The 71,662-nt window shown below is 35.4% G+C and overlaps 4 protein-coding genes, 1 long non-coding RNA gene and 1 other non-coding gene across 24 annotated transcripts; 2 read left to right on the forward strand and 4 right to left on the reverse strand.

The window, feature by feature from the left end:
• Window positions 1-2,283: 2,283 nt before the first annotated feature.
• LOC105420416 (uncharacterized) lies at window positions 2,284-10,695 on the forward strand. Of its 16 annotated transcripts, none has more exons than XM_088858821.1 (6): window positions 2,560-2,732; window positions 2,971-3,058; window positions 4,316-4,420; window positions 7,210-7,444; window positions 9,244-9,307; window positions 10,329-10,695. In XM_088858821.1, the coding sequence occupies exons 4-5, from the start codon at window positions 7,307-7,309 to the stop codon at window positions 9,298-9,300; spliced, it is 195 nt and encodes a 64-aa protein (XP_088714947.1). In that variant the 5' UTR covers window positions 2,560-2,732; window positions 2,971-3,058; window positions 4,316-4,420; window positions 7,210-7,306; the 3' UTR covers window positions 9,301-9,307; window positions 10,329-10,695. The 16 variants fall into 16 exon arrangements, with proteins under 16 accessions (XP_088714941.1, XP_088714944.1, XP_088714950.1 ...); XM_088858823.1 differs by having other exon boundaries at window positions 3,004-3,058; XM_088858818.1 differs by lacking the exons at window positions 2,560-2,732; window positions 4,316-4,420 and adding an exon at window positions 2,332-2,425 and having other exon boundaries at window positions 3,004-3,058.
• Window positions 10,696-11,846: 1,151 nt separating this feature from the next.
• LOC148783379 (uncharacterized) lies at window positions 11,847-12,203 on the reverse strand. Its single transcript, XR_016049765.1, has 2 exons — window positions 12,107-12,203; window positions 11,847-11,894 (listed from the first exon to the last, which is right to left on the reverse strand). It is a non-coding gene; the product is annotated as an uncharacterized LOC148783379 (long non-coding RNA).
• Window positions 12,204-21,141: 8,938 nt separating this feature from the next.
• Window positions 21,142-36,337, reverse strand: LOC18431309 (MIF4G domain-containing protein / MA3 domain-containing protein). 4 transcript variants are annotated; one of them, XM_088858830.1, is made up of 10 exons: window positions 36,187-36,337; window positions 36,017-36,074; window positions 34,702-35,765; window positions 34,475-34,597; window positions 34,294-34,360; window positions 23,306-23,409; window positions 22,931-23,033; window positions 22,474-22,766; window positions 21,838-22,143; window positions 21,142-21,722 (listed from the first exon to the last, which is right to left on the reverse strand). In XM_088858830.1, the coding sequence occupies exons 3-10, from the start codon at window positions 35,752-35,754 to the stop codon at window positions 21,363-21,365; spliced, it is 2,409 nt and encodes an 802-aa protein (XP_088714956.1). In that variant the 5' UTR covers window positions 35,755-35,765; window positions 36,017-36,074; window positions 36,187-36,337; the 3' UTR covers window positions 21,142-21,362. The 4 variants fall into 4 exon arrangements, with proteins under 4 accessions (XP_088714956.1, XP_088714954.1, XP_088714955.1 ...); XM_088858828.1 differs by lacking the exon at window positions 36,187-36,337 and having other exon boundaries at window positions 36,062-36,184; XM_088858829.1 differs by lacking the exon at window positions 36,187-36,337 and having other exon boundaries at window positions 36,017-36,172.
• TRNAF-GAA (transfer RNA phenylalanine (anticodon GAA)) lies at window positions 29,980-30,053 on the forward strand. The gene has a single exon. It is a non-coding gene; the product is annotated as a tRNA-Phe (tRNA).
• A 9,448-nt stretch (window positions 36,338-45,785) lies between the features above and the next one.
• Window positions 45,786-52,159, reverse strand: LOC18431307 (mannan endo-1,4-beta-mannosidase 6). The gene is made up of 5 exons (XM_088858832.1): window positions 51,778-52,159; window positions 51,328-51,526; window positions 50,370-50,491; window positions 49,444-49,655; window positions 45,786-46,219 (listed from the first exon to the last, which is right to left on the reverse strand). The coding sequence occupies exons 1-5, from the start codon at window positions 52,138-52,140 to the stop codon at window positions 45,847-45,849; spliced, it is 1,269 nt and encodes a 422-aa protein (XP_088714958.1). The 5' UTR covers window positions 52,141-52,159; the 3' UTR covers window positions 45,786-45,846.
• Window positions 52,160-62,809: 10,650 nt separating this feature from the next.
• On the reverse strand, window positions 62,810-71,625 carry LOC110007019 (proline-rich receptor-like protein kinase PERK14). The gene is made up of 7 exons (XM_020665602.2): window positions 71,596-71,625; window positions 70,765-71,327; window positions 68,253-68,419; window positions 67,196-67,281; window positions 66,726-66,870; window positions 65,952-66,098; window positions 62,810-63,015 (listed from the first exon to the last, which is right to left on the reverse strand). Exons 2-7 carry the CDS (start codon window positions 71,318-71,320, stop codon window positions 62,932-62,934), a joined length of 1,185 nt encoding a protein of 394 aa, XP_020521261.2. The 5' UTR covers window positions 71,321-71,327; window positions 71,596-71,625; the 3' UTR covers window positions 62,810-62,931.
• Between the last annotated feature and the right edge of the window lie 37 nt (window positions 71,626-71,662).

Below are 71,662 nucleotides of genomic sequence, written 5' to 3' on the forward strand. Positions count from 1 at the left end.
ACACAAAGGTCAAAAAAATATATTCTCGGACCTCGTGGCTCATCTCAATCTATCAAATTTAACATCTAATGAGTGAGAATGATTGTGGCCTCCATGTACAAATAATAAATGGTCTCTTTACAGACAATCTCTTTCAAAATACTATGCACTACGATTATTTATTTTTAGCAGAAAGATATCATAATTATTATTGATCATTAGATATGAAATGGGGCAACTAGGGTGTTTGTAATCATTGTACACAAAATTTTAAATAAAATTATCCACACCTATATCCCAAACTAGTAAGTTGGTATTCCTATTAGATTTCTCGCCCAGCCTCAAGAAAGAGTTAGATGATTTTTTCCAACACTACCCAGCATAAGAAAGAGAGATATATAATAGATAGGGAGATTGCAAAGAACGGCTTTGATACAAGTGATTTGAGCCCCAAGCGATAGGAAGCGGCCGTGTCATAGGTCTAACCTCCTATTGGAAGTTATCTATGAAAATGTTTTAGAGGAGGTTAGACCTTCCAAAAACCTCAGCCACGATTGTGAAGCCTAGAGATACACCTTCAACGGCCATTCTATAAAAAGGGTTTACCAACACTGAGGGGGAGGCCATGGTATTTCATTGAGAGGGATTTTGCGGCACACCTTAGTCTGTCTGGACAAAGAAGAGATGATATCGACAGACTCCAATGCCCATAAGCTTGAATTTAGCCATGTTAATAGTTATCTTTATAGGCAACTTGAAGTATCTAAGGAAAGACCAAAGAGTATAAAGCTTTGAGATAGACCTACTAAAAACCTGAGCCACGAATGCAAAAAGGAAGGGAGAGAAAGGGTCACCTTGTCGAGGCCCTCCGAAAGTAGGGAAGTAGCCCATAGGGGAGCTATTTATGAGAACAGAGAAAAAAACGAGGATATGCATATGTGAATCTCCATAGCCCATGAGACTCATAACTTGATTAAAGATTGACCAATCCACATGTTAATGGGATGAGGCCCGGGGTTTTAGAAATTCATGATGAAGAAGGGACTCTGACAAGGAGCCTTTGTTCTCACATTCTCCTGTCTTGCCCAGGCAAGAATAGGAATGGACCTAATGCTTAGGTGGTTAGGGTAGCATAGTAACACAACATTATGCCTTGAGTTCCATTACTACCTATTAATATAATTTTTTTTTTTTAAAAAAGAAACAAAAACACCGGTACTTGAAGTTCAACTCATAGATAACAACAAAAATGGAATTACTATTGAAAGGGACTCTAGCAATATCTCTAATGCTAAAAGTGCCATGGAGGATGGCCACATCAGAGATTTTACAAGTAATTGGCATGAATAAATAGTCCATTGCTATAGAACAGGTACCATGAAGGCTGATACTTCAGCAAAATTGCTAGTCACTGCTCCTTGATACCTTACAAAGTCAACATTTTGTGCCTATATTCGATGAGGTGTTATCATTAATAATTCAATGCTTAAGTAAATTTAACCTTGATAATTAAGTACCTATTGTGTGGAAGTGTCCATCATAAAGTTATTTGAGATAAACTTATAGATAATTAAATTTTACATGCAAATTTATCTTTTTAAAAAGTTATTTTACTTTATTCAAAGTGATTTGCTAAAACAATATTTATAGGAAAAAAAATAGCTAAAAATAGAAGGAAATCGTAACAAAAATTAAAAAATTAAATAATATTATATATAATAAAATCAAGAAGTTTATATAAGGTTGAAACTTTAAAATGTAGAATTAAGATGCACCCCAAAAATATATCAGAAAAGGTTGTTTGGATGTTAGAGGGCCATCTAGTTGTTTGAGATGCATGAAAATGAAAAAAAAAGGATTTCAAATCCCAAAAAAAGTGCATCTTGCAACACATTATCTCGACCATATTTTTTAAGATTTTCATGTGGTTATAGATCTACTTAATTTGAATTATTTTTGGAGTTCAAACTTTTATAAGTAGAGATAAAAATGGATTCGCAGGACTCTTAAGATTTTTTGACACCAAAATTGCATCTTATGATAAAAATTAGAATTATGTCTCACTTTGATGGTTTAAAGTTGTAACTTTATATAAACCACACTCAACAAAAAATACTTGCCAAACAACTAACAAAAATAATATTATCTATAGTATGTTAATTTTAGACAGGATGGTTTGTTTCGCATAAAATTAAATAATTCATATCCTTGCAAAGTTTGAAGAGCTTAATAAATAGACTCAAGTTAAGTAAATTAGAAAGATAAATTTTAAACTTTGAACCCCTGTAGAGGCTCTAGAGTCTAGAATGTTCTTCGGCTGGCAACTTATATGAAAAAATAATTGAAATAATTGCTTTTCCTCTCCATACATTAAAATTCCGACATTTTCTCGCGGTTTTCGGCTTTAAGCGGCACCTTGAATTGGAAGAATTTTTTTTTATACAATGTAAGCTTTGCATTCTCGATTCTTCTAATGAAATTCCAATTAACGAAAATTCTTTATTACCTTGAAATTATTTTCTCCATTTTTTTTCTTTCCGATCGCTGACTGGCTAAGGTTTCTTAACCATTGCGCGAATTAGGTTCAGGGAGTTGAATCTAGGGTCTTGAGTATTAACTAAGTTTAGAAAAAAAAATTGTAACGGGAACAAATTTAGTATAATGTGGTCGCTAGGGTTCATGAATCAGATACCAAAGCTAGGACTCTTGAGAGCTGATTTGGAATAGCTCTTGTGTTTAATGGAAAAGAAAAGGTAAATTTCAGTTCATGTAGTATGCTATGGCTTTTTGTTGATCGCTGTTTTTCCAAGTATTAGATAGGCATTTGTTTTTGCATGTTTGCCGTTGGATTAGGGTTTTGAATATATTTATAGACAAATGGGATTTGGATATGGGCTATTTCATACTGATCATTGCTCTGATTCTTGAGTATGAGAAGTTAATTGAAATTGTGTTTGTAAGATATTAAAGCATGGAGAAACGTGTCAATAGGGTTTATGCATAAAGGGAATGCTTCAATTCCAGGTATATTGTTTTGTTGAAGTAAAGTTCGGTGCTCAGTACAAGGTTCCGATTACAGGTATTTAGGGTTTCTGGTTTCGCATTTTTAATTTCCAAATATGAAAAACCCTAGAGTTTTTCTTCGTATTGAGCAAAACATGGCCACTACTTTTCTTTATGAAAAATCCGCACTTCTAACGTCGTTATCCTCTTCATTATGTATTGTTGTTCATGTCAAGTATTCAGCCACGAGTACCCTGCCCGGCTCTGCACCCTTCTTTTCATTAACTTAATGGTCTCTAAACTAATGGGTTACATGGATTTCACATGCTATGGTGTAGTTCCTTACAGAATTTTCAATTGTTGAAATTAGTATTTAGTTGCAAGTTTTTGACCTTACAATCGGAAGTATCCAAAGGAAATTGGGTACTTTATATATTCTACATTAACTTTTTTTTTCTTCTCAGTTTCAAATTACAATGAATGAACAGTGAAGCATTCGGCTTATTTAGTTCTAGTTTTCTTACCTTCTTTTGGTGGATTCATTAGAAGTGCAATGCAGTCTTTTCTGTCTGGTGGCATCATCGTGTTGTCTAAGAACTGAAACAGTGAAACTGCTAATTGCTGATGATGTTATTCACCAAAGTTGCAAATACACTGAGACTACAATGCAACAGTAGTTGGAACTTGAAAATTAACATGTCACTCATTGTGATAAGCCAGAACTGTAAAACAGGAGTTTTTATGAAGTAAAATCCGGGTACAACTATTAGAAAAGCGATTATTGTATCCTGTGAGGCCATTTATATTTGTTACAAGGAGGTCACAATTGCTACCAGCTATTAGATGTCAGATTGGATGCCTTGGGGTGTGTCACAAAGTTCAAATTTTTTTTTTTTTTTTTTTTTTGAAGTTTGAGTCTAGGTAATGATGCATTCACAACTACCCGATTTGAAATCTGACGAACGAAAGTGATTGTGACCTCCTTGTATTAAAAGTAAATAGTTTCTTTGTATACTTTCCCAAAAGAAAAAAAACTTGCATTGTCTTATTGTAGTAAGATTTATTGTGAATTTCTAAGGCAATAAAATTTACTTGGGTTTAGGATGAACTGAAACATATTGCGATAAATAGGCTAAACAGTCCTTTGTTAATCATATTATTGTACATCAATGAAGTTTTCATTTTCCAATCTTGCCTTCAGTACCTCTTTTAAGCTAATCAAGGCCTCAAGTAAAAAGGCTATTGCTAGCCTCTCCTAATTATCAACTTTAATCTTGGCATAGATTACTGAAATTCACAACTAATTAAAAACCCATCTGTTATAATGAATCAGAAACTAGACCTCAGCCTTAGAAGTCCTTAATGGAGATGTGGAGTTGACCATGTGAGGAAGCAGACACTGCCCTAGGTGTCTTACTTCTAACTAGGCTATCCACTGGTAAGGAACTTGTGAAAAATCTCTTAATGTTAGGCCAAACCAAAAATTGTAGAGTAGGAACTACTGTACTGAAGGTATCCTTGTTTATTTTATTTTATCTTTTTTACTTTTTCTGGTCATCGTAACTAGCTTTATCTTTTTGCAGTTGTAAATTGTTTTGAAACTAGCATCGCATCAAACTCTAGTTCTCTGTGGGTCTTTCTATAGCTTATTGATATATCAGGTTGAACTTTGTTTCTTGGGCCTTTGCTCTTTTTGGTTTTTATTGACTTTGCCAAACTTTCGACCATGATGATGTCAAATGGGGTGGTTTTTAGTTTCGTGTATGCAGAAAAGAATAATTCATATTTCCCTTTGACTTATTTTGACGTTTCAATCTTGCAAAAGGAAACAAATCATTTTATATATGTAGCCTATTTTAGGTGCCTGGAATCCGTGCATCAAATTTTATGGGACTTCTGTTCTCCCTTTGATATCAATTTTGGAAAAAAAAAAAAAAAGAAAAGAAAAGAGAAAGAGGAGTATTAGCAAGCAGCAATTGAACTAATGCTCCTTTGTTGTAATAACTGAGCAGCCTATCCTTCGTTTAGATGTTTCCCCCTCCTCCACTTTTTCATTGCGTCATCTTTTAATTGAACTAGAATTAGATGTTCCTGAAACCGTTTTAGAGTGTCTTCATGTTTTTTATTCTATTATAATACAAAGAAGCCATAGGACTCTCCAGATCTGCTTATGCACTTATTTCTCTTTCTATCTTCTCTTTTTCATTGTATTTATAAACCAAAAGCTTGTTATGGTACACACCTAGCGGAAGATGGTTTTTTCCCATACCTAGAGAAAGATAGTTTTACTTGTTACTATTAAAAGTATGAAGGCATGTTACCACCTGGTAGATCTTGGTTGAGTTTGACTTAGAGTTCTATAGATCAGACTTGACTTAATTCCATAGCTAAAGTTCATTTAATTTAAAAGTGTGCTGCTGCTTCCAGGCATGAGCTAGTTATTGTTCATGTGCAATATTGTTGTCTGGATTTCATTCCTTGTTTGTCTTGGATTACCATTTCACATGCTTCATGTTTTAAATTTAATCAATGCTCGTGCAGTGGATGTCTCTCCAAAAGTGCAGGCACAAATCCAAATTTGGTAGGTTTCATGTATAAGTATTTTCATCTTAATTTAGAAGTACTTAATTTAGAAACAATACCCTGGATTCGAGGAAAAAGAGTCACTTCGGCGATCCTAGAAAAAAATGGTCGTGATCCAAATCCTGCTAAAGTAGGAGTCAGCATTGAAGGAATGGGGGTTTCTCTAATAAGAAATGGCTTACAACCCATCCATGACATCTTTCTGAAAAGAAGCCCTGCCTCACTAAGGCTCCATATCAATCGACTCCTTATCTTTAGCTACTAACTACCAGTCCAGTCCCTGCCAAGGGGGAATGGACGAATGAAACCAGAGAAAGGGCTTGTACTAGTAGAGATTCTGGGGGAACTCCATATCGATACGGGTCGAATGCAACTTCCAACCTCTTCCAGTTCATCAGCCTAACCGGCTTCTCCGATCGGATTGAGAAACGGACGAGATACATATAAGCCCTTTCTCTGGTTCCATCTGCCTTTGGTAGACAGAAGAGAAAGGCTTGCTTGAAGGGGCGAGCTGCACTCATTTCTCTTTATGCACCACCCTTGACATAGAGATGTTGACGCTCTTAGTTAATCACATGGTGTGTTATCCCACCCATTGTGCTTTTATCGTATGCCATTGCCTTGACTTCTGGCTATTTAACATGAAGAGATGCTAAGTTGGATCCATATCTGGGCTGGCTGGTAGTAGAGAATGCGAGTGAGACCTCTACGCCTGCCATAAAGGCTGCTCCCATCTATGGATTAGTACTGATAAAACCTCTGCTCGGGCTTGGGCCTTGCCCCTTGGTCGGGCCGAGTGGGTCTTGTTTGAGTCCACAAAGGGAGAAAATGAAAAATTAAACTGTAAAAATCTAAAAATATATGAAAAATATAAATAATAGAAAATTTCATCGGATGGTTTGATTTTCATTAAAGACCGGCCATTGTATTTTGAAACTCAGACAAACCAATTCCTGTACTGAAAAATGGGAGAAAATATAATGGTTATTTTCTTGAATGCTTGCAAATGATTTTTTAGCATAATCTGAAAGTTGGGATTAAAAACCGGGATTTCGGGCTCCTTTGCTCAAGAAAATGGAAAATGGGGGGTGGATTCCCCCTCTCTGCCCTGCCCTTTCTGTATTTTCAGCAACAGTACTTGGGCGAGTACTGTTTGGACAAAGCTATTACTGTACAGATGCATTCAGCCTAAGGCTATACACATGAGCTCGCCTCAGCACCATCTCTGCCTTAATTTCCTTTTATTGCTATATGATTCTGCATTCCTAGATTTACACCACACATTCCTATCAATCCTATGCTGTTGGAATTGTAATGATTTCTTCCTGGTAGTTCTTGATCTATAGTTTCCAGTTGGCACAATCTATGAGTATCTTGAGCCATCTTGTTGAAGTAATTCCTTCTTCAGACCTATGTGACAGTAATGAGCCTATCAAATTATTAACTACAGCTGCCATGGAGGATTTGTTATCTTTGCTTCTTTTAAAATATCTTGAACAGTTTTCTTATTCTTTCTGTCAGTCCTTATTCAGCCATCTATCTGGTGCATGCTTCTAAATTTGTCAAGTCCTACAGTTCTCTTGAAAATTTTCAAGGTCAAAGTCTGACAAGCTTGTCCTGTCATCTTCTCTTCCTTCAATGCAGCCTTGGCACACTGGATTCATTTGATCATCTCAAGGGCAGCAATGCCCTTGATCATTCTAATGAGGAAAAGAAGGCTTCTAGATTAAGTGTTCAATGGATGTCTACAAGTTGTGAAGAAAAGAAGGCAGTGGTACATGCAGAAATGGAGAGAGTCAATAAGCTTCCTGCGAACAGCAGCTATGCAAATCATAGGATGCGGGTGTTGCACAAAGTTCTGCAACTCATGTCCCTTAAGGTAGTCTAATTATCTTTTGTTTCTATTGAACAGTTTTCATGTTTATATGTTGTGTAAAACTTCATTTTTTGCTCAGCTAATATTGTGCTTCTGATAAATAATTATATATCTCTTGCTATATAAACCTGTTATCAATTTTAGCCTGTTTAACTATCATAGTATTGTATACACAAATGTGAATATAACTGCTTAAATATGTTCTAGTATGTACCCAGACTATAGGGTCCAGATAGCTCTTAACTTCGTCCATCACAAGTACATTTGCCATCTTCAACATGTCTCTTGGCTCTTGATGGAAAAAAAAGGGGAATCGGAAATTCTTGCTAGTTAATTGCCATTTGGCTGATTAGGTTTAGGTAAAAGGAGAAGATATTTCTGTAGAAAATAAAAATTGTTGTACTGGACCACCATGTTATTGGAATGAATGCAACTCATTACAAATCTTTAGATTGCATTTGAATTGGCACTTTGATAGTTTGATCAATGTTTAGATATGGAAAGGGAAATTCCAGAACTGATTTAAAAGATGTAAATGCTATCTAGAAAATTTTGGTTCCAAAAGGAATTACCTTTATCAAACGATAATATTGATTTTCTATTTTTGATTGATTGATTTTGGATAGCTATGGAGGGATGCTCAACCATTATGTATCCAGAAATTACTTCTCTCTAACATGACCAATGTTCCACTTTACTTCTATTTGACATGATTCTAGGCTCTTTCTTTCTTAACAAAAACTTATATACCAGTCTTCCATTTAATTCTGAAAACTGCTTCCTCCCTTATTGTTTTGATGTTGGATTTGTTGAGGGTATTATGAATTGGCATTCTCTTTCACGCCCTTTGTCATAAGAATCTCTTTATGGCAGGGTCCTTGCTTCAAAATTGATTCTTTACAGGTGCTTTGGATCCTGGACTAGGGAAAAACTGGCACTTTTTATGTATTTTTGCATTTTATTATATGGGTGCGGTTTGTATAGAGCCTAGGCTCTAAACAATCAAATTAGAGCCTACCTTCAAACAGTGTCGAGAAATGTGGATTCAATACTGGAAATCTTTGTGATAGCCTTAAAATATGTTGTCATTGTTATTTATAAAGTTTAAAGCTTTAAAAATAGTGTAGATCGACAGATCTATGAAAACTTGAAAATCTTGAAAATTGACGGTCCAAAATGTGTTACAAATTATACTATTTTCAAAACTTGAAATTCATTATTTTCTCATGTCCATGCATCTTGATGTCGAGATGATCAATTTGAGGATATTTGGGCATCTAAACAACCTCTTCTAGTGAGATTTTTGAGGTGGGCTCTAATTTAATTGTTTAGAGCCTCTGCTCTATATAAACTTTTCCCTTATTCTTTATGGTATATATCCTAAAAGTTGTTGATAACCAACTCACTATTCACTCCCCACCCTCCAAAAAAAAAAAAAAATATTGATATTCTTAAATGTGTTTTATATATTAAAAAGTTTTGTTTGAAAGATTTTTTTTTGAGAAGGTTGCTTCAACAATCCAACATCAAAACAATAAGGGAGGAAGCAGTTTCAGAATTAGTTTTGTTTGAAAGATTGTCATTTGGGACAAGCAACATGGGCCATGCTTTTTATCAAATATTATTCTTTTGCCCAAGTCTTATCGGATAGGAATTACTTATGGGTTTCCTATAAAAACGGTTTTTTCGCCGTTGTGGTCAGTTATCTCTGTTAAAAGCAATTATTTACTTATTAATTTATTTTGAAAAGTTTATTATCATAATTTATAATTTTTTATTTTGTATTGTTTATGTATTGGCAGAGGACCACCTCACAAGATGAAGAGCTGGAGTTGCTTTTTGCTGGGCTTTCTCTGTGATGGAGAGGTAATCTAATAGAATCATGTAATTATAGTTCAGTATAGATTCTTGAGCCAGTATGTTTTGAGTTACTGTACTTATCTGCTCGATTTGCAGGGGCTTATTTAGGGCGTCAGGGCTTTGATATTTTGTATTATAATGTACTGGCAAAAAAGGACCACCTCACAAAATAAAGAGCTGGGGTTGCTTTTTACTGGGCTTTCTCTGTGATGGAGAGATAATATAAATTATATAATAGAACCTTGTAATTCTAGGTCAGTATAGATTCTTGATATCTGTTGGACTTGGGGTGGCTTGTTTAGGACATGGCTATAAAATCCTTGATTTTGTTTGGAACCATGGAATGATTTATTTGCAGCCATTGTGTTCTGCTCTCTTGGATGTTGGAATGAGAAAAGGATTGTTCTTCTTTTAAAATTTGAAGAAATTAATATTTTCTGTTATATTCTTTCCTTCCTAATCTTCTTAAATGGATTTTCTTTCATCATCTGAATTATATAAAGATACTGTAGAATCATAATTCTGAAAAACTTATTATGTAATATGTTCTATAATTACAAAACATTGAATGGCTGCATTTTAGGCCACTACCAATACTGGCATCAACTTATGATGCCTCTGAGAGACCCAACATAGAAACCCAAATCCTCCCATCTTAGCTTTAACCTCTACAGTCTCCTCCACTCACCACACCATATAGAAGTCGTTTGGAGTCTGTTGCCTAGGTGGGCACTATGGTTAAGATATTTTCCAGAGTTGGCATCCTGAATGGTCACATCTTGTATACCAGGAAAGAGGGAAAGAAATGATTTTCAGTAGTTCATATATGAGTTGCTTGGGTGTCCAAGGTAATAGGTACTTGGCTTAAGCCTTAGCCGTAAGGATTATACAATTGATAGATGAAAAAGCAAGACCTATAGTGAGAAATTAGAAACATGCTTAATTTGATTGAATTTTGGATGCAAACACTTTCTGAGGGTTTCATGTCTGCAAGTTGTAACCCACTTTCAGATTGTTTTTGTTGCAGGTCTGGGATGGCGTTCTGTAAAGAATCCAGCTCCCTCCCTATGTTAATCGATTGTAGCGTGGCGAGGTTTCTTTGAACCCATGCTTCCCTCCTGGAATCCCGTTTTATGATTTTGCTTTTAGGTCCCTTTTGAGCTTGTGTTTCTTCCCTGAATTTCATTAACAAGTGCAAATTTGTGTAAAAGAAACAGTAAATGGTATGGTCCCCTCCACACTAAAATACTGTGAAAGTCCACTTTTCCTATGAATTAAGATGAAACCCTCACAGTTTCCAATGTAAAGACTGGATTTTAGGAGCTCCTAATATGGTTTGGACATGATTGATTCAGGCTTGAACATCCTAAAGAAGATATTGAGATAGCATTCAAGATGGAGTATTTTTAGGTTTCCTAGTCCTCTCCTATTCTTCTTTCTTTTTTCGGTTTCTTTCCCATAATCTTGATCTTGGATGTCTGGAGGATAGATCTGTACAGTTTGGTGTGCTCAATCAACTGCCCCGTGGTGTATGCGGACAAGTTTTTAAATTCATTTTTTTACACACATGTACACACTTCAAAACACAAAGAAAATCATTTTTATTTGCTTCTGGAATATTTGGGGATAAGGACTTGATCATGGCTTTTAAATTCCATGGGGTAATTGATCAAAATACCTATTATTTAACGTCAACTACGAGTATCTTGAAAATAAATCAAAATATATGGGCAAATTGTTAAACTGTCCCATCTCTTATAGGCCTTTTGATAAATTTCCCGACTCAATTTTTAGACACACACATATATATATATATATATATATATATATATATATATGCAAACTTTGAAACACTCACTTCAAAGTGAATTAGCATTTCCTTTGGCCCCCGTTTGGGAAAAAGTTGTCTACTAAACTAATTATTAGGAAATACATTTTCTATGAAAAATCTTTTTTGCATTTGATCGGCATTGGAAAGTCCATTTATACTTGAAATAGGTTAAATGCAGTGAATCTCTAGAGAGGAAGACATGATTAGAGCAAGATGGAACTAGAAAGAAGTTTCTATGAATTGGAGTATGTGTGTGTGTGTTTTGGGTTAATGAAGGGGTCGGGGGCAGTTGGGTTAGAGGGAGAGAGTTGGGTTAATGAGGGGAGTAAGGGAGGGAAATTTCATTTACCAATTTGCAGCTACATACAAAGTCCCTTTTCTTCACCACTATAGCTATCAAATCCCCTAAACATCAGTTAGCAAATTCGTAAAGGAAACCATCCTAACAAACAACTCTACTGCAGCACAACTTACTAAATGGAATGATTCCCTCACCCACAAGTCACGAAAATAAAAACATAAAGCGACTCTTACCATTCAGGACTGAAGGCTTATTCAACCTTGTCCTCAAGGTTGAAAATGTGGATACTTCTCTTTTAGAAGGTGCCAGACTTCCCTAGTTGCATTAGTATGGTTTGTGTTAGATCAATGCATTGAGACTTTCGTCATAGCTTGATTTCTTTTGTTAACTAGCTTGTTGTCCAAGATTGCAATAGGTTCATGCTTGAATGTCCCTTCTTCATCAATTTCTGGCCGATCTACCTGTAGAACAACAAGCTTGCTTAACTTCTTTTTTAGGCAAGATACATGGACCATTGGTGCACACGAGACCCAACAGACAGTTACAACCTGTATGCCACTTTCATGATTCGCTGAATAACGGGAAAAGGGCCATAATATCTCAAACATAGCTTCGTGGCGAACTTCCACAGTAAACTGACGACACATCTGTAAACAAAGATATACCAACTCACCTATCTCAAATTCTCATTTTGAATGGTGACAATCAACTTGCTGCTTCATACGGTTTTGGGCCCCTTCCAAATTTTGTTTTAGATGCTGGAGAACTACATCTCGAGCTGTCAAACTTCTATCCACAACATCAATATTAGTAGCTTCTATGACATATGGTATCACTGTCGGAGGTGGCTGGTCATAAACCACCTCATATGGAGACATCCGGGTGGACGTGTGAGTTAAAGGCCATCAATAATGCCGAAGTTGCTTCGCTTTCAAAGTTTTGCTTTTGCTTCGCCCAAACCTGAGTTTTCCACTGGAGTAGAAGCGAAGCGAAGCGAATTTGAAAGTATTGCTTTGGGAGGCGGACACTCTTCTCTTCGGCCAAATCACAACAGAGAAATTCGATATTCTCATGTATTATGGACAATTTAAGCCAAAAAAAGGAGTAAATATTGCCCCAATAAATGGGCTCGGCCTCTTCGATATTCTCATGTATTTTAGACAGTTCAATAAAAAGCAAATATTGCCCCAAATAAATCTTAATAAATAACGACCATTGTTTCTTAAAACTCAAAAGGTAAAAAAAAAAAAAACAACTGCCCCTATTTCTTTAGGGTTCCTTTTTTTTTGGGTAAGTTTATTTAGGGTTCCTTCACCTTTGAATTTCAAAGCCTTCTCCAAAAAATGATGGATGAAACTTTTTATTTTCATGGTAACGGTGAAGGCAAAATGATGAAAATGGGAATTATGGACTGTTAATGTTAATAGCTTGTTCTATAAATATAATGGCCCGATGATAAATATTTAATACCATGAGTAATAGAAGTTTAATTTTAGAGATATTTAGGTAAAGGAAAAGTTTATATAAATGTGAGGCTCTAAACAGTTAAATTAAGGCGCACCTCTTTATTTGGTGCCCAAATATCTTCAAATTGATCATCTCCACTTCTAAATGCATGGACATGAGAAAAGAAATGGATTTCAAGATTTGGAAATAATGCATTTGTAATGCATTTTTGGGCCATTAATTTTCAAGATTTTTAAGTTTTCATAGAGCTGCTCGATTTATACTATTTTTTAAGCTTTAAATTTTATAATTATAGATGAAAATATATTATTTTAAAGCTATCACAAAGATTTCAATATTGAAATCACATTTTTTTACACTATTTGAAGGTGCATTTTACTTTGATTGTTAAAGCCTCGGCCTTATACAAACTACACCCGTATGTAAATATATTAACATACTATTAATTATTTTCATTAGAAAAGTCCTTATCATTTCAACATTATGTCCGTTGTCCTTGCCCTTTATTTTTTTTCAAAATGCCCTTATTTAAAAACAAATTAATATATGTTAAACTTCGCACCTTCAATGTTGGAAGTGTGTTTTGAACAACACTCAAAAATAAAGAAAAGAAAATTAAACCTAAGGTCCGATGTTTCTTTACATTTTTTTAAAGAGGAAGTATAGAAAAAAGGTTCAAATTCGGATCTTCAAGAGTTTGAAGTATTTTTCTAAAGAGTGTGGTTTGTATGGAGCGTAGGCTCTAAAAAATCAAATTAGAGCCTAACTTCAAATGGTGTCGCGAAATGTGGTTTCAATACTGGAAATTTTTGTGATAGCCTTAAAATATATTTCCATCTTTATCATAAAATTTAAAGCTTTAAAAATAGTGTAGATCGATGTGTCCATAAAAACTTGAAAATCTTGAAAATAGACGGTGTAAAAATACGTTACAAAATACACTATTTCCAAAACTTGAAATGCATTTTTTTCTCATGTCCATACATCTTGACGTCGAGATGATCAATTTGAGGATATTTGGGCATCGAAACAACCTATTCTAGTGATATTTTTGTGGTAGGCTGTAATTTGATTGTTTAGAGCCTCAGCTCTATATAAACTTTTCCTTTTTCTAGATATACACTCATACAAAATTAAACCTTGAAGGTACGAATTAATTTTAAGCATTATAGGAGGCAAAAAGTTACACTTAAAGGTCAAATACGGACAATTTGGTTATTTTAAAACAAAAAATTGAATAGGAACATAAAGGAAAAAGTTCATATAAGGTTGCAACCTTAAAAATGTAGAATTGCATATGCGCCTCAAAAATCCATTGGAAAATGTAGTTTTAATGTTAAAAAACCCTCTTATTGATCATCTCGATATCGAGATGTATAAATATGGAAAAAAAAAACGATTTTGAGCATAAAAAATAGTGCATCTTACAACACATTATTTAGACCGTCCATTTTCAAGATTAAAATGAACAGGAACATAAAGGCAAAAGTTTATATAAGGTTGCAACCTTAAAATGTAGAATTGCATATGCGCCTCAAAAATCCATTGGAAAATGTTGTTTTAATGTTAAAAAACACTCTAATTGATCATCTCGATATCGAGATGCATAAATATTTTAAAAAAAAGAAAAAGATTTTGAGTACTGCATCTTGCAACACATTATCTAGGCTGTCCATTTTCAAAATTTTCATATGTTTATAGATCTACTTGATTTTAACTATTTTTGGAGTTTAAAATTTTATAATTAGATATGAAAATAGATTTTAAGATAATACTAATGTTTTTTTACACCAACATTACTTATGATAAAATTTGGAGATGCGCCTTAATTGGATTGTTTAATGTTGCAACCTTATAGAAACCACACCCTTTCTTAAAATAATGGGAATTTGTGGGGATATGTTCATAAAATTTCTATTAATTCTAAATGACATGGTTTGTGTTGAATTTTTTTTAACTATCAATTCGTTCAACTATTCAAATAATTGTGATATTATAAAAACATAAAACTTCCTTCCCATTCCGTGCACAAATCTAATAAGAACCTTCTTACTAGAATTTGATGGCATTGCATGTTGCCTTTCTATTTATTGAGCTCAAAATGATGGCGCACATGGACTCAAACGTTCTAACCCTTTCACCTTCACCGTCGTAGGAGAGTCGTCATTCTACTGCCTTTAAATGGTGGTCCCTTAGGATCAATTTGTATACTTGGTGCTTAAAATCATTTATTATTATTATTATTATTATTATTGTTATTATTATTGTTACATAGTTAGGAATCTTCTATTATCTACCTTTTATAGTAAAAGAGAAAAAAAAAAGAAGATTTTGAGTTCTCCAACTTAAATATCTATGTTCCACCAAATAATTCCGAGAGTAAAAATACTAAAAGAGTGCAATTTTGAGATATAAAGTCGATAATCAAGAAAAATGAAGAGATTGAAGAAAATGCCGCAGAGTTGGGCGGCGAGGTGTAGATGTACAACCAGAGTTTTATATGATGGCCGCATACCCATAAAGCTTAAGATGAAGTTCTATCAGAAATTGTGAAATCAACGGTGCTTTATGGGGCGAAATGTTGGGCGGTCAAGAAACAACATATCTATAAGATGAGTGCAGCTGAGATGAAGATATTGATATAGATAAGTGGCAAGACAATACGTGATAGAATTCAAAATGAATACATTCAAAAGAATTTGGATGTGGTTTCAATAGGTGATAAGATGAGAGAAGTTAACGTAGTACAATACCTGTTAGGATGTGTGAGTTAATTCAAATGGAAGGTTCAAAAAGAACAAGGAGTAAAAAGACATGACTGCTAGGCAAGTAAATTTTTTTTTTTAGGGGTGTCTGGAAAGCTGGTATTAAGAAGAGGATGGAGAAAGATGCAATTCTTTGGTGTTTTGGTTTTTGTTTTCCATAAGGTATGCACCTTGTGTTCTTACTGCTGCTTCCTACAAAGACTGTTTTGAGCTTCGTGAATGTAACGAATTGCATGACAAGGTTCTCTTCGAATACAAGATTAATCCACAAGGAGTGTTTAAAATAGGGAAAGTTTGTATAAAGTTGGTACCTTAAATTGTAGAAATACAGTTCACTTCAAAAATATGGGAAAGGCTATTTTGATATTGAAAAAACTATCTAATTGATCATCTCAACATGGACATGTATAAATATGAAAAAAGAAAGAAGAAAATTTTACAAGTTCTAAAAAGTAGCACGTTTTGTAATAATATTATTTGGATCGTCTATTTTCAAGATTTTCATGTATTTATAAATTAGCTTGATTTAAATCATTTTTGAAGTTTAAAAGTTTATAATTAGAGATAAAAATAGATTCTTAGGCCATCTTAACAAAAACAAATTACCCCAAAATTGTATTTTATGACAAAGTTTGGACGTGTGTCTTACTTTGATCATTTATGGTTGGAACCTTATACAAACCTCGCCCTTTAAAATAAGGATATCATATATAATATCAACTCTAGGTTGTTTATATAATTCGACCATATATAATCATATATACAAGTATATTTGTGCATTGTGTTGTACAACAAGAGGTCAACTAGCCAGAGTTCTCGCTTTTTTTAAAGACCAATGGCAACGAAAGCAACTTCTCTCTTTAAAGACCAGTGAGATTTTCTCCTTTTATGATTTTGAAATGAGAACAAAAGCATCACCCACAAAGAATATAGTTCTCATTAAGAGGAAAGAGAGAGGGTTTCATGGGTGAGTAGAAGGAGAGAGAGGTTCATGGGCTGTAGGAGAGAGTGCTTTTTATCATAGTTATAAGATTGCATTGGATTGCCTGATTCTACTAATCGGACGGTCAGCGAGTGTCTTATCTGGTCCTGCTTACAGCAAAAATTAGATTTGGTCGGAAACTTATCGAAAATTAGATTAAAGCTTGTTAGTTTTGATGGGCTGAACTCGTTTTTTATTTCATTTTTTGTAATATCTTTTATGTTGTTGAACTATTACTCCTATTTTTTCCTTAATTTTTAAAAACCTAGTTCGACTTTCACTTTTGTTTCACATGATAATATTTTTCGAAAAATATTTCTACCCAAACCAAAGGTGCCTCATCAATTTTAGTAGACCAGATGCCTCATCGGCTCAATATCCCGTCCAATCGTAATAACATAATTTTTATTCGGTTGGACTATGGGAGAATTACCAAAAACAAATGCAGCACTATTATAATTTGTACTAGGAAAAGGCAAGCAAGGGGGTTAAACATCTCAGTTCCATAACTTGAAGAGGGTCCACTACGTTTCTCGAAGGGGGTCCACTACCTTTCGTGATATGTTGGGAGAGGGGTGTGTCTTACGTACGGATCTTAAATAAATAAGAAAAATAAGCGTTGTTCATTTTATACTTGAAAATTACAATCAAGGTCGATCAAGTCGATTTTTGTTTTTGACAAAATTACCTTTCGATCTGAGGATGTCATCCTCGGATCACCTTTTCTTTTCTTTTCTTTTTTTTTTCAAAACTTAAAGTTGCGGTCCAAGAATGACATTCTCGAACTGTTTTTTTTTTTCTTTCAAAACTTGACTTTCGGTCCAAGGTTAAAATTCTCGGCCCGTAACTTAAGGCATCCCCGGATCGCTTTTAAGTTTTTTTTTTTCAAAATTTAAGTTTTGGTCGAAGAATTTCATCCTTGGACTGTAACTTAAGTTTTTTTAAAAAAGGTCCAAGAATAGATCATCGGATCGAGGGGTAATCTCATAAAAAAAAGAAAAAAAAGACGTTGTGTTGACCTACCTTGGATATGTTATTTTGAAATTGGTGGAGGATGGTTAAGTGTTTGCTTAAAATGTTTCAAAACAATCTTTTTATTTATGCTAATCTATTGTTATAGGGTGGACCTTTCGTCAACTATCTTTTTCTTTGTGAATTGCATGAGGTGTTACCACCTAAAAATAGGTGGTCACGTGTTCACCTTACACCCCTTTTTCGTATAATTTGGAGACCTTGAATGTGTATAATAATCTCTCTCTCTCTCTCTCTCTCTCTCAAGGAACACGCCATTAAGTAATAGGACTGAATGTAAGAGACTTCTCAGTGGACGGGGTTGAAGTCAAATCCCCGGGCTCACTTGAGTGACATGTAATGCAAATGGTGAGGACCTAAGCTAAATAAATGAGAGAGAGTAAAGTGGGACCAATATAATTCTTATATTTGTATTTCTTTTTTCACATATCAACACAACGTTCCACATATTAATGGGTAGGGCAGCTCAAATCCTTCGCTAATTTGAAAAAAAAAAAAAAAAAAAAAAAAAAGAAGAAGAAGAAGAAGAAGAAGGAGAAGAAGAAGGAGCAGAAGAAGGAGAAGAAGAAGGAGCAGAAGAAGGGAGTTTTGGATTTGAACTCATGCAGCATATCATCATCAATTCTACCACCATTCCATCACCTTCTTGGATGGACCGTCGAGCTCTTAGATGGATGTACAAGACACCACGTAGACAGCGACAAAAAAAATGAAAATAAAAATAAAATTTAAATAAATAAATCATGCAGACGGGGACACTCTACGGGCATTCATGTAAATTTTGTCCCATTGGCAATGGAGTAATTGCATTTTTTTTTCCATGAAATATCAAAAGGGCATGGTTTTTATGAGTCAGCAATGCGCCCTCTCTCTAAAATCTATGTTTAAGATGGATTTTAAACATAGTTTTTTTTTTGGAATGTATAATATCTAATATGGGCAGCATTAATATGTAAAAATAAATAGTTTTTGAAATTTAAACATAAATTTTCTTGTAGAAAATTTGTATACCACCTATATGGGACCACCATGTTTTTGCATCCATCCCTAGGATAGGTGTTTAATGCGTGGGGGGACACAAATGTAGAAGGGTGCAGTTAGTATAGAGCCGAGGCTCTAAACAATCAAATTTGAGCCCACCTCCAAATAGTGTTGAGAATATGGTTTCAATGCGGGAAAGTTTTGTGATAGTTTTAAATTATATTTTCATATTTAGTTATAAAAATTAAAGTGTCAACAATAGTGTAGATCGATCAGATTTATTGAAAAATTGAAAAATTAATAGTTGAAAAATGCGTTACAAGATGCACTTTTTTCAAACTTGAAATTCATTTTTTTCTCATGTCCATGCATCTTGATGTCGGGATGATCAATTTAATGATATTCGGACATCAAAATAACCTCTTGTAGTGAATGTTTTGAAGTAGGCTCTAATTTGATTTTTTAGAGCCTAGGCTCCATATAAACTTTTCCCAATGTAGAATTGCGTCCCCTTACGTACACCACTTTCGATATCAAAAAAGTCCATTGTGATTCTCTTTAATGGACGTCACAAAGTGCATGTGTATGATACACAGGTGCTAGAGGATATATTTGTTATTTTACCTCTTATTTACAGTGATTTTTCATTAATAATGTTTTCTTGCTATTTCATGGATAAAATAAAAGTAAAATTTTCATTAATAATGTTTTCTTGCTATTGCATGGATAAAATAAAGTAAAGGAGAGATGATTTCTTCCATTAATAATCTTCTCAAGAAAAGAAACCATTGAACCCCAAGGTAGGGATAAGAAAAAAGGTGAAACTCTGGTTACACCCTTGTAAAAGACACTGAATCCTGCAGTAGTGTTAACGTGTGGCTCCTGACTCATGTAAACGCTATAAGGTCCGATTCAAAGTCTATCTTTTATTGATTGAGGACCCAACAATTCGTGAATTTATTGATTGAGAACCTCAAAATTAGTCAAAATCTCTGTAAATCCCCCTCCCCTCCCAAAAAAAAAAGGATTTGGAGCTCCTACTGCAAATCGACTTGATCTAGTGGGCATTGAAAAGGGCGGTCCATGTTGAATTGCGATGACATTCAAGAAAACCATAGTGCTCAAATGCATTTTTTTTTTGTTTTTTTTTAGAAAATTGAATATATTTGTATACTTTTTTATAAGGAATTTATTGGTGAAATTTGTGATGGAATTTTTTATTAAATATTCTAAATTTACTTTTATTGTTAATGGGCTTATCTCTAAACCAAAATTCAATAATATTAAATTAATAAAGAAATCAAATCATGGGAAGAAGTTTTTTTGGAAGTTTTTTTGAAAAAAGATTAGATATGGATTTATATTGGTTTCATTACAAAAAACGTAATTTTTCGAATATCTTTTAAACAAATCGGAGTTCTTAATGGATTTAAAAAAATTGAAGCTTTTTTTTTTTAAAATCATGTTTTAAACAAGGACTTGCACTATGGTTGGAATTCGTAAGAAAAGATATGAGGACTCATGGCCTCACTGATAATATGATCCTTAATACAACAAAATATCATACTAGGATTTATATAACTGGCCCCAATTTGTTGGAAAAAGCTTGTACGATATGATAATCTGAAGCGTGACAAGGATGGGCTTGTAGATTCTTTAATCCTCAATTATCACAAGGAAAATTGTTTCATACAGGCTGGACCACATTTGTACAATATGCGATCCAGAGGTATTATAAAGCATTCATCTTAATGATGGATGCAAATAGGTGGCCGATCTAAAAACAATTGTAACAAATTGTCCAAATATTTTCTTAATATAATTATTATTTCTAGTTTTCAATTTTTTTTTTTTTCATGTTCATGATCTCCATATTAAAGATTACATATTCTCTAAATTAAAGATCAAATTATAATTACAAAATATATTTATTGCCAAACATGTATTTCTGGCTGCATAGAAACTGTATCCTCATAAAAAATATGGATAGATGGCGGAAGCCACAATTTTTAGGCTGAGGGGTGTCACAAATTACTTTTCCCTTTGAGTAAATTCTTAAATAATATGCAAAATTCATGTACTTCCTAAAAACAACGGGCATTTAGATTTGGGAAAGGTTACTATACTTCTCCTAGAACATAAAAGATCTATACCTCTTCCCCCATCGAGCTGTCCAATTTAAGATCAAGTGAACCGCTGACCGTTTGATCTAAGATCCAACGCCTCAGAGTATTTTATTTCTAGTTTTTTCCACAAACTGTATGTAAATGAAATTTGTAACATGTCATCTACTCAATGAGGCACACTTGAAAAAAATACGAAAAATAATTTTTCAATAAAATATAATGATCAAATTACCTCTTTGAATCTTTTAAGGATATTTTGGTTATTTTATTTTATTGGATATATTGTTTTTTATTTTTATTTTTTACAAATGTGAGTTTAAGAGATGAGTGGACACCCAAAGTAACTATTGGCCACTTCTAAAATCATTGAGAAGCATATAAAACTTAGAGACCACAACATATACAAGAATTCATCAGACAAAGTAAATGAACACGTCTCAAAACCTCAACTCGTAAATATTTCAACAGGAGCTCATCAGAAAAAACAAATGAATACATCTCGACTCGTACATATTTCCAGGGTAGACAGGATGACCTAACCTCAGCAGGAACTTCATTTGAGGCTGTTATCTATCATCAGGGCCTCCTTCGCTTTCGATGTCTCCGATCTCTGTCACTTTCAGAAATCGATTCAGACTCTGATCCCGAGTCTGAATCATCTGTTGAACTTGAACCTTCAGACCCATCATCAGAAGAGCCAGTGGCATCGGATTCTGATACTGGTTTTTGCTGCTGCATAATAAGGCGAGGCATGTTCTTCAAATACTCACGTAAGCTCTCTGTGATGCCACCAAGACCAATAGAAGTAAAGAAATTTATCGCGAATCTAGTGTTCTTGGGATTATCCTTAGGGAATATGGACTCAAATGACTCCTGCATGGTCGGATCATTGAGCCTCTCATTAAGCAAGCGTAGCCCAAGCTGCTCGGCCAATTCCTGAGAAAAAAAAAAAAAAAAACAACACAAATCAAGATTACACATCTTTCTTTTTTCTTCTAGTTTTGGGATTCCATGTACGACAAATGTTTTTACAAACTTCAATGATGGATACCTGAAAGAGAATTTTGATGAAAATACGCGAGGACGATGTTGTATCCTCCTCCGTCAAGCGTATATATGCCAGAACGTGCCATGGAAGGGCATCCGTGCCGAGTAAGTGTGCAAAAAACTTGGCCACATTCCTCAGCTTATTCGTCTCAAGTCGATGGATAAACGAATACTGCTGCACAAAGCATTTCTCAAAGTTCTCTTGATGGACTTTGTTAATCATGCAAAATCTCTGACCTAAGAGACCATAGTATCGGAGATAAGTTCTCTCTTGACTACAGCACTCTAGGAGCATAATGCATAGCTCCATCTGCATAAAACCAAAACAGGAAGGGACACATAAGAAAAGATGCAAAAAAGGTAGAAATTATGGTAGGAAAATTGCTGAAAACGGAGGGTTTGATGTGTTTTTGATATATATATATATATATATATATATATATATATATAATTTATTTTTTTTTCATTTTTTTTGGTTAGGGTGCGGTTGGGTGGGGGGAAGGGATAGATATGTTTCAATGAAACAACAAAGGCTCTATCTTGTACATTTGAAAAAAATGAACCAGGGGATGGCAACTTCTGAAAAGAGATAAAGTTTGTCACTAACAGTGTCCTAATTTGTTCTTCAGGGACCACTCACCTCTTGACCAGGTTCAAGTTTGATTTTGAGTAGTTTGTGTCCTGCCTCCTCAAAGTCCACACTCGACATTATTGTTAAATAAATCGTTCTCCGTAGATTGACCAGATTGGTCTCAGTCTCATCCTTGATCTGGAGCTTTTCCTCTTCCTCTTCATCAGTTTCTTCCTCATCCTCGTCATCTGAGCCTTTGTCTGAACCCTCTTCATCAGAAGATTCATCACCAAGGATGTCTTTTTTGAGTTCTTCATAAGCCTTCTCATGTTCCAGATATTGCAGATCAGGCTTAAATATATCTGAATTAGAAAAGTAAGGGTGTATAAGAAGACACGAAGCAGGTGCAGATACTGTAATGACAAGCTAAACTGCGACTGTAGTTTGCAATTTGAATAATAAGTATATAAAGCCCCAAAAGACTCATGAATTTAAGTAATTACGTCCATCTACAAAATTTCCATACCTAGTCCAATTTCTTGATCTATCTCTTCGTCAAGAGACAACTCATGAGTAAACTGGTCTTCCTGTTCCACAAGGTCCAATTCTTGACGGACGGCTGGATAACCCTGCATATGCATGTTTCTATGTCATAATCTAACCCCATAAAGGGAGAACTGAAGGAGAGCTTTCCAGCTAACTATTACTACTACCACCGCTACTAACAACGATGACAATAATAGAGGAGGTGGTGGTGGTGGTGGTGGTGGTGGGAGCAATGGGTAGTAGCTGCAGTAGTAGTGGTGGAAGGAGTAGCAGTAGTAACGGCAGTAGCAGTAGCAGTAGCAGTAGCAGTAGCAGAAGCAGCAGTAGCAGTAATAACAACAATAAAGCAATATACCTGAAACTTTGCTTTTCGTATAGCAAAGAGGCCTTCAATCAAAAACTGAACCCTTTTGTCAATTTCTCCTTCATGAAGAATGCCACGAAAGCGCTCAAAGATACCTACAACCAAATAATGAATCAAGAAGTGTCATTACCAATTCAAGAAACCTCCAAGATTCAAAATACATACCAAATACCATAAATAGAAGTGAGACCCAGTCACAATAAACAAAAGCAGACAATGTGATGATCATGAGGACATCTGGAAATTCCCAAAGAGTCACAAGAAACAAATAATGAAAAAAAAACACAATTTTAAGTACAAAATAGCAACCACAAGACCCGTTCCTACACAGCAAAAACAAAGTGGAGTAGACGAAAGAAGGGGAGTAGATGAGTAAACGTTGGGCAATGGAAAACAAAAGCAGAAGTTTAATATCGCTGTGGATAAGCTGAAAAATTGCTTCTAGTACCGAGTCTATAATGACATGAATATATGAACAGGACATGAATGTAAACAATCTTTCTTTGCAACAATACGTCACACAACACTTACAAAAGAACAAGTCACATTTTCACCAAATCACAGCCAGATTAGAGATGAATCAAGTGATCATCTGCAACACTTCAGATATCAGAATCAGATTATAAAAAAAATCTGTAGTTGCCGAGATATCAAGACTAGGTTTTCATCCCAATCCATGATCTCAAACAACCACTCCAGGAAGGGACCTCCTAGGGATCACGATTTCAATTAAGGGATCACGATGTCCACTTTCTAGGGATCCATTGTAGCTGCTCAAAGGGGCAACAAGAGGACAAGCAGATTCGTTTGGATCATAATTATGATCATACTCTTCTCTCCCGCTACTGCTTTTGGAGGTCGTAAAGTGTAAAATTGTAAATAAAACAGCTTGGTATTCCTTTGAGGTTGTAAAGCGTGAACTTGTAAATAATTCAGATTGTAACAATAAAAAATCAGCTCCCTCGTATTGCAATCAGTTATCTTAATATACCTTTTCATAATATTTTGGGATTGTATACAATGAGACCATTTACTTTTGGTATAGGGAGGTCACAATTACTTACAACCATTTGATGTGAAATTTGATAGCTTGGGTGTGTCACAAAGTTCAAGAAAATTTCTTTTGAACTTTGAGCTTGGTCAATGAAATAAATGCAGCCACCCAATTTCACATCCAATGGTCAAGATTAATTGTGACCACTTTATATCAAAGGTAAATGGTCTCTTTATAAGAGACTTTCCCTAATATTTTTTTTATTGTACTGTGTGGGATTCTTGTTACATAAACTACACCTCAAAGGCATATAAAAATATTATTTATTAATTAGACTGGAATTTATCAATAAATAATTATTTTTTATCGCCAATTTTTGTTCCCATTTTCTACTACTTTTGTGGGATTATTTATTTTTAATTCTTGTCAAAATTCCTAGATTTTTAAAATATTTATTTATTACTAAAATAATTCTACCAAATGCACTTTTGACCTAGGGTCTTCTAGAATGTTATGATCCATCACTCCGACTCCCACTTCCAACAACTATGAAACAATCTACCTTCAAAAATCTCAGATCAACCTATGTGCGAAGTGATAATGTTATGCCTGCATCTGCTCAAAGAGATTTTTCAATCTGTATCTTCTGGTGAGCAATGCATGGGCCCTTTTCTGAGCAATTTTATGGATATCAATTATCAATATAAGAAAAAGAAAACCAGCAAAAGTTGGTGTGTACTTCTTTTAAGCTGAAGCACAAAAGTTCATTAAAATTAATCAGGGAGTCCACCACGTAGGCACAACATTCTTGGACTCCATCTATCGACCCAACAATCAAGGCTCCCATAACCTCCTATGACCTTCCACCATCCTGCATGAATCCACACCTAACAGTAAATCCATTTGCTTCTAAAATTTAAAACCTCGCATTTCTCTAGCTCATTCCACTGTGAAGTCAAATAAACTAAAAGTGGAAGGCTCTAAAAAGGCAAGGGGTTATTTGGTTCAAGTGGAACGCTCCAAAAGGGTAAGGAAAATACCCAAAAGGACATGGATGGAAGTAATGAAAAGAGATATGGTGACTTATGGTCTAACAGAGGGTATGGCCCTTGATAGAGCAGAATGACGGAATAGGATTTGTGTAGCCGATCCCAAATAGTTGGGATAAGGCTCGGTGATGGTGATGATTTCACTGTGAAAATGAAATCCATTACACAAACGTAAGGTTCAAGGGCAAAAGCATATTAACCAAGGTTCTAAAATTGCAGACTTAGCATGCCGGCCAGCCGGCCAGCCGACCAGCCCAAGTCAAGATTCTAGTGGTACCGTTCTAGATTCTAGTAAAACCATAATTAAAGCTATCAAATCTATTAGTACAGCTCTTTTTCTTCCAATTGGTAACCTATTACTAACGTAGTACCCCTTCTCTATGTTCTACAATCATGGTTAGTGCTACTAAGCATATACCAAAATGAATTGAAGAATAGATATCGAAAGTCAAAGACAAAAATCGGAGATGTGTACCCATGGTTGGAGAAAAGCTCACAAATAAGGGCCTCTCATTGTAACTCCCCACTTGAAGTAGAGGGAAATACTTGGGGCATAGAGGGTCAAATAGGTCCCACTTGAAGTAGAGGGAAATATATGAGGAATAGAGGACCAAATAGGGTCTAAAATCCCCAAAGCACCTCATAGGTCCCTTTCTATGGATCTAAGAGGACTTAAAGACAATACAAAAATGAGGTTAAAAGTTTTAAAAAGAAGAAAATTGACTTGTACGAACTGAACTAAAACCAAATATGATACCTTGTGAGACTTTGTACATGAGATTCTGTTTCATGCTGACAAACTATGCAATAAAATGAATTCTAAATGGAATTTTATGCCCACAAACTATGCAATATAATGTCCGCAAGAACTCCGAGACCGACCATCTTGCTAAAAGAGAGCCTATTCTAGCACCCCAGTGGGGCTTTAGATTTTTGCAGACCCCCACCTATCTCCTTGGAGTAGATTTCCTCCTGTGTATCATTTTTTGAACCCTTCGGGGCTGTAAAGGGTGCGCTTGCAGAGGGCCCCATTCGTTTGTACATTTTATTATGTATTAATACGAATATAGTCAACTTTCCTCAAAAAAAAAATACAGAACTTAGATAATGAAATAAAGATTGTATGGGGACATAAGATATATTAGTACTACCTAACTTCAAAAAATACAACCGCAATTTATTAAGTTATTTAAATTTCTCTCATTGGTAGGATTGCTATTCCTTTTTCTGATTAGTTTCCATAATAAGTCATGAGTGATATGCCAAAATCAATTTCACGGATTAGTAATTTAGCATATACAATATTGGAATACAGCATAAACTATAATACTGCCAATACTACTATTTATATGAAATACATATTTATTAGTATTGTTATATCTCTATTATTTTTTTATTTCAAACTTCGAACTCTTTTCCTTGCCTAGAATCTCAAACAGCTACCTGGCACTTCCAGGTGAAGTAGCGTCTAAACTGCATGAGGCAAAGAAGCTGCTAGAGAAAAAAGTAATAGCGTATTTACGAAGTAACAGTTACAGATTGTTAAGGTATTCATAGCCATAGATCTCTTAAGTGTTTGTCGATAAACGGTTTTTTACCCAACTAACGGGGCTGCAAGCACCATTACCTTTGCATAGCAGCAAAGATGCTGCTACGAAGTTGTTGGGGTTAATTGCGGAGCTTCGCTGGTAACACGCTACTAGCGAAACTAGCCAAGCTGCCTCGTAGATGGCGGGTATACAAGCACAAGGGCAACGGCGTAAGCCGTAAGCCTACGGCCCCCTTTGCTTACAGCTACACGGTAGCGGTATAGGGTAAGTCATCGTCCGTTATCGATGAATAGGGATGTTATCCTAACTCTATCCACGAATAGGGATCAATGTCCGCGAAGCTAGTCCGATGCGCATCATCTATCATTGACAGACTCACTTTCGACTATCCTGTCATCCGCCTCTCATTCTGCTTGGATCAATTTGAACGCTTGATGCCGGTCGGACCGTATTAATAAGCAAGTGTGATACCAGACCATAAAGAAGCGAATGTTATGCTATGCCGTTTTTTTCCTGTCGATCACGAAGAGAATGTGAGCCACGTCCCTGGGATAGACCGAACATCATAGAAAAAGTGCCCCCCCCCAAAACCGCGAGAAGTTTCGGGTGGAACATCCTGGTCAGCATAATGGGCCGCTCAGAGTAAGATGGCGAATCCAATGGCAAAGGAGCTATCAGTAGCAAATCGGGAGCGAATAGTTCGGGTTGGAGATTCATATTCAGTTGATGCATCGTTTGGAGCAAGACCAGCACCCTTGAAATTCTTTCTCAATTCAACATTTAGCTTGAGTACTGTTGGATTGGCTCGGCCCGGACCTGCCATGACGGCTCAGACACCTGACAAGGCAAGGCCATACCTCTTCTTCTACTCTACTAATCCAATTCCGAACCGGACAAGGAAGATTTCCTACTCCAGTACTCAAGCCGGTACGGACTCGGTCGTTTCACTCCCTCAAACACTTGCTTCTTGAAAACACCTATAAGCGAGAGTATACCGATATCTCCTCATACCTCACCTTTACGTTACTGACTCGGATTGGAAGCTCTCGCTCGGGCTTCTTTCGAGGAAGCCCTTCGCTACCACTTCCTCAAACACTGACTGGAAGATGTATGTTTTACCTGACTTATACCTCAAGCTAATACTGACTCGGTTTGGGAGCTCTTCCTTCTTGTTCATAAACCTTGAATCACCCTATCCATACCGCTCCCTCAGACACTGACCTGAGGATCTATCTCTAACTAAAGCAAGCCAGGCCGGGAAACGATTGTGCTATTTGATTCATTAGTGCGAAATGGCCACTAAGCTTGTTTGACAAATCGACCAAACCGATATACGAGGGAAGCATTTCGAGCATCCGACGAAGGGTATCTATATCTCCCCGCATGCCCCATTCTCTTAAGCGCATTCCCTAGTCCCGACCGGTCCAAGCTGAGTCTTGAGTGGACCGTCAAGCTATGTGGGCCGAAGGTCAAGGTGTCAATCTCGGTAAGTCCCATTGTTCATTGATCTCCCTACCTAATGCGAGGTGGGTTTGTCGGGCATGACGTGCTTGTGCCTCTCGTTGTTTCTCAATAATAGATAGCAGCTAATCCGGTTGATCCTGTATGGGCAGAGGTGGGGACAGAAGAAGCGGGGGCAAAGCCTATATAGGTTTCTCCTCCTGCACTGCATATCTTCGTCCGAGGTTCAGTTGGACCAACAGCATAGGTATGAGGTGGGGCCAGAGCCATAAGTGGTTCATCCGGGTTGAAGAGCAAAGGCGGGCCTGTTTACCCAGAAGAAGCACCAATAGCATAATCCAATCGCTACCGCCCAATCGCTATCATGGTTGGAGCATAGGTAGCAGAGGTATGGGTAGGGGTCAAATGCAAACATCTACTAGGTAGATTGAACTCTCCATACTCATATCCGGTAGCCAGCCCCTGAGGCCTGAAACGAACTCAAAGGCCATTCTTTAGGAATAGGAACTTGGGGTGCGGTGGGTCATCAATATGAGAGTAGATCCAGGTTACGATTCGTTCCCCCGTGTCCTTTGGTTCCCGGGCTTTCTCCCTTCTCGACCAACGAGCAAAGCCCCAGCGAGAGAAGTGCGTAAGCACTTCTCTCGTTCCGTGTTGTAGCACTTCTCTCGCTCGTTAGCGCCCAGCAAGAAAGCCGCAACCAACGGCTTTCGCGCTAGCGCGCTCACTTTTTATCGGCCAATTTTTGTAGTAAGCCGCTGCTATTAAGGAGCGAAGAAATAATAGCGCGCTGCGCGCTCTCCCGTTGCTGCTTATGCTGCTTACCCGAGCAAGAAAGCCGCTGCTATTAAGGAGCAAAGAAATAATAGCGCGCCGCACGCTCTCTCTTTGCTGCTTATGCTTCTTGCTTATGCTTCTTGCTTTCGCTTTCGAGCTGTACTGTAGTTTGTTGGCTTCTTGCTGCTGCCCAAACGCGAATGCTTTTGGACGAAGGATATATTCATTCAGGTAAAGGCTTGGCTTGACCTTGTGTTCTCTCCTGGTCGGGTCGGAGGCTTTGACTGGCAAAGATTCTTTTCAATGTGGGGTGTTCATAGAAAAGAAGGTGTCACCCTGCTCTCCGATTCTATCGCTTGCTATTCGCCTTACACAGTTGATCGGATCAGATAGCCCTTCGAGCAACCAACCCAACCCAATCCAATTCCGATCAACGCTTGGAGGTATGGCCGAGTGGCTTAAGGCATTGGTTTGCTAAATAGACATACAAGAAGATTGTATCATGGGTTCGAATCCCATTTCCTCCGGCACGGAAGTAGAATGGGCGGGAGAAATCACGTGAGAGAAAGAACCTCTGAGTCCCCTTCGCACAACGGGCACAGGACAGAATAGCACTACTTAGACGACGTTACTAGGAGCTGAGAGCCTCTTTCTTGTTCTTGGTGGCGTCTATTGCGAAGAAGACCTGACCGAACAAGGGCCGGTCCATCTTCTCTATAAGCAAGCTCCCTCCGGCCGGCCAGGGACGGACTGGACGGCTCTCGGTTCTTGCTGGAGCAAGCTCCTCTGGCGATAGGGCGCTATTCGATGAAGAAAACACACTTTAGGAAAGTGGTTCAGGTAGCTCAGCTGGTTAGAGCAAAGGACTGAAAATCCTTATGTCAGTGGTTCGAATCCACTCCTAAGTGTAAGCGGTCGAAGGTAGCGAGACAGTCTAAGCAACTCCAGAGAGCTTACCTTGACCTCGCCCGCCCATAAAGAAGCCCCGCAGCGGTCCGGTAGGGGCGGGTCAATGCGAAGGAGAAGGGGGGCAAGCAAAGACTTCTCTTACCGGTCAAGCTATTGATGTTTCGTATAAAAGATGGAATTGATTGCCCGACGCCTTCCGACCGCCCTTCATCCATCTGTCTTTCAAAGTCGATCCGACCGTGTTCTCTTTTTTTCTATTATTTATTATCAACTCGAGTGATAGACGGAATGTTGCTACCAGTTAGCCGCTTCTCCGCTCCTTTGATCTCCGATGCCAATTAAGGGGGGGAGGTGTTTGCAGATAGAATTCCATACGTCTAGAGGGAGCTAGAATCAGACCCGGGCGGGAATATAGTCATTTTAGTTAACCCAGAATCCATTGATTCATTGGATCCGGTGCCAGTGGACCGGGCCCTTGTCGTTGATTCATCCATTATCATTGAGAAAAAGCCAGTTAGTCATCAAGCCACTAACAGAGGCAAAGAATGGAACCCTCTGATTGCGTAGCAATATAGCGAAGGCCGAGGTATAGATAGCAGCTGTTGCGCCCGTAGATCTGGCCTACGCAGAGGAAGCATTTGGCCGGCCTAACGGCCTTCCATCACCCAGCTGAGTTACAAATCCATTTCTATAAACCTGGCCGGTCAAATGTGAACCTGTCTTCTCTTATAAAGGCAAAGGCAATGTCTTGGTCGAAGAGTCTCTATCTTAAGTAGATCAATGGGCTATAGTTCAATGGCCACATTCCTGATCCAGGATGGTTTACCGTGTAATTAACTGGGGCAACTGATGAACCGGGATAAACCACTTCCATTGCTGAGTCAACGAAGCCAACTAGCCAAGATACTGGCTCAGATGCCGCTACCTTTGCCGCTGGTGCTTTGCTTTTGTCGGCGGTGCTCTCGTTGCTCCCTCCGCTGCGGATAGTTCGACTTGGTCAACTGGATATGACACTAGGTCAAATGAGTTTATGGGAACCGGGTCAACTGCTGGTGCTACTGCTGTCGTGGAACTGCATTTCGATCTATATCTATAACTTCTGAATCAATAACTGGGACCGGAACTGCTTAAGCTGATGGATGAACTTAACCGTCCTGCTACTATCGCTTCTTCCTCCGATGCTCTGCCGTCTATACCTCTCATTGCTCCGCTCCCGCGACCAATGCCCCTGCCCCCTATTGGCTCGATGCCCGACTCCTTTGGATGCTATAAAGGAGGTACAACCAAGAGGGGTAAGATGGGGGCCATGAGAGGGGGATGTAGACATGGGTGCCCATGATAGAGACAGAGGCGAAGGGGGAAGTGGGAAAGACCCAAGGGGGAGAAAAGGGGATGGGATGGAAATGATGGGAGAAGCTGGGGGGTGGCAAAAGAGGGCTAAGAAGGAAGAAAAGGAGCGGAGGAAAGGGATGGGGAAGATGTTGGGGAAGATGAGGATGGAAGGGCCAGAGGTGGAGAGGTGACGGTAGGGGCTTGGATAGTGGGATAGAGGAGGAAAACTCTGTGCTAGTGACCAAGAAAGAGAGAGGGACCGAAAGGCATTAGAGGGGATGGCCGCGAACTCTGGTGGCCCAGATGGGGGTGGCAGTGGAGTCTCGCGAGAGTCCATGCTTGTGACGGAGAGCACAGAGCGAGGAAAGCTCGGAGGTTTGGGGGGGGAGGGGGGAGCTTCGAGCCCGAGGTGGTGATGAGCGCCAAAGGGGTTAACGGGTGCCTTGTGAGATTAGAGGAGCTTTGGGCCCGAGGTCGTGATGGTTGAGTGCCATAGGGGATAGAGGGTGGGATTAGAGGCAATCTCCGGGTTGCACTGTACCTACTGGTTGGGGAGGCGACCTATAGGCAATATATGGGTTGCACTTCACCCACCGGTTGGGGAGGCGACCTTCGACAAAGTGCTCCTGTGGCATTTGGTCAAACTCCAGTGATGGTGTTGTAGAGAGGGAAGGGGCGCCGCTTGCCAGAAGTGGAAGGGGGTTGTGCAGCGAAGCAACCGGGGAAGGCAAGATGGATGATGTGAATGATGGGTAAAAGGATGCGGAGATAGGATGGGGAGGTGGCACGTGACAAGGTGGCAAAGATGGGTGGCAGTGGACATGACTTGAAAGAGGGAAAATGGTCGACCTAGGAATTGGAGAATGGGAGTGAGGAGTGGGGTCAAAAACATGGCATGAGAGGGTACGACTGAGGGGAAGAGAAAGATGGTCGTTAGATGAAGAGGGAGGGCCTGAGATTGAAGGGTTAAAGTTGAGGGAGAGATGGGAGGAGAGAGAGTGAGTCACATGAGATCGATTGGGAGGTTTGTCCAGAGCGAAGATAGATGGAGGGGTGGAAAATTTTGGGACAGGTGTCAGCAAGCAAGGGAATTGCGAGGCGGCGGGCATGTGGTGCATCAGTGGCAAGGTGGGCGACGGAGCAGGCACGTGACCAAGAGTGGGGGTAGGATGTGAAGCCCCTATTGGGTGATCCAAAGGTGCATTTGGAGCCATATGATGACTAGATCGATGGGGATGTTTCTTGAAACGACGTTTGTGAACCATGATAGTCCAGCAATTTTGGACTACGAGTGACGGGGACGATGCTCCAAAGCCATGGACCTAGATGAAGGTCCTGGACTTGAGGGTCGAAAAACAGGGACGGCCGAGACCAAGAGAGCTTGGTCCGAAAGAACAACCCGTCAATCTATAGCTAGAGGACATGGGGATGAGGGCAGGGTTGAGAGTTTCCACCAAGAGTCTGATAGTGCCTAAGTGCAGGCGGGCTGAGGATTTTCAAAGAAAGAGATGAAGGAGCCACAAGATTCACCATTCTGAGCGCTTTACCATTTCGAGCGAAGGTCTCGACACGCCATGCTTGCAGGGGGGATGTGGGAGACTGTGGGCCAAATTGTTCCAAGGTTTGAAAGATAGGGCACTCCTTTGAAGGAGGGTGTGGGCCAAAGACGTGCTTTGCAAAGCCCAACTTCATTAGGGAAGGATGGGAGGAATTCGCCGCTGGAGAGCTTGCAACAAGAGAGCTCGGGTTCATCCCAGAGGTCGACAGCTCAAGAACGTACATCGTTGATGTCGTCTCACTGTGGGATGAAGCGACCCACCAAAGAGAACTTGAGGGGGTGGGCAACATAAGAGGAGTGCTTGCCCCCAATAGAGGGGGAGTAAGGGGCAAACTAAGAGGAGAAATGTTTGGAAGCGTGTTGAGAAGAGCTAGGTAGGGAGGCTTGGGGAGAGGGAAGGTTGGGGAGGGGTAGGCTAGGATGGGTGGAGGGTTGGGGACGGATGAGGTGAAGGTAGTGGTCATAACAGGGGGGAGGGGGGGTTGGAACATGTACGGTTGGAGGAGGTGAGGGGTAGGATAGGGGTGTAAGGGCAGAAGGGCAGGGGTGGTGGTGGGGACCCGCTACACGGTGGGACATGTTAACAAGGTAGGAATGGAATGGAACTGTTAACTTCATGTTGTGGCTCCTGACCACCTAGGCCAAGGGCAAATTACTCAGCCAGTGAAAACATTGCTAAAATAACATGGCTTTTTTCTCTTTTAAGATTCCTATTTACCTTCTACAGTTATATTCTTTTGATTTCAAATCTGCTTTGCAGTCATGTCCCTAGGTCAGTTCCGTAGAAACTGATGTCACCTATTGTCCCTCTTTTTTTTTTTTGAAGGAAATGTTAACTTGTCACCTTTTGTCCCATTGAACTATGAAAAAATAAAATCAATAATAATGTCAGCAATAATGACAAGGATGATGTTGGAATGCATGTAATCTGAACACCCTATGGCAACGCAAAGGAAGGAAGCACACATAAATCCATTCCCTAATGTGGTCCCAACACTTGTCTCAGGATGGTGGGCATTAGATGTACCAGGGACAAACACTCAGCTTGTTTTGGAGTTTCAAGAAGGAGCATCCTGTCATAATCTCTATTAGCCTGCAGATAATCAACATGTTCTTCACAAGTAACATTTGGCATATAATTTCAGAAAAAAGTAAGATTTGGCATAACGATAGTAACAACGATAACAGCATTCGTCACCACCCATATCAAAGTAAGGAAGAACTCATAACTAAATGCAATTGCGAACATAATCTTACAAACGCCAATAAATAACTTTTCTATAGCTAATGATTTTTAGTCGAAGAACCAATAACATAATAATTCAATAAAACCATAAAAAGATTCTCACCATGAAGTCCCTGAGAAGAAAGGTCTTGTAGCAAGGACCCACACTCCTTTACAAAGCAAACTGCTACCTGTACAAATGAACAAAAAAAAATCATATCATCATTTAATGAGCTGTTATTAACTAGTTCAAACTTCAAACAAAGAAAACATGAGATCAGTAAATCATGAGAATGGCATTGTACCTCTACACTGTCATCAGTAGGATTCTCTAACAACACGGTAAGAAGCTCCAAAGCAATAATCTCATGAGCAACTTGCTGGTTCACAAGATGGGCTATAAATTTTGTAGTGGCAAGCAAAAGCGGCTACAAGGAAAAAAGAAAACCAGTAACAATTTCAGGTTGGTAAATGAGCAGCCATTGGCATTCGTTAAAAGGTAATTGGTGAATTGTCTGCTTTGAAATTTTACCTTGTCATTTCTCTTATATGACCGCTTGAGCTGAAGCACTATTCTCCTCAAAAGAAGGTTCCCAACTTCAGGAAACTTTGTATTTACAACAGCAACCAATGCAGCAAAGACATCCGTGAAACCAGGAGATGCCATTTGGGACTTCATGCATGATCTGCAAAATAACCCTCGACCCCGAAGAAGGTTCTCGCTAAAGAGCTCAGGAATGATATTCTTTATGTTAGATGCATTTACTTTATTGACGAGCCCATTTATGCTCTTCCTGAGAGCATCCCATGTTAATCTTTGATACTCAATACTACTTTTGTCTTGAACTTCTTTCATCATTTGAGCCAACTTAAATGGAGGGATATAAACCCCACCACTTCTCCCAGTATTTGTTTCAGTGGTTGTGGTTTTCCTATTAATTTGCAAATTCTCTAATTTCTTTCCATCTTCTAAGTCTCCTTTCCTGATTCTATTGTGTCTCTCTCGTTGAGCTTCTTCCTTCACAGCTCCACCTTTAGAATGGTGTCCCCTATCATAATGTTCCCTCTTCCTAGAATCCTCATTACGCATTTTTTGACGACTGTTTCTCTCCCTACTTCTTTCATCATCATCCTCCTCTTCATAAGATCGTCTTCTATCGTGGTGTCCATTATCACGTTTTCTCTCCCTACTTCTTTCATCATCGTCCTCTTCTTCATGAGATTGTATTCTATCATGGTGTCTATCATCATGTTTTCTCTTGCTGTCACGCTCCCTTATCTCTCCCATTTCTCTCTCAATTTTCCTATCTGAGGCTTCTGATTCTAATTTCCTTATGTTTCTATCCTCATCAGATTCCCCATGGTGATGTCTTCTTGTGGCCTTCCGACGTGATTCATGCCTGTGGCTTTCATCTTTAGCGGACCTCCTTAGCGAAGCATGCTCGCCATCAGAATCCGAGCCTCTATTGCGAACATGCTGAATCTTTTTCTCTCTCGCTTCCCTAGAGCGATCACCTTTGTCGCGCCCCAGTTCCCTTTCTTCCTTGTCATGCCTCTCTAATCTCTCATCTCTGATCCCACCCATCAAATCTTAAACTACAAAACCCAGAGATACAAGAGAAAATTTCTTTTACCATTTACAAATAAATTAACTACGAAATGAAATTCATGAGAAACCATAGCAGGCAACTAAGTTATTCGTGGATTAAAACCCACATGAAAATAAACCCTAATTACACTCCAAGAATCAAACCCTGGAACTCAGAACAGCAAGAAACAAAGTCCAAATCCCAGGCGCAAGTGAAGAAGAGATAGAGAATTACTCAAATGAATCCAAAGATACATACCTAACAAAACGAGTCAACCAAAGAGGGGCAAGAAATTGAACTCACCCGATTCCAAGGCCTGGATGCAGAGAGAGAAAGGCGTAGAGAGAGAGGAAAAGGAATCAATTTATTATGGAAAAGAGAAAAGTTTATATAAAGCTGAGGTTCTAAAGAATCAAATTATAGCCTACCTCAAAAATTTTATGTGATGCCCAAATATCCTCAAATTGTGATCTCGAACACGACAAAGGAGTATATTACAATTTTTTAATATAGTTATTTTGTAACGCATTTTTTATCCTTCAATTTTTAAGTTTTTATAAATCTCTTGATCTACGAAAATATAGACTTTATAAATAAAAATTAAAATATATTTTAAAACTGTCAAAAAAATTTCTTAAGTATTGAAACTACGTTTTTCCACACTTTTTGAAGGTACACCCAAAAAGAAAAAGTTTATATAAAGATGCTACATGTAAAACTAGAAATGTCTCTCAAAAATCTATCGGAAAAGGTACTTTTAATGTTGAAAAACTATTTGATTGATCATCTAGACATCGAGATGTAGAACTATGAAAAATAAAAAGATTTTAAGTCTCATAAATAGTGCATTTTACAACATATTATCTACACCATCCATTTTTTAGATTTTCATATGTTTATAGATCTTCTTGATTTTAATCATTTTTAAATTTAAAATTTTATAATTAGATATAAAAATAGATTATGAGATAATCCTAAAAACATTTTACAACAAAATTATATATCATAATAAAATTTGAAGGTGCACCTTACCACTACACCTACGGATGCATCCGTATGCAAACTGCAACCATGTATTATTAATCCCGAATTAAGGGTGGACAAACATCGCATGAATAAAAAAAAAGAACTCTATCTCTAGAGAAATTATAGGGCTGGTACTTTTCAAATGGCCCTATGTGTAAAGGGAAAATGTTTATATAAGGTTGCAACCTTAAAATGTATAACTATGGATGCACCTCAAAAATCCATCGGAAAGGTTAGATGTATGGCTATGAAAAATAAAAATATTTTGAATCTCAGAAATAGTGCATCTTACAACATATTATCTACAATGTCCATTTTTAAGATTTTCATATGTCTATAGATCGAATTGATTTTTAATCATTTTTGGAATTTAAAATTTTATAATTAGATATAAAAATAGATTTAGAAGTAATCTTAAAAACATTTTACATCAAAATTATATATTATGATAAAATTTGAAGGTACACCTTAGTTGGATTGTTTAAAGTTGCAACCTTATGGAAACTGCACCCATGTAAAAGAGTAAACAAGATTCCCTAAAGGGTGTGGTTTCTATAAGATTCTAACTTTAAACAATCCAATTAAGGCGTACTTCCTAATTTAATTATAATACGTGATTTTGGTATTAAAATTATTTTTAAATTTATATTTATATCTAATTATAAAATTTTAAACTCCAAAATAGTTAAAATCAAGTAGATCTATAAACATATAAAAATCTTGAAAATGGACAGTCCAGATAATGAGTTGCAAAATCTTTTTTTTTTTTTTATTCATATTTCTTGATGTCAAGATGATCGATTAGAGGATTTTTCAACATTAAAACAACTTTTTCAAAGGATTTTTTAGGTGCCTCTTTAATTCTACATTTTAAGGTTGTAATCTTATATAAACTGTTTCCATTATGAAACGTCATTCTTATAATTATGGTTATTTGCATATTACTCTATCTAAAAATCTCTTTCATATAATTTTGTTAGGATCATGTGACTATACCCACGTAGAGGTAAATTTAATAATTTTGTATGAATTTAGGAAGCATATGTACACGAATAGATATTTTCATCCTTTATCTCATTAAAAAAGGTAATAACATAGGTAAACACAGTGGCCTAGGTGTGAGAAATTGTAGGAGACAACTCAATTACCAAATTTTTAAGAAGAGAGAAATGAATGTAGATATAATATTGAGAAAAAAAAAAGATAGTCTTTATTGAAAGGGAAAAGTTTATATAGAGCCTAGGCTACCTCAAAAATTTTATGAGAAGATGTTGTTTTGATGTCAAAATATCCTCAAATTGATCATCTCACATCAAGATGCATGGATTTAAGAAAAAAATGGATTTCAAGTTTTGGAAATTGTGCATCTTGTAACGCATGTTTTAACCGTTAATTTTAAAGTTATTAAAGTTTTCATAGATCTACTCAATCTACATTATTTTTTAAGCTTCCAATTTTATAATTAAAGATACAAATATATTTTAAGGCTAGTCAAAGATTTCTAATATTTAAACCACATTTTTCGACACTATTTGAAGGTGACCTCTAATTTGATGTTTGGAGCCTCGGCTCTACACAAAACGTGCCCTTATCAAAATGAAAGGAACATGGAGATAGAGAGTAAAAAAAGATCTTAGCAGTGACATACTTTCGTTATACCTCTATGCAATTTATTGCTGATAATGCTTGCCAATAAATAAATATATAAATAAAATTATGATAATTAATTTTCCAAAATATGGATACTATATTATGATATGATGAAAGGGTACTTATTTGATCATCAATAATATATTATTGAAAAGAAAAAAAACAATACAATAGTATTCAATCTATATCTCACGTTATTTTTTAGATAACAAATATTTAGACAATAATATTGAATATATTTAAGAGGAGAAAATATTCATGTAGTATAATAGTGTTAAAAATAAAGAAGACATAATCAAGTAGGAAAAAGTTTATATCAGGATGCAATCTTATAATGTAGAACTACGGATGCACTTCAAAAATCCATCAAAAAGATAGTTTTAATGTTGAAAAACCCTTTGATTGATCATCTTGACATCGAGATGTATGACCATGAAAAATAAAAAGATTTTAAGTATCATAAATAGTGCATTTTACAACATATTATCTACACCGTCCATTTTCAAGATTTTCATATGTTCATAGAACTACTTGATTTTAACCATTTTTGAAATTTAAAATTTTTTAATTAGATATAAAAATAGATTTTGAGATAATCTTAAGAACATTTTACATCAAAATTATATACCATGATCAAATTTGAAGGTGCACCTTACCTCTACAGCTACGGATGCATCCGTATGCCAACTGCGCCCAATAAAGTAATGCAATGATTAGAACAAAAAACAAAGATACTACTTGATCATACTAGTATCTTTATAAATCATACTAAAATACAATATATAACATACTTCATACTTCCAATGATAAATATAGTATAAAGTAATTATATAACCATGCGTATTAAAACTACATCCTATAATAATGTAGGAAAATTTTCAAATACAAATAGAAATGAAATCCAAAATTTTTCCCTTCTCAATTTTCTGCTATTTTCTTTTTTCCTTTAAAATTATTTTTCGTCCTACTTTTCTTCTTCCCTATCTTCCTCAAATAAAACAAACAATTGCCTAGCTTTTTGTTAACACATATGGCCATAAGCCTTAGCGTGGCGTTGCCTAGGTTGGAAGGCCTACAATTATGGAAGTAATCATATGCTTATCACATCCAACGTTCACATGAACCAACATCCATATGAACGTTGGACGATATCCCTAAGATCAGGGAAGATCCTTTTTCAGTGACCCGTTAAGAAATACAATGGATAACTTTTCTTCTCCCTATAAAATGGAAGCTTGAGAGAGGAAGAATGCAGTACAAAAGAAAGAAAGATATAAATAGTTTCATATGTAAACATAGAACTCTTCTTCTCTCTTTAAAAAAAGCAAAAAAAAATACGGCCTCTACGAACACCAACTTCACGAAATCTCTTCTCTGATCTCGGGTTGGTCTCGTGCTCCATCAATTTTTGCTAACACTGGTAATCTTTATTTTTCCTATGAGTAGAAGCTCGAAAGCATTTGGAAACTCATAAATCTATTCCATTCCAAGTCAATGGTATGTTTGCATGTCTTTGTATTCCTTCTTTCTATAAACAAGCTCCATCCCTTTATTTCTTCGGTTTTATTGATTTTTACTGATATTCCTTGAGGTTTGTTCAAATTGATTTTTAAAAAAAATCAGTTTGGTTTTGTTACAATTCGATTTTACTAATATTTCGAACTTTTGATGGAGAGACGAGAGAAGATAATGGAGACAAGAGAAGCGGTCAAAAAGCAGCTTTCGCTCGAATTTACTAATGTTGTTGTGTCATGTTTGAACTTAGTTGTTAAGAGTTTATTTTATTGCATATTTTAGGGGAAATGGACATGAAAATTGTGTACTCTTGAATTATGTTTTTTTTTCTATGTTAATTATATGAAAAATCATATTTTTTTTATCTTAATTATATGAAATGTCATATCTTTTTATTTAAGCATAGTTATTTATTTCGCTATTTTTGTGGGATTATTCAAGTGAAAATACATGTCCAGAAAAAATAGAAAAAGAGAAAAATAAACGTGAATAATTTCTATAAATCTAATAATGCATCTCTTTTCTACTTTCATTATTTTTGGTTTTCAATTTTTCATGAATTTATGGTTCATGTTCGTTTATTGTATATCAAGTTTAGGATACAAATTAGAATTCTTTTAATGTGAAATTATGGGATCCACATTAGAATCAGACGAGGGTTCCTAATTCATAAAAAAAAATTAATTAGTTTTAAAGTATTATAAATGCATAGAATTCATGCTCCAATATTTGGATTATCTCAATTACACATAAAATATTTGGGAAAGTATATAATGAGACTATTTATCTTTGGTACAAGGTGGTAACAATTAATCTTGACCATTAGATGTGAAATTGGGTGGCTCCATTTATTTTATTGACCAAGCTCAAAGTTCAAAAAAAATTGTTTCGAACTCTGTGATGTACCCAAACTACCAGATTTCACATTAGATGGTTGTAAGTAACTGTGACCTTCCTATATTAAAGATAAATGAACCCATTGGATACAATCCCAAAATATTTTATAAAATATATTATTATTTTCAAAACTATAGTTAAAGAGCTCAAATTTTTATAAAATTATTGAAGGGCTGAAAGGATAACATTTACACTGCCAAGATTTATTCGTTAACTTTCATATCATAAAAGTATCTCCTCAAAAAATGTATTGAAAAATTCACAAATGTTGGGAACCCTAAAAACCCAAGAGTATTTTGTTAATTTAACTCCATTTTAATGACGAGCCATATACTAATAACCCTAGTTGTTCAAGGTTAGTAACCTGAACCTACTAAACAATGAAAATACTCGGTGTTGATGGCTAGCAATATGAAGCTCACTTTTTTAATTAAAAATCGTCCACTTGGCCAGTTAAGTAAAGTCAAATTACAAAAATGCCGCTAATTTTTAAAGGGAAAAGTTTATATCGAGCCGAGGTTCTAAACAATCAAATAAGAGCCTATATCAAAATTTTCACTAGAAGAAGTTGTTTTAATGTCCAAATATCCTCAAATTAATCATCTTGACATCAAGGTGCATGGGTACGAGAGAAAAATGGATTTCAAGTTTTGAAAATAGTGCATTTTGTAACGCATTTTTGGACTATCAATTTTCAAGTTCTCATAAATCTCGATCTACACTATTTTTGAAGCTTTGAACTTTATAAAAAAAAATGAAAATACATTTTAAGGCTATCACAGAGATTTTCAGTGTTGAAACCACATTTTTCGAAATTATTTGAAGGTAGACTCTAATTTGACTGTTCAGAGCCTAGGCTCCATACAAACCGCACCCATTTTTAAATGTTTCAACCTTAAATAGGGGTAGCTCGGAAACTTGTATACAATTTCTTTTAGAGGTACCTCTATGAAACGTAAGTTAAAAAGTGAATTGTACAATCTTTTGTTCCGTTTAATGATTTTCTAAAATAATTAAAGGTCTTTAATACTATTTTGCGTATTTTCTAGGCCCTCGCGGAGAGTTCATATCGAGACCCATTCGCTTCTTAAACTCCACTCGGTGACGAGGTGATATTTCAAGAATTTCTAGTCCTAAAGTTGCTCAATTTTACTTAAGGAATGAATACTTGAAATGCTCATGTAATTTTCGCACCAGTCGTTTGAGATTACTATTTTTTTTAAAAAAAAAAGAACCCTGGAAATTTGAATATCATGTTAATACTCATAGTTTTTTTAATTTTTTTTTTTCTCCCCCAAAATAGCTTTTACTTCGAATTCTCAAAATCCAAAATTCTTTATGGAAGTTAACTATAGCCTCTAGCATACTGCATGCTTCTACTATGTAGATAACACTTCAGATTCTTATAATCCTAAGTTTTAGAACTTTAGATTATGAAATCTTGAACTTTTTCTCTAGCCTCTGGCGATCCTATGGGCTTGTTTGATGTAGGGAAAACTTTGGATTTTTACGAAACCAACGTTTAAATAATGTCAGATTTTCAAGATCTTAACTATTTTTAAAACTTTTAACCACCTAAGAAGAGGTCCAAGTATTTGATTATAACACATTACATTTTGGATCTTCAAAGCCCAAAGTAGGAGCAATATTATCGTTTTGACAAAAAAAAAAAAGAGAAAAAAATTGGGAGTACGTATATTGTGCTATGGCAGGAGTATCACATACATATACTCCCTTGGTAAAAAAGGCAAGCTTTCTCTGCTTCCCATACGACATGAAACTTATATACTTCCCCTTATCCGACCGTCCATTCTGAATGGAGGACAAAGATTGCCCCAATCACAATATCATGTCTCTACACTATTTTATTTTTAATATTTTTTCTACAAAATATTTTAACACGAAATTTTGTACGTCCAATTCTCTATTGAACTTGCACTAGCGAAAAATATAATACAAATATTTTCAATAAAATAATATAACCAAAATGCCCCTATAAATTTCAAGGGATATTTTGATCATTATATTTTATCAAAAATTATTTTTAATATTTTTTATACGTGAGCCCCAAAGAGAATATGGCACATACCAAATTTCAGAATCATAAAATTTGTATAAAAAATAAAAAATAAAATACTTTGAGACGTCGGTCTAAGATCAAACGGTGAGTGGCTCTCTTGATCAAAGTTGGATCGCTGGATGGTAGGGGAAACATAGATCTTCTATGCTGTAGGGGAAGTATAGAAACTTTTCCCCAATCAAAATACCTCCTAGGAAGATTTCTTTTCAATTTAAAATTTTGGGAACCACCTAAGAACCACTAGGTGAATATTTTCAAAAGAAAAAAAAAATGAATTTTGAGTTTTTAAACACTTAGATTTCACCTTCTAAAAATAAAACGGTCTCTATTCAAAGGTGCAATCAGGAAATCTTTTTATTGAGCCTAATACATGGGTTGAAGATATTATATCACCAACATTTGGCATCCTAAAATTAAGTGGGGATTGTTGTTTACGATGCAAAACAGAGAGATCTTTAGAGGAAGATCCCTCAGATCTGTACTATAAATTGATTTTTTAGAAGTGTGATAGAGAGTGGAGACAATCAAATTCTGATATGAGGTTATATCTACTCATAAATGAGTAGATCTGCTCTCAAATCAGTGGCGAAGCCAGCATCGATCCAAAATACGAAATACTACGTAAAATGAAATAAAAATAATTTAATTCTAATAAAATAAACAAAAGTGAAAAGAACTACAGGAAAGAGTAAAAATGTACCAGACCGGGCCAGTTGGCATAGGGCTCCCGAAGATTCGTGGCCTCGCCCGTATTAGGACCTGTTGAGTTTATGTCATGCGTCCTCTTTGTTTCTCTTCACATTTTGACCAAGCCTTGACTTGGTTCGATAGATTTCCTAATCTAAGGGCTGCAAATGGCCTAAAGCTAATGTTTTTTTAGATCTAAGTTTTGCTCAAGTCTAACATTCTCAAAGCTTTCTCTATGTACCCAAGCAAATAAGGTCTAACCCTGAAAATGATCCCGAAAATGACATTGTTAAAGGCTCAAATCATATCAAAATGGACATATCCAAGAATCAACCGATTTGACAACTCAAACTGCCATTTCAGACCAGTTTGGGATGGGCAACACCAGTGCTGTCGCCCAGACCAAATCTTCTTAGGAAGTGGCAGATTCCAATTCTAGGGTGATTGTTTGGCCCTTGGGATGCTACATGCAAAAAATCAGCTGATTTGGGTCGAAGTTTGGGCTAGGCAACCAAACCAAATCTGCCTAAATTTGACAAATTCTTGTTTGGGCTTATTTTGGGGCTATTGGGATGCTGCCTACCAAAACTTAGCCGATTTGGGTCAGTCTAGACTGGGCGACACCAGTGGTGTCACCCAAACTAAATCTATCCATAATGGGCAGATTCTTGTCTAGGCTGATTTTGGGGTTGTTGTGATGTTGCCTACCAAAAAGCACCTGATTTGGGTAAGTTTGGGTTGGGTGACCCCAAAGACCAAATTTGCACATAATCAACATATTCCAGTTCTGGGGGATCTATAGGCTCTTGTGATATTGTTTGCCAAAATTTAGGTCAAAACGAGGTGTTTTGCTATTTTTAATGTTTTTTTTTTAACTAAAACAAGGTGATATGCAGGATTTTGGATCACAAGGCAGGCGGTATCAACTATGGTGGTCTATTGTATGGGGGTTTACTGGGACAGTGTGATCTTAAGGTTGTCTAGGGTTTAGAAAAACCATTGAATTTGCCAGTTTTTCAAAATAGAGTATCTACAGTTGCCCCTCTTTGGCGCTCCCTATCCTTCGAGGGACATATGAGTGTTAAAGAAGTAGATTCTGCTGACATTTTAAATTTATCTGATGTCACATGGTCAAAGGACATGCCAACTTTCCCTCCAAGACATTGCTCTCCCCACTCACCCACCTAGGGCATTTTCATCCTAGGGTTTTTGGTGTGATATGTTCCGGTGAGTTATGCAAGCTTGGATCTCGAGTCCGATTTTCTTCCCATGCCACTTAATTTCAGAGGTTTTCACTTTTAAATTCTTGAACTTGACATTTTCTTTGATTCCTTTAAGGTTTCCTAAGGTCTTCTATAGGTTTTATTTGTTTAGGAAAATGTTTGCCTAGTCAATTCTGAAGAGAGAGATGAAGCGGCAACACGGTAATCATCATATATGGATGTCCAAGCGCATTTGTTTTTTAAAAAAATGTTTTAGAAATTTTGAAAATAGGGAGAGTTTTGAAATAGAACTGGAAGTTTTGAACAACTTACAATTTTAACAAAGAAATTAGGGTTTTTGAAAACACAAGACATATAGTGAATCATTTCGAAAATAGAAAAATATTTTGAAAAACAAATTTTTAGTTAGCAGTTTTAATTCTTGCAACCATAGAGCCCTCTAAGCAGTTTAACGTCCTGCAGCGATGGAACCCTTTATGTCATACGAGCTAGACAAATACACCCGACCTTTTATATCATACGGGGACTAGACATTTTCTGAATATACCCGACCTTATATTGACAGAATTGGCACGGGGTGACTGATTCCCAGGTCAGACCGGGTGAATCCGTGCCGACCTGACATTTCTTTAATCACGGGTTTGAACCTTTAACTGCCTCCACCCAAACCAACATGTATAACACTAAACTGAAGCCTAAGGGACTAGTTGGAAGACAAACATTGGCTTTATTCAAGTTTTGTCTACTACACATTTAGTATGCAAAATTCATGCGCTTGCAGTGTGCTAACCTTTTAATCCTTTAGTTTCTAGTGTCTTTCAGTTTCTTTGTGGTTGTTCTTCCAAAGCAAATATCAGTAACTCACGTTCCTACACACATTTGCATGTTTGAGAGTGTGAAGCTCACAATATAATAAAAAAGCCAAGCCGCTAAGGGAAAAGGAGTCCAGTTACTGAATGTCGCAAATGGTTTATTAATCATAGGAGAAAGCCAATGTAAACTCTAGACGGCTAAATGCATCTTGCCCTATGGACTGCATTAATGGCTCTTGATTGATTGTAAATCAATGCATTAACAGGATCGCTAGCTTGGTTCAATATGATCTCATATCCATCTGCAAAATTCTCCATCCCATCAGTAAGTTGCTGCCAAAACAGGCCTCCTGCTCCACTCCCTTGGTTCTTCGCTGAGTCCAATATTGCCTCATAAACAACTTCCATTATCATTTGGCGCCAGGTTTGGTTGTATCCCAAGTCATGGCTATTGATCCCAAACTCCTCAATGAGCACCGGCATGTTGAGTTGTGTCAAAGAATCCTCGATGTGGATATTGGTCCAGTTCTTCACAAATGGCAAGTAGTCAGGGGTGTCAGTCTGGGAAATCCTGTAATTTCAAGTTTCAAGCATTATTAGTAATGAAACTTTATATTTTTTCAATCTTGATGAAATTTAATTCTTCAGCAAAAAACATAAGGCTTTGTTTGGATGGGGAAGTTTTTTTTTTTTTAAGAAAAACAATGAAACTGTGCAGTTGATCATTGCCACTAATCCTCTACATTCCCTAACCTATGCAGCTTCTAATGAGTCCCAAACAAGAGTGAAATTGACAAATGGGTAGCAGGACTTAAATAATAAGTTCCTTCTGTGCAGTTTGATATTTCTTAGTAAATGAATTCGGAACCCAATTTACCTGGTATTTTTTTTCATTCCAAAATCTCACAAATGCTTGCTTTTTAGGCAAGAATATCTTTTAGAGAAACTCTTATTAAAGAGCTCAAATTATCTAACAGAATAATTAAAGGACTCAAGATATGCTATTTATCAATGTACGATTTACTTTTTAACTTTCACTTAAGGGTATTCTCAAAAGTGTGGTTAAAAAAGATCCCAAAGTACCAAGGTTAATGTCGAACAACAAGGGGCATTTTAATAATTTGGATCCACTTAAGTAGCCCTATCCAAATTGCAATAATACCCATGGTTGTTCAGGTTTGGCATACAAAACTGTGGCATAATAAAAATGCACTAGTTGTTTAGGATTAGCAACATGGAATTTACTATTTTCATTGGATGATTCTTTTCATTTTTCCATTAACATCTAGGGTATGATTGTAATTTAGCTAGATGAGGCCGAATTATCAAAATGTCATTGATTATTCAAGGTTTTTTTTGACAAAAAATTTAACAAACGTTTTAAAGAGGTGCCTTTATGAAATGAAACTTGAAAAGCAAACCCTGCAATAGCAACTTGGCTCTTTTGAGCTCTTTAGCGATTTTGTAAGATATTTTGACTCTTTTAGTGATATAAGGTTGTATACAATGTGATCATTTATCTTTAGTACAAAGAAGTCATTTTAATTATTTGTGACCATCTAATGCGAAATCTGATAACTTGTATGTGTCACAAAGTTCAAACATATTTATTTTCAACTTTGAACTTGATCAACAGAGTAAATGCAACCACCCAATTTTGTATCTAATGGTCAAAATTAATTGTGATCACCTTCTACTAAAGATAAATGGCCTTATTGTATACTTGTCCTAACAATATTATCCTTTTCAATTTTGGTGTGCATAATTTCGAATGGATGTATCAAGAAAGCATACCAAGAATTAGGAGTCACTACCTATTTAATGATATGTGAGTGTATATATGTGCTTATATTTTTATATGTTTGGTTCTACATGTGCACTTTTAGTTGAATTTTAGGTTACCTTTATAGAAACCAGTTTTTAGGATTAAGGGCCTATGTGGATTCCCATGTAAAATGCATCAGCATGTACCTTTTGGCATTTTTTAGGTGATTTCATGAACGCGGTTTGGTGACCTGTTTGGGATTTCGTTCTTTGAATTGCGCAAGCACATAATAAATACAGGTGAGGTTATGTAAGGTTGCAACCTCAAACCGTACTTCCAAACTTTCTCATAAAACTTTGACATTAGATGTAATTTTTGCGTCCAAAATTTTTAGGGTAGCTTGAGAATCTATTTTCATATCTAATTATAAAATTTTTAACTCTAAAAATTGTTCAAATTAAGCATATCAATAAATTCATGTAAATTTTGAAAATAGACGGTCCAGATAATGTGTTGCAAGATGTATCATTTTTGGGACTTGAAATCTTTTCTTTTCTTCTTTTCATATCTATATATTGTGGTGTTGAAATGATCAATTGGATGGTTCTTCAATTTCAAAATAGCCTTTTCTAATGGTTAACCTTTTATATATATATATATATATATATATATATATATATAAAATAAATAGTTAAATATTGTTGTTTTGCATGTAAAAAAAAAATTTAGACAATATCCATTTTCACCCTAAATGCAAAAGTGACAATTTTCCAGGGAACTCAAGAACTGATGCAAAAATGTAGAATATTCAAACAACTACTAAAAGTTGAAATCGATCATTGGCAAGAATGCATAACTGCATTAACATCTTCTAGGGAATTGCTCACCAAAGGGCATAAAACTATAAAATATCTCTTAACATATGGTTATGGAAAATTGTTTCATTTGGGCTGGACCACATTTCTACAATATGCAGTCCAAAGGTATAAAGCATCCATCTTTAAGATGGATGCAAATAGGTAGTCCATCTAAAAATAGTTGTAACTAACGGTTTAAATGTTTTTTTTTATATAAATACTATATTTAGTTTTCAAAATTTATTTATTTATTTCATATTCATGATCTCCATGTTAAAGATTATATATTGTTTTAAAATTAAGAACAAATTATATTTAAAAATATATTTATTGTCAAGCCCGCATTTCTACAATATGCGGCCTGGCTGGCCGCATAGAAACCGTGTCCTATGGTTATTGAAAGAAAACTATAATGTGTACCGTCATTGTAGTTGGTTTGATTGTGAAGGAAAAGAGATTGTATACTATGAGACCATTTACCTTAATGACAAGTAGGTCATAAATACCTCTAGCCATCTAATTTCAAATTCGATAGCTTGGGATGTGTAACAAAGTTTAAGAAATGTTACTTTGAACTTTTAACCTAGTCAATGACATACTGCCAAACAACCGATTTGAAATCCAACGGACAAGAGTGATTATGACTTTCTTATACAATAGGTAAATCGTCTCTTTGGATATTTTTTCGATGGAAATTGAGTATGGCTTATGAATGCGATGACTTTTTTATAATGGGATCCTTTCCCTCCGTCACCAAGCAACCTACAGATGGGTTGCTGAGAAACAAATGGTCATGATTTGAGAGCAAATAAATGGTATCATGCATTGCCTTGCCATCTAGCTTATGGGATTGTATGTTATAGGTTATTTACTTTTTGGTACATTAATTACATACTAATCTCTTGTTATTTGATGTAAAATTGGATGGTTTGAAGTGCGCCACAAAATTTGAAAGAATTGCTTTTGGACTTTTAGCTTGGTCGATAAGATATCCCCTCACCTATCGAGTTTCACATCTAGTTGTCCAAAGTGATTATGACCTTCTTGAACTAATAATGAGTAGTTTTCTTGTATACTTGACTATTTTTCAGTTAAGGTTAATTTTTTTTAAACCATAAAAAATATTTTCCAAATATCTTTTAAATAGAGAGTAGGGAAGGGAGATGCGGTTACCATGAATCCGGATAAGTGTGCACCGTAGCAAAGTCAATCCCCACTGCCGCATTGTTTCTTATGAAATCGGTGCCCAATTCGGTAGAAAACTGGTTGGGGTTGAACACACTTCTATCAGGGTTGGACGGTCCATAAAAGCCCTCAGTTCCTACCCCCAATAGATGGATGGGATCTATTGATTTCACATATGCTGCCATCTCTTCAACCCAGGCCTGAATAATATTGACATATTCTATCAATATTTCACTTACACACACACAATGGGAAAAGATGGGATTAGCGCACTAGCTCATATGAACATATGAGGCCAACGTTCCAGATTGATTCTGGACCGATCTGATGATCACATATGTTTGGTAGTGTTTGAATTTTAGTTTTTTTTCTACAAATTCAAATCACTTGAAACTTTAGGTATAAGTGAATCTTCAAAAAAATATCAAAAAAATATTTTTCATGAATAAATTGACCAAAATATCCCCAAAAAGTTTGGGGGTATTTTGGTCATTTTTTTCTTCACGAATAATTATTTTTATATTTTTACTAGGTGTACCTTGATGAGAAGAACAACATCTAAAATTTCAAGTAATTTAGATCTATAAAAAAAAAAAAAAAAAAAAAATTTAAACACTAACGGACATCCGTGATCGTCAGATCGGCTCAGTTTTAATATAGGAGGTTGGGCTCATATATTCATATGAGCTAATGGGCTAATCTCATATTTTCTCATATATATATATATATATATATATATATATATATTCCATCAATATATGCGGATCAGGATTCGTGAAGCCGATCCCAATTAACTGAAAAGATGTTATGATCAATATTTCACTTATTCATCCATAAATCAACATGTTTAAAAATCGAATCGCATTGAAAAATAATGAAAGGGAGAATGGTATTAGAAGGGTGTCTTTTTTAACCTGCAAAGTGTTTCCTGAGGGGTCAGAAGGGCATTGAGCTTCGTTGATGAGCTCCCAAGCGAATATGGTTGGGTCGTCCTTGTACATGACTTTGCTATAAGTATTGAACCTTGTTAAAATGGCCTGAAATACAATGCGAAGAAGGAAATATTGGGAGAGAGAGAAAGTATAGTACTTAGAGGAGGTTAAGATTAGAATTGGAATTCATATATTCCACTCTCCTAGCCATACGATTTGAATGGTTTTGCTGGGATAAGCTTCAACCCTAATGTCACAAGTGAGCTTCTGGTTGTTTGTAGATCTAATGTTTCAGAGTATTTTATCTTTAATGTTTTTTTTTTTAACAAACCATATGAACACGAAATTTAGTGTTTGTCATCATCTCAATGGCACACCTTAAAAATATCAAAAAATATTTCTAAGAAAATTTAATGTCCAAAGCATCCTTGAAACTATCATGAGTATTTTGCTCATTTATTTTATCAGAAATATTTTTTATATTATTCTTGGGGGCGACCCTGAGAGAGGGTGGGACACCCAAAATTTGGTTTCAATATGTTTTATAGACATAATAATGAAATAATATTTAAGCGCGACATTATAATTAAGGTCATCTCAGCGATCCATTTAGATTGGATGGCCGAGAGAAGTGTGATATATGAATTCCCTTTGCTTATTGACATATAGGACGTTTCCTTTAGAGATCGTTCACCTTTTGTATAAGAGATCATAATCACTTTGAGCAGTTAGATGCAAAATCTAGCGGCTGATAGTGTGCCTTGGGCCAGCTCAAAATATTAAAAATATCATTTTGAACTTTATGACACAACCCTAAACCATCAGATTTTACATCTTACAACTATACATGAAAATGACCTTCTTACACCAAATGTAAATAACGTTGCAGTATAATTTTTCTATGGTGAAAATCCTGAAGGACGGGCAGAACAAGTTCTTTCCTTGACGTGATTCTTGTAGTAATTCTTGATAGTGGGATGACTGAAGAATGAGTCATTAGAGATCAGATTTTGAATTCCTGCTTCCCTTCCCCACTCAACATACTGCTGTTTTCCTCCATAATCATTCCAATTATTAACCAGGTTTAAAATCAACCTAATTTTCCTCTTTCTTGCCTCATCGATTGCCCTGTCCAATGCCTAGCAAAAAAAAAAGAAAACCAAAACTTCCGAGTATTATCATTCAAAACAATAACCAAAATTCTGAATATGATTATTCGAATAAAATAAACTTAGAATACAAGGTCTATATGTATATTTATAATAGGCATTTTCTCTTTCATTAGAAAAACAGATCAAAAAAATCAATTTTATTACTGATTAATGTCAAGATGCACTGGACTATATTTAAGACTATTACTAATGATATGTTAATTTGTTTTTTCTCTTACCTCGAAGGCATTCTCATTATACACACCAGGAGAGGTTTGAAGAGCATCAGATCCATTTCCATCATTGAAAGCCATTGTTCTCCCCACACTGAGCCCAGCTCTTGCTGCCTCATCCAGCACCTTTCCAACCAAGGGTGCAGTAGAGGCATCTGTACCCAACAACATGAAATAATATGCATTAAACCCATTCACATAGAATGGAGAACCATTCAGACTGAACTGATGACCCTCTCGCTTCACCATGCTCCATTCATCCACCCCACATGGGGACATGCCATGAGTGCCATCACCCATACATGATGCCACAACCATCATCGACATAGCCATGAAACACATGCCATGTAGCCCCTTCCACCCATCCATGACTCTAAGCACTGTGCACACAAAATGCATGCATTCATATGTAATTATATAGATGACAAAGGATTAGACACATGTGGAAGCACCCGTGTGTGAATAAGGGTAATATGGTAATTTTTGTATTTTGAAGTCACCCTTGTTGTAAGGTGTGAACTATTTAAATGGGTCTCGAAGCACGCTGAAAGGGTGAGGCTCTCATTCCTAAATTTAGAGGAAGAGGATTTGTTAACATAAGTAACGTCTTTTTTTAAATTTGGTTCATTTAATCCTGATTAAATAATTTGTCCGTTAGGAAATTTGTTCTATAATAAGGGACTCTGAATAATTGAAATATTTTGAGTGACTTCCATTTTATTGACTGAATTAACTATTTTAAACCAACATCCCTCCCCTGTCTCCATTTAGAGAGAGAGGGGGGAGGGAGAGTTGGGGAAATAAAAATAAGATGAAGTTTTTATAAGGCCCAGCCTTTATGAAAACAAAATGAAGCCTTACATCAAATCCTCGTATGGAAAGCAGTGGAAATCTCTCTAATGGATTTAAACTCAATTTCCAATACCGACTTTAAAATTTGAAACTCAAAGGATGTACAAATCTTAATAATAAATGAACAATTATTTTTAGGGTAAAATAGAAGGTCTATTTTAGATTTTGTGTCCAATGTATGATACACATTCAACCGCCTGATTTCATATCCAACAGTCAATAATGATTGTGACCTTGTATAAAAAGTAAATGTTCTCATTGTATGCAACTCCATTTTATCCTTAACGATCGTTATGGAGTTTTATTGAGATATTATTGTTTTTAAATAATCAATTTCACGATGGTATATTAAAATAATATATTATTTATTATGGAATCAATTTTGAATAATTGTTTCATGCGGGCTGGACTACATTTTTACAATATGCGGTCCAGAGGTATAAAGCATCCATCTTAAAGAAGGATGCAAATAGGCGGTCCATCTAAAAACAATTGAACTAACCGTCTAAATATTTTCTTAATATAATTATTATTTTCATTTTTTTCATATTCATGATCTCCATGTTAAAGATTATATATTCTCTAAAAGTTAGGATAAAATTATATTTAAAAAATATATTTATTGCCAAGCCCACATTTCTACATGTACGAGCTTGGACGCATGCTAACCGGATCCATAAATTTTTATTTTTATCATATTCAATTTATACAAATAAGAAACACAAATATGTTAAGAATTTTACAAATGGCAAAGTTGAAAACAATTATAATGTATATTAAATTTAGGGAAAGTATATGATGAGACTATTTAACTTTGGTACAAGGTGGTCACAATAAATCTTGACCATTGGATGTGAAATTGAGTGGCTGCATTTATTTCATTGACCAAGCTCAAAGTTCAAAAGAATTTTCTCGAAATTTGTAACACACCCGAGCTATCAAATTTCACATCGGATAGTTGTAAGTAATTATTACCTCCTTATTCCAAAGGTAAATGGTTGCATTGTATACAATCCCTTAAATTTAAATATAAAAAGTATTATTCAGTTTCATCAACTTCGGTGTGGATTATGAATGCCTTGCGCGTTGTTTCTTGTTTGTTTTATTGCAATTTTCAGAGCTACTATGTAAATTCAAATGACTAATTTTGCTTTTATATTACCCGAGAAACGTTTTATTTCGATAATGATGTGAAGCTGTTAAATACCACAATAAATTTATTTTACTAAGATATTATTGGAGTCATTATTCACAAGAATGTGATAAATAAATTTTAGCGGAGATAATTGCCACTGAGTTTATGGTCGTTTTGGATATCTATCCACGCCTAGTTCGATACAAATTGGCCTTAGGGCTGCCATTGGGCTGGACCAGCCCTCGGCCTGAAAGATAGTAGGGTAAACCAAGGCCTAAATCTAAATTCGGGTCCGACCTGAATTTATGGCATTTTGCCCCAAGCCCGGACAGGCCCAAAAAATTGGGTGAGGCTGCGCCAAGCCATGGAGACAGGCCGGTCCTAGCTCGAAACCATTTCACGCCTACATGACCTAGCTCAAGTTGGCTTGCTGGCCATATCAAGTCACACGAACCTGGATGAAACCAGGTCCAGCCCAAAAACCTACATAACGTGCCCTTCATTAATTTAATTTCAATCAAGTACTTCCTAAATAGATAAGGTAAATACGACTCAATTGCCCTTATTTGAAGATCAGGAATCTTGAACAAGAGGATATATTTTGATGATTTAGCCTAACTTTAAGTAGGCAAAGCCCAATAAAGAAGATAGTCCTAGTTATTTAGTGTAAGCAACATGGAATAGTAGTTTACATTAGAAAAAGTGAATAATTGCCCATCCATATGCACAAAACTTTGGGTTACACCAGTTTACAAACACAAAAATACAAAGACATTTGATTAGCTCAATCAAATAATAAAAGAAGAATACAACTACAGTGTTATTCCAATAATTTGGGCTGACGGTCACGACCTCATTTCGTAATACAATTTTAATATTTTTTCTACATATCTAAATCATATGAAATTTTAAGCGTCAATTGTTATTATGAAAGTGTATCTAATAAAAATATTAAATATAATGTGTAAAATATACGTAAATCAAAATGCCCTTGAAAAATTTCAGAGGTGTTTTGGTCAATTTATTTCTTGCAAATTATTATTTTTACTAAATTCTCCTATTTTTAGAAAATAGACATTCAAAATTTCAAGCTATTTGGATTTGTAGAAAAAAACTTAAAATTCTAATACAAAATACAATCATGGCTATTGAATCGGCCCAGATTCAATTTGGAATGGCTAACACTTTAGCGCTAGCTAGTGGGCTAACCTCAGCTTTTCCCATAAAAGAATTACACAATTCCACTTGAAAATTCCTCACGAACATTATGATTGTATAATGACAACCCTGTTCCCTGGCTTTGCAAAACATTGTAACCAATTTTTGGACTGTCAATTTTCAAGATTTTCATATTTTCATAGATCTAATTGATCTACACTATTTTTGAAACTTTAAATTTATAATAAAAGATCAAAACATATTTAAAGCTAATACTAATATTTCCAATATTGAAACCATATTTCTCAACGCTATTTGAAGGAGGGCTCTAATTTGATGTTTTAGAACCTCGGCTCTATACAAACTGCACCCATACTTGAAATGCTTATGTGACTTTTATCTAGAGTAATTTTTACACATATCCTTTTAGATTATTGTTACTAAAAGGAAAAAAAAAAAAAAAACAGAAGAACTACTGAAAATTTGAATATCATGTTAATACTCTTTGGCTTTTTTAACTTTTGTTTTCCCCATCGGCTCTTACTTTGGATTCTCAAAATCCAAAATTCTCTATGGAAGTTATCCATGGCCTCTAGAACACCGCAAGTTTCTTGTGTACAAATAAACTTCATATTCTTACAATCCTAAGTTTTAGAACTTCAGATTTTGATAGCTCGAAGTTTTCTCTTTGTTTTCCTGCGATCTTGTGGGCTTCTTTGATGTAGAAAACTTTGGATTTTTATAAAACTAAAGTTTAAATAATGTCAAATTTTCAAGGTCTGAAAGTAGTTTTAAGCATTTTAACCACTTAAGAAGAGGCCAAAGTATTTTATTACAATAGCTTAAACTTTGATCTTCAAGGCTCAAAGTAGATGCAATATCATCATTTTGGAAAAAAAAAGAAATTTTTTTTAATTTTTTTTAGGTAGTAAACATGTGCTCCCTCATTCAAAATACCTAATGGGAGATATTTTTAATCTAAAATTTTGGAAACCACCTAAGAATCACTAGATGAATATTCTAAAAGGAAAAAAAAAATTGAATTTTGAGTTTTCTAACACTTAGATCTCACGCTCTAAAACCTAGACAGTGTTTATTCAATCTAGATACATTATTTTCTTCAAGTGCACAAAGGTGCAATCATGAAATCTTTTTATTTAGCCAGTACATGGGTTGAAGAGGTTATATCACCAACATTTGGGGTCCTAAAATTAATCATACATAGCTTTTTACCCGAGCGAGTAAATAGACGGCATACTTGTATTTAAAGATTAAAAAAAATAAAGATTGAACTTTGAGAGGATAACATAAAAATTTAAAAATTTCTTAAATAATAGAACTTTGAGAGGACATGGGTGTAAATTACTCCTTTCTCCGCACTCTCGTTATACAGAGCATGAAAGATCTTGTTGTGATTTATCAGGAGGATCAAGTTTTTTTACTTCTATAGTAAACCGGACCTATTTGAGTTTAGATGAGCAAGATTCGTTTAGACCAACATGCTTGACACAGTAATGATCAGGACCTTTTAATGGGGTACCCCACATTTGATGGGCTTGATTTTTCTTACAAGGTCCACGAGAAGGGCATCCTTTCAAGGTTACCCAAAATGTGGCAATGGACCCGGACCAGGGTCCGAGGGGTAGAACCGATCCGAGTCGGGTGTGGGTTCAAAAATTAGACCCGGCAGGTCGGGTCTTTGTCCAGATCCAAATTTTGGGCTCAAACACTATTTGGGTATGGGTTTGGTAATATTTTTTGAGTCTCAATATATGAAAGAAATTTAAAAAAAAAAAAAAAAAAAAAAAAAAAACGCTCTACGACATCCAAGAAACTTATGTAAATCTTGTCCATGTAAGGCAAGGCAATTGATAGATGATCGCACAAACACATAAATGTAAATAAAACTCACCATAGATGGTGTAAATTATAAAAGACAATTTAAGTATAGTGATGTCTAGAAAGTACCTAAAGAGTGTCTAGAGCCTGAACCACTTATGGCAAGGAAATTAATTTTAAGTTGTTGAGAGCATTTTCTAGGTTCTCACCGATAAATATGAAAAAAAATATATATAAGGTTGCAACCTTATAGAGTAGAAAATGTCATGCCTCAAAAATCCATTGAAAAAGGTTTTTTTATGCTTGAAAACCCTCTAATTGACTATCTCGACCTTGAGATGTACAGATGTGAAAAAAAAAATTAAATTAAATTTACCCTTGCATGTTTGGAAGTGTGAAGATCACAAAATAATAAAAAAGCCAAGTAGCTAAGGGAAAGGAGTATAGTTACTTAATGTTGCAAATGTTTTATTAAGAATCATTAATCATAGGATCAAAACCAATGTAATATCTGAGGGCTAAATGCATCTTGCCGTATGAATTTTTTAAGTGGTGTGAAGAGTCTCAGGTTTCTCTGAAGAGACTCATTGTCTCCATTAATCATATGAATATTCAGACTTGTCTTTTATAGACAAATTGCAAATAACAATAATAGAAACTAAATCATACTCAAATTTATAATAAAGTACATATACTTTATCAACATTTCCCATAATTACTGATTGTAATATATACTTTCTATGTTATACATTTTCCTTTCACAAATGGCTCTTGATTGCTTGTAATTAAAGTATTAACCGGATCAGTAGGTTGGGTCTATATGATCTCATATCCATCTGATATCTCCATCCCATCTGAAACTAGCTGCCAAAACAAGCCTCCTGCTGCACTCCCTTGGTTCTTGGCTGAGTCAGGATGACAGTCTGGGAAATCCTGTAAATTCAACTTTCATGCATTATTGGTAGTGAAGCTTTAGATTTGTTCAATCTTAATAAATTTTATTTCTTAAGCGACAAATTCATATCCGTGAAAAACATAAGGCTTTGTTTGTATGGGGTAGTCTTTTTTCTTTAAGCAAATCGATGAAATTGTGCAGTTGATCATTGCTATTAATCCTTTACATTCCTTAACATATGCCGTTTCTAATGGGGCCCAAAAAAGGGTGAAATTGACAAATGGGTAGCAGGAGTTAAATAATAAGCTCCTTCTGTGTAGCTTGATAATTTCTTAGTAAATGAAGCGGAACCCAATTTACCAGGTTTTTTTTTTTTTCATTCCAAAGTCTCACAAATGCTTGCTTTTGAGGCAAGAAAATCTTTTAGAGAAACGATTCTTAAAGAGCTCAAATTATCTAACAGAATGATTAAAGGACTCAACATATGTTATTTACCAATACGATTTACTTTTTAACTTTCACTTAAGGGTATTCTTAGCATGCGGCCAGCCCGCATATTGTAGAAATGCGGGGTTGGCAATAAATATATTTTTTAAATATAATTTGATTTTAATTTTTAGAGAATATATAATCTTTAACGTGAAAATCATGAATATGAAAAATCAATAAATTTTAAAAATGATAAATAATACTTATATTAAAAAAACTTTTGAACCGTTAGTTACAATTATTTTTAGAGGGAGGCAGAGTTGGGCAAATAAAAAGAAAACCAAATAGAAGGAAATAACAAAAGGATAAGGTACCTAGGTGAGTTAATTGACTTATGTGTCCACATTGGTTTCTAATTAATTTGGAACTTGTAAGTTATCTCAAATCAGTACAAATCCATTTCCCTCTTATATTCATGAATATGAAGCTCCAAAGATAGTGCAAATCAGACAATCTTTGAAGAATTAATATGAACAATGCACCAAAAATATAAAATACACTACTATTAAGGGTTTTTTTTTTCTTTTTGAGATTCATGGTCTTGTTGGTCTACAACATCGATCGGAAAATTTTGGAATTTGAAAACAATCTCTAAGATGGATTTTAGGAGGGTGGACTCCCTGTAAAAATGCGTCCCTAGATGCACCTAAACCCTACCCAATATAGAGCAACATATTGTAAATTACATACCTCAACATCGAAGAAAAATGGCATGCAAACAAAGAGATTGTATACTATGAGACCATGTAAAAATGTGTCCCTAGATGCACCTAAACCCTACCCAATATAGAGCAACATATTGTAAATTACATACCTCAACATCGAAGAAAAATGGCATGCAAACAAAGAGATTGTATACTATGAGACCATTTATCTTTGTTACCAGGAGCTCACATTTGTTATTAGCCACTAGATCTCAAATTTGATGGTTTGGGATATGTCACAAGGTTTGAGAATTTTTTTTTTAACTTTGAGTTAGATTAATAACACACTCACAACCACTTGATGTGAAATATGATGAACAAAAATGATTGCTATTAAAAGTAAATAGTTTTTTTTGTATACTTTTCTGCAGACAAATTGCATGGCACCATTTAATAGAAATACTAGTGCATGCAAGAAAGAGGCGGCTAAACTCCAACTACATGCCTACGGACATTTAGTTAATAAATTCATCACATAGAATCAACAATCTGAACTCTAAATTCATGCCAAGATTCCAAGGTCCAATACCAAACAAAAGGACAACAAAATTTGCATAAAGGAAATGTATTCACTTTGTGTAATCCATTTGTTCAAGCCCAACACAATTTAGTTGGAAAAATGTCTTCTACTAATATGAACTAGAGAGCTTATGCTATGGCACACAGGAGGGAGCATATACTGTACACTTATTCCTTTAGGCGAAATAACAACTTAAGAGGATTTTTTATTTTGAAATTTGGGATCTATTGAGAATCACTGGATGATTATTAAAGACAATGAATGGAATTTGGGTTATTAAATACTTTGATCTAACCATTCAAAATTGATCATCTATTCAATTTTCGATTTTTTTAAGGCCTATACAAAGTATTTTAATTTGTTTTTTTTCTTTTTTTTCTTTTAGTTAGTCTTTAGGTTAATGAGATCACATCCCAAACTTGTGGGGCATAATAGTTAGTCCTTACAATAATTTGGTTTCACTCAAGGGAATAAATGGAGGAAACAATTGCATGGATAGTGGTGGTAATGGACCCGACCAGACCCAGGATCTGACAAGTACACCTGAACTCGGGTCTAGGTATGAGTCCAAATTTTGGACCTGAAAGGTCGGGTTCTAGTCCAAAACTTGAACCCAAAAAGTACCCAAGCCGGACCCAACCTAAATAATATTGGTGCATGTGGGTATTCATAAATATTGCTAATATGTTTGTTTCTTAAGATTTTCCAGTTATTACGTAAAATAATAAGGAATGTGGGTATATGTAGGTACTCATAAATGTTGTGCAAGACCTAAATGTTGCCAATAATATGGGTATATGATGGTACCTTGAACAAGTAGAATATTTTGACGATTTAGCCTCACTTAAGTTGGCAAAGCCAAATAAAGAAAATACTCCTAATTATTCAAGGTAAGCAACATGGAATAATAATTTCCATTAAAAAAAGTAAATAATGGTCCTTCTATACGCAAAAATTTTGGGTTTTACCAGTTTACAAGGTGAAGAGTCTCAAATTTCTTCGAAGAGACTCAATATCTATTAATTGATCTGAATATATCAGACTTGTCTTTTATAGACAAATTCCATATGACAATAATAGAAACTAAATCATAGACACCTAAACTATACCTAGGCTTATCATAAATACAAGATATTATATCTACCCTTCCCAAATATACAGATTACAATATATACCTTTCATATTAACATGGATGTACAATATATACTTTCCTTTCACACTCTCGCTCAAACTCAAGATACTATGAGAGAGAGCAGCTGGAGTTGAACACTAATTCCTTAAACAAGCAGTTGGATCTTCAGGTGTGTGTATAGCATGATCAGTAGATGAAATGGTTGTCATGCTCAGATTGCTTGATCAACGAATACAAAAAGCAGCGGCAGATAGGAACAGATGGTCTAGGAATTGAGGGCCATATTAGAGTAGGCTCGATCAATTAGACAAATATTCTAGACAAAACAGTCGAGACATCTGAGAATAGAATGACACTTGGAAGTGCCAACAGAATTTGGTGTGGATCTTGTTGTGCTCTGATACCACTTGTTGTGAGCAGAAGTTCTAAACCCGAAGGGTTGACGTTTTTTGGCAAATAAAATTCGAAAAATAAAACATAAAATACACATCACAAGAACACAAAGATTTACGTGGTTCATCCAAGAGGCCTACATCCACGGGCACGGCAAACAAAATCACTTTATCAATGAAAGTTACATCAAAGATTTTGGAACAAACCTCGACAAAATATTTAAGTCGAGCAAACATTTTTGAACCACTCTATTTTTAACCACTCTCCCTTCCTTCTCTTTACTTCTGACAATCATTATCAACAACGCCAGATAGAGACGCGAGAGCAACGAGAAACTTACTTTCTATCTAACTAAAAAGAAAAACACCAAAAATCTCAATTGGGAGCTGCTTTTATCGAATAAACAAGCCTCTCAATCTTCGGAAATCCAAAAGAGACACCATCACAATGTTTCTGTCCAAATGCAGCTTTCTTCTCTCTAATAGGAAACCTTGCACCTTATGCACAGGAGGCCCTGTCTTCTTCTCTCTCTAGATGAACTACTATTCCTATATGGTAACCTAAATTGGGCACACACAAATTCTCTGCACTTTTATCCCATATATATAAGATTAGGAGTCCACACTAAATAGGAAACTTTTTATTGATATTACATATATCTCAAAAGATCAAGAGATATATCTGTCTAAAAGTCTTAATCTTTTGGATTTCTATTTCCCTTAGAAAAACTTATCAATATCAATTTCAATCCCAAATAATATGGGAATATCTCAATCCCACGTAATATGGATCAATCTTAATCAATCCCACAAATATGAGATTTCCTTATGTGGGTGATTTTGGATAGCACTAAATCCAATAGATCTGAGTTGGATTCAACAATTCATAGACAAAACAACATGTGCGAGTAATAGAAAAAACAGACTGAATTAAAAAAAAAAAAAAAGCTGACGGATTGAAGATGATCTTTAGGAACAAAACACATTTTTTTTTTTCTTTCTTTGTTTTTTTTTTCTTTAAGATAAAAAAAATCAGTATGTCACAACTTGATGGTCCATAACAACTTGATGGTCTGACAGAACATCAAAAGAATAAAGGAAAAAAAAAAAAAAAAACTCAAGTGATTCAAGGAAGAAGAAGACAAAATGGTTCGCATGGTTTGAAGTGAGAAGACAAGCACATAAAAACAAAGGAAAAGAGAAGAGAATGAACCCAAAAAAAATTCAAAAAAGAGCCGCACCATTTATTTCTCTCAAAGTCTCATCCCCACTTCTCTGCTCTCTCAAGAACTAAAATGGAGAGACTCAAAACAGAATAGAGGAGAAAGAGAGAGTCACCCGAGGAAACATAAGATACAGATGGAAGTGAGGGCCAAAAGCAAAGCAAATACAGTGGTTTTACGCACGCGACAGAGGCAACAATGGAAAATAGAAATAGTGGTTTTACGGGGCCAGACTGAGAGAGGCAGAAAGAGGAGATGTTACATACGGCCGGAAAAACTAAAAAGAAGTCGGAAAACGAGCTCGAGATGCTTACCAAAAATTGATGACAAACAGTGGATTCAGAAGACATGCAAAAAGGCAAAGGCGATCAAACAGATCATAGAGTCGAAACACGACTCAACAGAGAGCTCTAATCTGAGGTACGAGCTTAGATAATGAATGGAGACAATAAAGATGAAACTAAATCCGATACCATATGAAGAGTATCAGGTTTTTCTGAAGAGACTCAGTGTCCATTAATTGATATATATACATATACAGTATTGTCTTTTAAAGACAAATTCCAGATGATAATAATAGAAACTAAATCATAGACACTTAAATTATACCTCAAATTATACCCTAGACTTATTATAAATACAAGATATTATATCTACCCTTCCTAAATATACAAATTACAATATACACCTTCCACATTCACCGGAAGAGATTTTATTAGCTCAATCAAATATTAAAAGAATTACACAATTCCAATTGACAATTGTATAATGACAACTCTGATCCCTCGCTTTACAAAAACATTGTAACCAAAATGAAGACTTTAGACCTTCGCCGGACTTTGACAAGAGGACGATGGAGATGGGGTTAAGATGGAGGAATTCCTACTTTCCAGCATTGAGACCACCTGCAATTACCATGGTTATAATTAGACCTTCACGCTCCATTGAGTGGGGAAGTTTTCATTGGTAGCCAAAAAAGGAGGGAATTTTATATAAATATCCCCTGTATTTTTTGGAATTTAAAGAATATTCGTAATATTTTATATTTTATGTTCATGTTCCATTTTTTAAGAGCATATCTAGTATTTTAACTTTATGAGTATATATCAAATTAGGCTCAAAATTTGTGCTCATACTTCTCGTCATCAAGCATCCCCAAAAAAATATAGAAAATAATTAAATAAAAAGCATCAAAATAGATGTAGAAATTTTAGAGGTATCAATTTGGTCATTTTATTTTTTTAAAATTACCCATTTTATTTTTTTTACAAGTGCATTACGTTAAAAGAATGGACACCCAAAATTTGAGCCCAATCTGATGTATAAAAAAAGACAAAATTAAAATACTAGATATGCTCTTAAGAAAGGAACATCACCATAAAATATAAAATATTGGGGCTTAAAAATATATACAAGATATTCATGTAAATTTTCCAAAAAAATAAAATAAATTCTAATCTTCAGTATTACTTGGCTTAGATCATAGTTAGCAAGTCGGGAACTTTCAATAAATTGGCTTACCTTAAAATCGGGAAAAATTCGTTTTTATTTTAAAAAGTCGAAAGAAAAAATTGGATAAAAAATACGGATCGTCAAAAATACTTAATGTAAAGATATCGGCAATACATCAAACCAAGCTAAAAAATTCGGAGTCAAAAAATCAGATAAATATATGTATAATTTGTATTATAGTTTTCCACCATAGTAGCCTAATAATAATAATCCCAATAACATAAAATAGAATGGTAGCTTAACAATAATCCCAATAATGTTTTCGTGTACAAGTACACTGTGATCCTTAGAGTATATAATTTTTGTTGTTCTCATTTATGTGAAATGAGTAATGTAAAAAGCTCATGCCCTCCCATACAATGTAATGTATCAAAGAAGCTTAAAACTGGGCTTGGGTAGGGAAACCATTGATCTCCGTTGCTCAGCATCGAGGGTGAGAAAAAAACCTTAACCAAGATGAGGCAAATTTTGGGATCACTGTTTTATATAGAAAAAAAAATCTTCAACTCGGACAAGATTTGGAAAAGCAAGAAGAGATGGTGGACCTAATTTTAGAGATTTTAGAGAGAGAAAAAAACCTAATCAATGCTATGCTTGTAGTGATTTGGGTATTTTTTAAGCTAGGGCAAGATTGAAAAAGCAAGAAGAGATCATGAAGCTGATTTTAGAGAGACAAAAGGAAGAGGTCATTTTTTTTATCTTGTAATATGTAATTTTTTTTCTTAAAATAAGACAATTTTTTCTTTTTTTTGACAAGTGCTTGATAAACCATTAAACCTAGTAGACCCAAAAGGGCTAGTAGCATTTGATGAATGCAAACAAACATTACAGGGAATTAAACTGCCAATTGAAGCTCAGTGTTTACAATTATGTGAATAATACCGTCTTCCCCATCCCTCCTATGAAAATAGAGCCGTAGAACATCTAAGCTTCTTGCTCCTCATGAACGTGCTTTTTATAATTATTATCTCATTTGGATCAAAATTCAGAAGAAAATAATATGCATCCATAGACGCTCCATGAATCAATCGACCACATAAGTACCTCTCCCAAAGGTTAAAAAATAAGATCATTTTTTTACAGAGGTTCTAGAGAGAGAAACATGGACCTTTTCATTCTTTTGGGTTTTTCTCTGTAAAATCAGGAAAAAGATTGTGGTTAAATAGGGGTTTTCTCTCTTAAGTTGCATGTTTCAAAAGCTTGTGGTTCTATAGAGAGAAACATGGCTTTTTTAATTTTTTTGAATTTTTTTTCTGTGAAATCAGCAAGAAAATGAACGTTTTTTTTAGCCCGTTTTATTCGTTCTCCAAAAAAATGCGTTTTTAACTTTATTATAAAAAAAAAGCGTTTTTTGACGAACATTTTCAAAAAAACGCCATTTTTTTTACGAACTTTTCAAAAAAAATGCCGTTTTTAACGTTTTTCAAAAAAACGCCGATTTGCTAACTATGGCTTATACTTATGTGGAAGTCCTATTTTAGTCAATAATCCTTATTAAAGGCTAAATTGGCAGGGGGTCCAAACATATTAAGATTAATGGGGAATTTGGTATAAGGTTTCTAAAAAAGTGGTGAATTTTTTGTAGTATTCTCCTCCTATTGTAAATCAACACATGTGATTTTAATTATAGAACGATCATATATGTACATTGTTTGTTTTAGTGGAATTTGTTTGGTCTAATTAAAAAATTTCCTAGTCCCCTCATTGTTTTCTTCCACATAGCATTTCAACCCTACAAATTGGATCGTATTTGATTGGTGTGTGGCTTGCATGAGGTTGCAACCTTAAACAATCAAAGTCTTCTTAGCGTACATTTCTTTTTGCCGGCACTTGTGTAATTCCGCTTTTGTAATCTCTTTCCATTAATAAATTTATTAACGTCAGTACAAAATAATAATAATAATAAAAGAAAGCGTACCTTCAAATTTTATCATAACGTGTCAAAAGTTGTCAGGATAACTTCATTTAATATTTTTATATTCAATTATAAAATTTTAAACTTCGAAAATAGTGCAAATCAAATAAATCTATAAATACATGAAAATCTAAAAATTAACGATCTAGATAGTACGTTGCAAATACACTATTTTTGAGATCCAAATTTTTTTTTTCTTTTTATATCATATCTTGATGTCGAAATGATCAATTAGAAGTTCTTCCAACATTAAAACAACCTTTTCCTATAAATTTTTTAAGGTACACTTTAATTATGTAATTTAAGATTGTAACTTTATATAAATTTTTTCTGTTTATAAAAAGACAGTTAAATCTTAGCTCTAGCAACCCACAAAAAAAAAAAAAAACATTGGATGGTGATGGGAGTACCGACTTGGGTGATGGTAGGGCGACCGAGTGGTGGGAGGCTTATGCAAGCGGCAGCGGTGAGCATCACCCGATACAATTCATACGTATCGCAACCTTCGAGACGCCCATCCAACAGTTCATGAAATGCATGCCGAGCTAATAGAGGACGTGCCTGCAAAAATTCAAGAGAGAATGTTCAGAGAGAGAGAGAGAGTCTATAACACTTTAGAGCAGCGCAGCATTGCCCGACTTGGGCCGGCGGGTACCTGGCTGTTCGGGCACTCGGCCTGAGTTGAGCAGGCTAAGCAACAAATGTTTAAAAATTAAAAAAATACAAAAATCTAAAAAATACGAAAATTTATATTTAAAGTAAAATTAAACATAACACATCTAAATAATGTTAGAAAAGTAGGGAAAAATGGAATTTGAAAAAATCAATTTATGAGAGGTGGTATTTTAAAAAAAATCCAAAGAAGGAAAAATGTATAAAAGTAAGTATTTTACGGCCAACATACTTTCCAATTTTTATCAAAATAATAGAAAACATATAAAAACTCATTACGAATAAATTTCTTATTTTTTTTAATGTTCTAATAATTTTTTGTGAAGTTTTTTCAAATTTGAGAACGTGACCACCGAATCCGGGTAATCCGCAAGAGTACCACCTAAAAGCGTACATACATTCACATAGAGAGAGAGGGAGAGAGACTGAGAGAGTGAGTGTATGTATTCAAAATTTGTAGCAAAAAAATGCAGGAGTGCCACCCAAAAGAAGCAGAAAGAGAGAGAGAGAGCTGACCCATTGAAGGAGTTCTCTTTCATCTTGAAATCCCCGGCAAAACAATCTCAGTAGCAGCACCCCAAAGGAGTACACGTCCAACTTGGGAGTCATGTGTTGATGCTCCTCTGCGACCTCATCGTCTTCTGTTCCCCCATGATCCCTTCTATCAAAAGAACCCTAAACTCATTACCTCAAATTTTGGTTCGCATATCATAAAAATATGCAAATGTCATTATGTCATAACTTTTGCCAGTATTCAATTCGAAGAAGTATGGGAAAGGGCTTGGGTCATGGTGGTGGTAGCACCCTTTTACTTTAGTCACCATGTTCTGGTTTCTATTCCTACTAATACGTTTCCATTAACACTTTAAAAAAATTAACTCCTAAACCATTTAAGAAGAAACTTACTCTTAAACTATTTGAAAAAACAAGTGGGAGATTGTTTTCTCCATTAAATTACCCAAAATAAAAAAAACGATCTAAAATACCTTGTTTTGAAGCTTTTGGGGGTTCTTTCATGGCTTGATTCTGACTTCTCTCTTTGCAGCTGTCTTGTATATTTGATACTAGAAATCTGTGAAGTTAGAAAAGGACGTTAGAAAACATTGGAAAATAGCCAAGGCGATACGTGTTGTTCTTAATGAAGCCTCATGGAGAGTTAAAACAATGAGGGGAAAAGTCGGATACTCTCTCTTTATAATTGTAATCCTCAGGTTCATGGATAGCCCATGGATCCCCGTCAAGTTAAAAATAAAAAAGTTTAACCCTTTTTTTATCTTTTTCGTTGTGCAAATGACTAACTTTTTATCCATTTTTTTTTTCTAATAAACCCATCATATAAAAGGAACTTAACATGCTTCTTTTAACCTACCTGTAAAGATGTGACAGGTAGAAATGGGGTTTCAACAGAGGTTGAGGGAGAGAAAGAGGGAGGAAGAGGTTCGTTCATAGATAAAGAAGAGGGAAAACTCCTCCAGGATTTGGATCATGGGATCATTAGAAAAATAAAAATAAAAAATAAATATTGTAATTTGGACAATGAAAAAGTGACAGATGAGAAACATCATTTTCTTCTAATATAGATGGGATTATAATAAGAAAACGTCTGCTATACAAATTAGCCCAGTTGACCTCACCCCAAATCCATCGAGCATGGCTCACTAGATCATACCACTCTTTTATCCAAGGCGGATGATCCACTGAGTCCTTCATTTGCATGTATAACCTACAATATTGATAGAATCTTGTGGGCTGTGTTAAATCCCCCAATAGAAAAAGGGCCCTTCCTATGCAAATATGCTTTCACCTCCCATTTATATAAATAAAAAAAGTTATGAAAGACAAAAAGAAATGGAGAAAACTCATGGGGATTTAATGACCTCAATGATAGAGCAAAAAATGAGGGTATACTTATTGATAGAATAGAATGGTAGACCAGGATTCATGTTGTCGACTCCAAATAATTAGAAAAAAACTCAAATGGTAATCATGATGGAAAAAAAAATTGGAAATATAACATACTGGAAAAAATCAATTGATAATTACCATGGGTTTGAGATCACGTGAGAGAAAAATATTACATGGTTGTAAATTCCCGTGAACAAGTGGACCTTCGGTGCACTCTTCATGCAAATATCTGATGCACCGCCCAATTTCAATTGCGATTGTCATCCTCTCCGACCACAATAACATCCTGGATTTTCCTCTGGGGTCTGGTCAAGTAGAAATACTCAAGTCTTTATATCAAAATGCATGATGAATTATATATATATATATATATATATATATATATATATATATATATATATATATATATTCTCAATATTTAATATTTTATCTAATTTTGATATAAAGACTAACGAATAAAACATCAGACCAAAAGATTTTATGCTCCTGTGAGAGTATCATGTTCATTTATTCCCCTGGGTGAAAACCCAATATATAAGTAATTTTAGGACTACCAAACGGGGATGTACCTCTTCAGCCCCTAGACTAACCTCAGTCAAAAGGAAAAAGAAAAAAACTAAATTGAACTTTCTATGTACTAAAAAAATAATGTCCCAAGATTGAACATAGACCGTCCAATTTTTAAAAGGCAAGATCTAAGCGTCAAAAAAACTCAAAATTCAATTTATTTCTTTTGAAAATAATGATCTAGTGATTCTTAAGTGGTTCCCGAGAATTTCAAATTGAAAAAATCTTCCCAAGTAGGTTTTCTGACTGAGGGAGCACATACACAATATTGCTCCCATAAGAGTATAATTGCATGCCCAAAAGTTGAATATTTGATAAATTAGATCTATTTAAATAATTCTCGGCATACTTTGTATATTAATGATGAAAAAAATTATATAAGGTTGACTTCTTAAAATATGGAATTAAGTTGCAGCTCTAAAATATTTCGAAAAAGGTTGTTTTGATGTTAGAAAAATATCTATTTAATCATCCTTACATCAAGATATATAGATATGGAGAAACGAAGAGATTTCAAGTCCTAAAAGCAGTACATCTTGCCATGCATTATCTTAAGCTTTCATTTTTAAGATTTTCATGCTTTTACATATATCTACGTAATTTGAGCCATTTTTTTAGTTTAAAATTTTACAATTAGAGAGAAAAATATATTCTGGAACCATTTTAAGAATTTTCGATACTAAAATTGCATCCATGACAAAGTTTGGAGATGCACCTTCATTTGATTGTTAATCATTATTAGCAAATGAAGGAAAAATACTCTTCAAAATTGATGTACAAGAGAACTTGAAGGAATGGGTGGGACGAGGACACAAAGCCTGGCTTCTGAAAACCTATATAAGCCTGACATGTAAAAAAATGCAACTACATTATAATCACCATTAACATACAAAAAATCCACGGTCATGGGACTCTGAAAATTTATGAATGGTGACGTAGCCAGAGCCGGCCCCACCATCTTGAGTTTTATTACAATTTGGCTGGCCCTACACTACACCTAATGAAGAATTAGACGCCGATGACCCTCATGACCACGGATTCTTACTGTTGATGAGGATTCTAGAATAGTATACTCTAAGAGGGAAAATTGCATCGCCCTTAATTTCTAGTGTAGTAGAGATTACCGTGCGATCCATCTTACATGGATACTCGTCATAAGGGGTCCAAGAAGTGCAAGAACTCTCTTCATCCATCCATTGAACATGATCATCCATCAATGGATTGGACTGTGATGGAGGAAAGGATACCACCACCCATTTCATTATAATTTCACATTCTAATACCAATCACCAAAAAATGACATGGTTGAAAGTAGTGAGAAAATATATGGGGATTTATGGCCTCACTAAAGTATGACCATTGATAGAGCAAAATGACTAACGTCATTATCATCATCATAGCCTTTTCTCAATTAATTGGAGTCAGCTAGATGAATCACGGTCCGTCTTTCTGCTCTATTAAAGGTCATACTCTCAATGAAGCTATAAGTCTTCATAGGACTAAGATTAGTGTAGCCCACCCCAGATAGTTGGAAAAAAAAAGTTTCGATGATGTTGATGATGAGGATGACTAATGATGGTAATGACCCTTATGACCACCATATTATGATCACGATTATATAGGTCATGGTACACTTTTCCGTACGGGAAAAGCTTATATAAGGTCGCAACCTTAAAATGTAGAATCACAATTGCACCTAAAAAATCTATTGAAAATCCCTTCTAATCGATCATCTCGACATCGAGATACATGAATATGAAGAAAAAAAGTTTTTGAGTCCCGAAAACAGTGTATCTTGCAACACATTATCTAGACCATCCATTTTCAAGATTTTCATATATTTATAGATCTACTTGATTTTAACCGTTTTCTATATTTAAAATTTTCTAATTAGGTATGAAAATAGATTTTAAGATAATACTAATATTTTTTACAACAAAATTACATGTTATAATAAAATTTTAAGGTGTGCCTTATTTGGGTTGTTTAAGGTTGCAAACCTTATAGAAACCACAGCCTTTCCACAATATGTATTCAAAACCAAATGCAAAATACAAAATACAAAATCAAAGAAAGGACTCACGTGTCAGCAATTGATCCAACGTGCCAGGCCCATCATAAGCAAAGACAAGAGAAGGAGGATCTTTGCAAAAACCCATCAAACTCATCAAATTCCTGTGAAAAGTGGCCGTAGATGCCCATAATTCCATTTCCATTTCCATTTCCCCCTCAAAACCCCCTCGATACGTCTTTACAATGACATCAATAGTTTTCTGACGCATTTGCACCTCTCCTCCATACCACCTCTTATTGCCCATTTCTTCTTCTCCTACTAAATCTCTTCCCAAAAACCCCCCTGTCGTTGGCCAAATATCACCTGGGTCCATCTCCAGAGGTCTCCAGGAAATGGTAGATTTCTTTGGAAATTTTGTAAAAATATCTTCAAAAAGGAGATCATGGCAAAGAGAGGATGGAAATGGCCTACTTTCATTGTGTTTATGGATGGGAAATGAATCTCTTATGTGGGGTTCCTCTAGAGAGAGGGATTGTTTGAGAAGCTTGGGAGATCTCGTATCCAGGCCGTTGGTTGGTGTTTGGGCAGGTGAGGGTGGATCTGTGCCGTTGGATTTGTCCTCCATTGGGTCTCTGCAAAAGAGAAGAATGAGACTTTTGAAGGGTTTACTGATACTAATGAAACTTGTTGGGAAATAAATAAGGGGACAGAATAGGAGAAGTCTGCAATCACAACAATTGAAGAAGGAAAAAAGAGTAACAAAAAAAAGAAAAAAAAAGGAAAAAAGAGTAAAAATGGGTAAAAATGTGGATGAAGACCCATGTAAGAGAGAGAGGTCCATTTCCAGAAGAGAGAGCGGAGAGAGAGAGAGAAACCAGCTAGTTATTCTCATGGAGCCACCTCGTTAAGAAGTGCACCACTATGCGTGTGGTGCCTATTATGTAGTATTATTATATTATAACATTAT

This window comes from Amborella trichopoda, chromosome 2 (assembly GCF_054954075.1).
Source record: "Amborella trichopoda isolate Santa Cruz 75 chromosome 2, AtrichopodaSantaCruz75HAP2 v2.0, whole genome shotgun sequence".
Classification (NCBI taxonomy): Eukaryota; Viridiplantae; Streptophyta; class Magnoliopsida; order Amborellales; family Amborellaceae; genus Amborella; species Amborella trichopoda.

Bases quoted from the DNA above. Each gene is read 5' to 3' on its own strand.
- LOC105420416 (XM_088858814.1), top strand. The intron at 7,445-9,243 runs GTAGTCTAATTA...ATGTATTGGCAG, and splicing joins TGCAACTCATGTCCCTTAAG to AGGACCACCTCACAAGATGA.
- LOC18431309 (XM_088858830.1), bottom strand. From the start codon at position 35,754: ATGGGTGGGATCAGAGATGAGAGATTAGAGAGGCATGACAAGGAAGAA. The intron at 22,767-22,930 runs GTATGGAAATTT...TTTCTAATTCAG, and splicing joins AGATCAAGAAATTGGACTAG to ATATATTTAAGCCTGATCTG. The intron at 21,723-21,837 runs GTATCCATCATT...TTTTTTTCTCAG, and splicing joins TCATCAAAATTCTCTTTCAG to GAATTGGCCGAGCAGCTTGG.
- LOC18431307 (XM_088858832.1), bottom strand. From the start codon at position 52,140: ATGGATGGGTGGAAGGGGCTACATGGCATGTGTTTCATGGCTATGTCG. The intron at 50,492-51,327 runs AAAGAACTTGTT...TTGTATTTCAGG, and splicing joins CTACAAGAATCACGTCAAGG to CCATTTTAACAAGGTTCAAT. The intron at 46,220-49,443 runs GTAACCGCATCT...TTGAAATTACAG, and splicing joins CACACTTATCCGGATTCATG to GATTTCCCAGACTGACACCC.
- LOC110007019 (XM_020665602.2), bottom strand. From the start codon at position 71,320: ATGGAGGACAAATCCAACGGCACAGATCCACCCTCACCTGCCCAAACA. The intron at 68,420-70,764 runs GTGAGTCCTTTC...CTACTTGACCAG, and splicing joins GTTGGATCAATTGCTGACAC to ACCCCAGAGGAAAATCCAGG. The intron at 67,282-68,252 runs GTAATTATCAAT...CTAACTTCACAG, and splicing joins CACGTGATCTCAAACCCATG to ATTTCTAGTATCAAATATAC.